Source organism: Haliotis asinina, chromosome 9, assembly GCF_037392515.1.
Source record: "Haliotis asinina isolate JCU_RB_2024 chromosome 9, JCU_Hal_asi_v2, whole genome shotgun sequence".
NCBI classification, from domain to species: Eukaryota; Metazoa; Mollusca; class Gastropoda; order Lepetellida; family Haliotidae; genus Haliotis; species Haliotis asinina.
In genome coordinates, this window is record NC_090288.1 from 12,597,131 (window position 1) to 12,658,078 (window position 60,948).

General features: G+C 38.9%; 2 protein-coding genes across 3 annotated transcripts; one reads left to right on the forward strand and one right to left on the reverse strand.

Annotated features, from left to right (window-relative positions):
• Window positions 1-13,383: 13,383 nt before the first annotated feature.
• LOC137296594 (putative ankyrin repeat protein RF_0381) lies at window positions 13,384-20,950 on the reverse strand. The gene is made up of 6 exons (XM_067828406.1): window positions 20,921-20,950; window positions 20,160-20,280; window positions 19,630-19,692; window positions 18,065-18,311; window positions 14,072-15,472; window positions 13,384-13,525 (listed from the first exon to the last, which is right to left on the reverse strand). The coding sequence occupies exons 1-6, from the start codon at window positions 20,948-20,950 to the stop codon at window positions 13,384-13,386; spliced, it is 2,004 nt and encodes a 667-aa protein (XP_067684507.1).
• Window positions 20,951-34,372: 13,422 nt separating this feature from the next.
• On the forward strand, window positions 34,373-60,680 carry LOC137296305 (ceramide kinase-like). Of its 2 annotated transcripts, none has more exons than XM_067828073.1 (12): window positions 34,373-34,529; window positions 51,082-51,354; window positions 51,694-51,822; window positions 52,346-52,409; window positions 53,270-53,412; window positions 53,989-54,063; window positions 54,836-54,988; window positions 55,990-56,095; window positions 56,971-57,047; window positions 57,415-57,620; window positions 57,949-58,160; window positions 59,449-60,680. In XM_067828073.1, exons 1-12 carry the CDS (start codon window positions 34,379-34,381, stop codon window positions 59,546-59,548), a joined length of 1,689 nt encoding a protein of 562 aa, XP_067684174.1. In that variant the 5' UTR covers window positions 34,373-34,378; the 3' UTR covers window positions 59,549-60,680. The 2 variants fall into 2 exon arrangements, with proteins under 2 accessions (XP_067684174.1, XP_067684173.1); XM_067828072.1 differs by having other exon boundaries at window positions 57,412-57,620; window positions 59,449-60,133.
• The last annotated feature ends 268 nt before the right edge of the window (window positions 60,681-60,948 follow it).

Here is a 60,948-nt window from a genome sequence, read left to right on the forward strand (position 1 = left end):
GTGTAACGGAATTAATTCCGCGAAGAGAGATGTTTTTGGTGTGTCAGCCATTACGCCTAACCTTACCAATTTTTGTGTGGTACGACTGCATGCGAAGTCATGCATTACGAACTATGCTCTTTTAGCTGATACTGTGATATATACGCGAGTACTGTTAAAAGGGGGTTACACCCAACAGAAGCGACAAAAACCCTTTCCACGTTCAAAATACATCTCGAGTCGATTGTAGAAGTGTTTGTTTCAGCAGTCTTACAGCTGTATGATGTTGTTTGTAACCATCGCACGTCTGAACCAGACAATCCAGTGATTGTCACCATGCGATACGATGACAGAGCATGCATTTATGAACCGCAATGAAACAGTGATAACACCAGGTGTTCGCGAAAATGTGAGCGTATCCTGTCCCACCGTCATGAACGTATGCTAAGTCTAGTCATTTGTTCACCTGAAGTAATTCAGGGACGTAGGTATAAGACAAAATAGGAATTTGCATCGGATATGATTTTAGTCTCTGATACAAAAAAAAATTGGAAATTAACTCCACATATATACATGGGATATGATTTTAGTCTCTGATACATAAAATTTGGAAATTAATTTCACATATATCCAATCTTCTTGAAAGCTTTCCAGAAGCTTTGGATGTTGCAACCTTGATGAAACGACTTCTGAGCAACGGTGACATGACGCAATTTGAAATCTTGATTTAAAAAACTACACACAAATAAAACAAGCATTGTCACTAAGGTGACATGATCCCCGACACATATTATGAACTCAAACCTAAAAAGAAATGAAAGTGACGGTCGTACAGTCCCTCCTGGATTCCTGGATTTAAAGAATACCGCGGTACATTTTAGCAAATTATGCACCCCATTCTACAATATTCTGCAAACATTCTGGGGTTAAAACATTTTAAAATTAGAAAAAACAACAACATTATACAGACCTTCATAGTTTAATTCTCAAACACAGATGTAAATTTAAGTCGAGTACTCATCACATCTTGAGTAAGTTTGATGACAAAGTACCGACAGTTTTTTCTGTGTTTCAGAATTATCGTTGTGTTTTTAAGTGGCTTCTTGGAGTGAAATTAAATTCCGCGTCAGCGTTTAGTCAGCAGTATAACGACGAGCACAGTTTTAGATAAAATGCATCGTCTTCTTCCTGTTCCGGTGACAAGGAAGCGACTAAGAGTCACTGCATACATAAGACTTACATCCCGCAACCACAGATGCAGGAAGCAGACCAGGAGGATCACAGGAGCTTCAGTTTAAAGTCTCGTCAAAATAGGTAAATCTCGCGATATCTTCTGTGTCATTTGCCACTTTTGCACCTTTTAAGTGTAAAACGCTTTTTGTGTCCAACACTGTTGAATGTTTACCGTACTCCATCAAGACAGAAGGAACGATTTGCCAGCCAAAGTAAGGAAAGGTATGATTTGTTCCCCGTTTAGTGTTGATGATTTGCACTGTTCAATAAATTTTGATTCAAAATTGCCAGTTAAACGAAAACTGTACTTGAAAACTGGATTAGATCAAAACCAGCTGGGGACACCAAAAATGAGCTTCACATATTGTGCCCATGTGGGGGAATAGAACTTGGGTCTTCAGCGTGAACGAGCAAACGCTTTAATCATTAGCTACCCCACCGTCCCGATTAGATAAACACATTACAGTCGTTATCAGTTACTGAAACATTGAAAGCTAATTAAAAACTCAGCATTGATTCCCGTTTCAAAAACATCGCTGTCGAATGCAGTCCGGTTATATGACTACGGCCTGTAATTAATCAAGACGAATAACACAATCCAGTGATTGATATCATGAGCATAGATCTACGCAATTGGTGTATGATGACAATTGGGAACTGGGTTACGAAGGGCCAGTTCTAACCCGGATCTTCAATTCAACTACCGACTGAACGTTTAAATGCCAGCACCAACAGGTTTTGATGTCCAGTGTGTCAAAACTGACCGTCTCACCACTTATCCGTTAAAAAAAAAAAAAAAAAAAAAAAAAAAAAACCCAACAGATCGAATTCCTTTGTAGATGAACAGGTTTGTATTTTTGTGTTTTGTCAGGAAAGCTGCACCACTGTGTATATATGTTGTTGAGTCTGTGTTGTGTTTGTGCGGTGTTAAGGTTGAATCAGAGAATCCTTTGTAGGAAGCTGGTTGGACGGCGACACAAAGAAGTCCCAAGACTGTTATACAGCAGAGTTGTTCAGTGATGTGATTGTGTTACATTGTGTTATATTGTGTTGAGATTCAGTAGAGGGCCAAGGTTTGCCAGTCAACTGGAGACACGACTGATCTGAAAGGTTCTAAAGCTGAAATGTGCTAGAGTAGTCTGACCCTCGAGACAGGCGTTTCGGAGAAGAAACATTTAAGCTTTATGAAAGGAGTCGCAATCTTGTCTGGGTCATTTTACCGCACATTCCATGACAAAATGGCTTTTTGAAGATCACTGTTCACCTTGGATTCCCACTCGCCGCCCATTTTGGCTCCACCTCTTTTGCCGCCAGGTGAATATTATCATCACTGTATTCATTCTGGGATCATATATAGAGAATATCACCCAAGTGTCTACAGATTTCAAATATATCAACACGAGTTGATAAAGTAACAAATATCCGAGGCTTGCCGAGGGTGAGACTCTATTTATCATTCTTCATTAGTTTTCAATGAAAATGTGCATCTCCGAACACAGCACTGACATTAGATTTCCAGTGCTATGATTGTGACATCATCAAGATCATGGCGTCATGACATTGTAAAGGCACTGTCAAAATCTACTGTCAAAAGCGATATCTCGTAGGAGATATCATCTCATCTCACACAAGCGATATCTCCTGCGAAACAAAGTTTTGGATGATGAATCACTGCTTTTGTACTACCTTAAGCCTTGTCAACATGCTTGTCTGTTATGGGATTTGACTCCTTCTGGCGCAACAACAACCGACCATACTCAACGAGTGAGTTGAGTTTTACGCCTCACTAAGCAATATCCCAGACAGCTGCGGTGTGTAAATAACCGAGTCTTGACCAGACAATCCAGTCATCAACAAAAGGAGCATCGGTCTGCGCAACTGGGAGGCGATGACCTGTGTCAACCAAGTCAGCTAGCCCAACCACCACATCCCGTTAGTCGGACCCTACGACAAGCATGGGTTACTGAGGATCAATTCTAACCGGGGTCTTGAAAGACAAACAATGTTGACCTCCAGGAATGTCTCCAAATTGCCCCCAGGTGCTATCACGGTAGCACGAGTCATTGAGATGTCCTTAAATGACATCTGAAATTGTCAACATAAAAAATTGTATGGATTTTATCTCATCTTCTTTCCATTCTTAAACAGGCGTAAACATAAAAAAAACCATTGATGCGTGAGTCTCTTTTGTCGCATTTGTATTAGTATACACCAGATATAATCACATGGTTTTAATCGCATGTTTTCATCTTAAAAGCAGGAGACGTGCGGTAGTTTTGTGGTTCCATTCCTCTGAGTGAGGCCGCTTTGCAGTATCGCTTCAGAGAAAGATAACTATTTACTCACTCAGTAGATGCAAAAACGAATGGATAATGAATGCTTAACGGGATCGATGCATGAATTGGAATATAAACAAATTCATGATTATTTGAATGAAGAATGACAACTAAAAGAGCCATTTTAACAATTTAATAACATTTAACTGCCCAACAAACCAATACTCCTCCTCTACAGCTGTATCGACCATCTCACTGCTGTAGTCGCCACGTGACGCCTGTTTCTGTGGACATGGATTTTTTTTCTGCCTTGACGGATTTTGTCGGCGCTGTTGTTTCAGAGCCGCTGTGTTTAATAACGCCGCAGACATTAACCTTCCTACAAACACTGCTGTCACATTTTTTGCCTTTGAATTTCAACTTGTTAATCAAGTAAAAACTGACAGGACTGGTTCCAATATTTGTTCAGGGCACACGTTACTTGTATCAGGGATATGTTTCATAATATTCTGTAGACATCACATTCAAGAATGAGAAACATTCTTTGTGCATTTTTAGCATTTTTGTGTTACAAAGTGGAAGATTTGAAATGTGATATACCTAAATCCCTCCATTTCAAATGAACTTTAATGACACAACAAACAAAACAGAGTACATGCTGAATAATAATTCATTGACTTCCTTAAATATTGCTGTACAATTATACAGACTAAAAGTCTTCCAGACTAAAAGGTAATGTCATACAATAGAATCTTCCGCAATCTCTGTCGGTGTTCTCAGACCGGTGGTTTCATACTTAAAAATGTTGCACAATCTTTTTCTTTGGTGTACGCACACAGACAAATAACTTCATGATCCGTTATCTCAATCGTTGATGTTCGCAGACAGACCAATGATTCTAAACATTAGACTACCCCACTACACCACATCGTTGGTGCACGCACTCAATGGCTCAAGGCAGTGATTCCATACATTAGGATGGTCCACAATTTCTGTCGTTGGTGTGGGCAGTCGAGTAAGTCAGTGTAGTGATAGCATACATTAAGATGTTCCGTACTGTCAGTCGTAAATCAATGTAGACGTGCGACACTATGGGGTGGCGTATAGTCAAAAGGACGTAGGAGTCAAATGCTCAAATATTGTGACGGGTCCATAAGTTTAGCCCGTTACTTACATTATTCTTTGCCTTACCGCGCACTTAACTGTCGTTTTCTGATTGGATAATTGCTCTTCTGTTATTTTCAATCTCTTACAAGCAATGTTCCCCGCTGCCAATGGCAACTCATTCGGTACTTCGTGGTAGTATAATCTTTATCTCGACTAACATTGACTCACACATGATGCATGGAAATTACCTCTGTTTTGCAAATGCAAACTGATGGAAGGGAAATAACTCTAGATTTATGTTCTTGTGTCGACTGCAAAATCTAGCGATGGCTACGAAAAGATATTTATTCCAATAAATAAATTTGAACAATACGTTCAAGTGTAGTCTCTGTTAACATTAAGAAGAGAAATTACACCGCTGCTACTTTACTAAGACAATACCTGCAGTACAAACAGCAAGAGACAAGATTCGAATTGTTTGATTCACCATAGGTTAATCCGATACCCATGCTACAAACAGTTCAAAATTAACATGGAGGTGTTCGGTAAGATAAATACATTGTTCACAGGTCCCCCGGGGCCCATGGGCTTTACCCTCATGACTAGTGAACAAATTATAATATTATCACGGGTATCAGTGAGTCAGTGAATTTGTTCCACTGCGACGTCGTTTGACGTGTTTCAGCATATGGCGTTTTCCAAATATCTACTGTTCTTATGAATAATATGATCTGAGTATGCCATAGAGTGTCGAGCATCAGATATATATGTACTTCGTATGACTTTTGTATAGTCATTTGCAACTAATGTGAGCACAGTTATATACACCCGTGCATAAATTAAGCACCATCCTGTATTTTCACAAATTCGAAAAACAACAACATTTATTTCATTCAGTATTCCGCTTCGAAGTTGAAATGAATTCCATCTGGGTTTATTAGTGAGAATACAACGGTTTGCAATTTGCTGAAGAGTGTCTTATCGTCTGGTTTAATGTACACTAGCTCACTTCCACACTCACACTCACACTCACACTCACCTCCACCCTACAAGCTTCTGCCATCTTTGTATCAACAGTCTGAGCATCTGGTAATCTGATACTTTAGGCTTGTGAGAGGAAGCTGAAAGAAACGTGAGTAAAATATCGGAAAAAAACAGAGCAGAAAAACATCTGTTAATTCTGAAATACTGTCCGATGTACTAGAGGCCTGTTCCTCTGTCAGAATGAGCAAACATACAAAGCCATTCACGCAACGTGAGCTGATTAAACTGAATAAACTCCCCCACTTTTAAACTCGCACATTGTGAGTGCTTCTCACAGAGTTCCTGTTACGCTAAAACTGAATTAGATCAAGTCGCCCATTGCGGTTTACAGATAGCAGGCGACACACCAGCGTCAAACTGGATACGAAAGATGAGTTAAAAGTTTAAATGTTAAACAAGGATTGACTTAACTGTCACTCCAGAGCCCAAACCACCTCACTTACTCACTCACTCACTCACTTACTCAAGAAACAGCTGTAGCTATAGTTCTTCAGTTACGCTATACAGAATAAAATGAATGTATGCAGTAGTAGTAGTAGTAGTAGTAGTAGTAGTAGTAGTAGTAGTAGTAGTAGTAGTAGTAGTAGTAGTAGTAGTAGTAGTCACCACAAGCCCATCGTTAACCATAGGGGTCTTACATTCAGGGTGGTCAATCACTACATTGTCTGGTCTGTTTAACCAAACAAACAGCAAACTTTTTTGAAGTTCACAATAAGATAAGACCACGAAATTGCCTCATGTATACATTGTCTCCTATTTGTACAGAGTTAGTGTCGTAACAAATTATCCACTGAGATGTATGAACAGAGAGATGGCGTTCATCTTCCAAGTAGTCAGCTTCAGGGACAGTATGCCTTTCCGTGACAAAACTATTGCTACACCCCTAATCCATCTAATAAACAATGGTGCGGTTGTCCCATTCAGACACATAAAACCGATCAGACACAGTCCTGGTGTTATTCACTAAATGCCCTAAATGCTCAGCGCCAGGCACACAGACATCAAGTACCATCTTTGCACGTCATACGGTGGCTTGACACTACCAGGGATTAAAGTAACGACTATCCTCTGCCCCCAGATGGACGGGGCCTCGAGATTGTCCAAGTAGAAAAAAAACTTTGGAAATATGTTAATATTCGAGGGAAAAATTTTTTTATCCAGAATCATTTATCATGATGATTTGGAGGTCCAAGGGCTCCTTTCAGGAAGCAACCTTTACTGGGGTTAACCTTAACTCTCATCCTTCAACACTGCACTAATATTAGATTAGAGTCTTACGATCACCTTAGTGCTTTGTGGAAAGAGGCCCACGTCCTACGCAGAACAGTCTGTCAAACAGTGACAAATATACACAAGGAAAATGATTCGAGTTCGAATGCAGCATATAATTTTCTTACGACAAATTACCATTATGAAAAATATGTACCGACATTTGGATTTACTAACGCCATCGATTCAGGTGCCTTACGAACACACTCATGGACGTCAGACACAGAAGACTGTTTGGATCCAAATGCTACAACTTCTACAACACCATACACTAACAGAATATACACAAAGAAAAACGTTAAGCACGCCCCGTTATTTACATGAATACCCGCCTCTGAAAAATCGAAATAGTTAAACAAAGTACAATTATGAGAAGAGTAGGATTCGAACGATGCGTTGTAACCAGTGATGTGTGACAGCCGTGTCTGCATCGCCTGTGATGTGCACGTGCATCATGCTACCCTCGAAGATCACAAAAGGCAGTATGGACCAAGTGAATTTGTGGGTATTTAAGGTGGTGCCAACTGAGTATTTGAGCATAATCATTGAACATGGCACGGAGAAGATTATTGGCATGCATTCGGCAGGAATGTCCTTTAAGGCGATAGGACGAAATCTGGGCTACCATTACACTGTTGTTAGCCGCTTAGTCCGGAAGCATGCACAGACCGGAAGTGCAGTGGACCGTCCAAGGTCGGGAAGACCTCCTGTCACAACACCACGAGAAGACAGGCAACTGTTGCGACTTGTCCGACGAGAACCCTTCAGTACCAGTCCTCATCTGAAAAAAATGTGCTTACCAAATCGACCAATCAGCACCAGAACATCGTCTCAAAGCAGCAGGGTTAAAGGCCAGAAGAGTCGTTAAGCGTCCCTTGTTAAGAGACCACCATAAACGTGACCATTTGGCATGATGTTTGGCCAGACGTAACTGGAATCTGAGGACCTGGAGGAAAATTCATTGGTCAGATGAAAGTCGATTTTTACTTCAACTTCCTGATGGACGTACATGTGTTTGGAGACAGATGAACACTACCTATACCCCAGGAACATTCAGCCGACAGTAGCGTATGGAGGTGGCTCTGTTATGGTGTGGGGAAGCCTGTCCTCATGATTGTAAGCTGGATTTGGTCACCATCAGAGGCAACGTAACTGGCGCTCAGTACATCCGCGACGTTCTGCAGCCAGTTGTTGTTCCACATTTCGACAACCATCCACTTGTCCACTGAGGCTACTCGTCCTCAGTTCATGGATGACAACGCCAGGCCTCACCGATCACGTGCGTTATTGGTCTTGAGGGCCAATGCAGTGACAACTCTACCCTGGCCAGCACTAAGCCCAGATCTGAACCCTTTTGAGCATGTGTGGGACATTATAGGGCGACGAATCCAGGCACGGAACCCCAAGTACAGAATTTACTCCAGTCGGAAGCAGCTCTGCACGACGAGTGGAGGTTATTGACCTGAGGACAGATCAGACGCCTGACTGGAGGCATGAGACGTAGGGTGGAGATTGTCATCCGGGTACGTGACGGCTCCACCCGGTACTGATCATTCATTCCGTAAGACATACCCTAGTGTCTTCTGGGATCATTTTAAGTGACAATAACAATGTTCACGTCTTTTCTGTGACCTGTCTCCCCATACTTTGGAGAGCTTTGTTTCATGGTACAAGAGTACTTGGAATAACATGATGTAATCTTTATTACATAACAATCACAGCTAGCCATTGTTGTGTTCCCGTCTTACCAGATGATTGTTCTTGCAGATGACATCAGCATTTTCGGGCATTTCATGGCCATTGTGGATAATAAGTGCTTATCTCATTCGATAATGTGAAAATATCAGGGGGTGCTTAACCTGTTTCTTTGTGCGTATTTGTTTGCATTAGGAGTCAAAATAATGGAAATTTTTTGCTACAGTAGCAAAACACACAGTTGTTTCCCTTGGGTATGTCAGGAAGTTGTGGTCTTGAGTTTGGATCCCAATATGTCCTCTATCAAACTTTCAAGTTTGTTAGACAGAATCAAACCCGTGCTCGTGGGTTCCATGGAAGTGTGCATCTTCCTGACCAACTTCCAAATACAGCTGACAAACTTATGTGACTCAAATTCTACTTACAGTGTAACTGAGCCAAATTATTTAAAGACTTTGATTTTAGCTGTACAACGCCCCACTCAACAATATTCCGGTTTGTAGATAATTGAGCCTGGGTCTGACAATCCAGTGACCAAAAAACGTAAGCATTGATCTACGCAACTGGGATACGACGATGTGTGTTAACCCAAGCCTGACCACCCGATCCAGTTGGTCACCTCTTATGAAAAGCGCGGGTTGTTGAAGATTTCACAGATCATCACGGGTCATCATTCAATGAGTAAAATAGAAATAAACCTAAGTATCAACAAACAATTCCTCATCATGAAATTGTCGTACATATTTCAGACTTCTTCTACATGCATACAAAACGGTCTCTACATGCATACAAAACATTTCGGTTTCATTCAGTTGTAATTCTTTAGGCATGTTAAACTGCACCAGGGTAACATTAACGGTGTATCATTTAATAAAGCAATATCCTAAAGCCCAAACTCGGTAAAAGCCGGACAGAGACTAAACGCTTTTGATTGATGCAGTGTTGGGAATGTAGAAAGGAGCTTCATTTCAACAGCAAAATTGTCTTAAACTATTCCATTACACGCATACTACACACTTGTAATTCAAGAAAATATGCCATGCGTATCACTTAGTTAAACGCTTGTATTGATGCTATAATATACGTAACATCATATAGACATGTGCACAGTTAACGTTTACCATATATATTGGTGTGCATAAAATATATATGGCTTGGATAAATAAACACATGTATAGATGGACATCTCCGAAGTAAGTATGTAAAAATGTGAATATGAAATGAGACGAAAAAAGACATTGTGAAATTGCTGATATCTTTAAATGTTGCTTGCAATCTGTTACATTTCAAGATATGAATAACATTTAAAACTATCATAACTGTTTGAAGAATTAACTCAATTCAAATGATAACTAATGATCTAAATGTCCATCTGATCTCAAATATTTCATGATATCCCCAAATGTGTATAAGATATCATTAAAAGAATTACATAACGACGAGTACTGTACATTACGTTTATGCATATTCACAAATGCATCACAGATATCATCACTATGCTTATGATCTCTTCAAATGACAAATTCAATTCGTGATATCTTTGAATGAATTTAAGATATCATCCGTTGCTGATACCAGCAATCAAAACAGTGATATCATGACTTAATTATTTTGAAGATAGCTATAAGCTATTTTTATATCTGTAATCTAAGTGAAATGTATGGGGGCACAGATGATTAAATTCGTAACATTACCAACAGTAATATACAGATTGTTCAAAGTTAATATATGTTTGACACATACATAGACGTCATCCATGAGCCATAAACTTTGGCAAAAGAGATCCTGGCCTAATTTGGTAGTACATACTGTACTGTTTTCAACGTGTACCACCTGTAAATTCCAACAAAAGGAGGTAACATAAAGGACTGCTTACAAAGTACACCACCTGTAGATTCTAATAAAAGGATGTGACACAGTGTATTGTTAAAAAGTATACCATCTGTAGATTCTAACAAAAGGAAGAGATATACTGAGTTATTTACAATTCATACCATGTTTAGATTCTAATAAAAGGAAGTGACATAGAGTATTGTTTACAAACTATACCACCTGTATATTGTAATATAAGGAAGTGACATACCGCATTGCTTACAAAATTGTAGTGTCTTCAAGATTCTACATGTAGCAAAACGATAGTTTCTCATTAGCATCGTCGACTTGTTACCATTAAGAGATCCTTAATAGAGTACATTTGGATATGTCATAGCGTTTCTTAGTGTTTTCATACACCTTCAAAGCAGATTGGGTACATGTTGTTCAACTTCGTATACACTCTCCAAAATATTTACAATATTCAATTACAGTATGTTAGTAGAAGAACAGAAAGAACAGCGTCACAAACTATGTTGTTTGTCTTATGAACAATACACACCAACAGGATTGAATATACATTCAGTTTCATTCGCTGATCAGTCTGATTCGCCAATCAAACCAGATTAAACAAACCTAAGTTTGGTTATATACAGTCTGACAATAATCGCGTTTCACATCGATCAACATTGTAATACTTTATCAGTGCCTAGGGTGCCTAACAATCAATAATTGTTTTTGTTGCTTATCCTTTAAATGTATCAAAATTATTTCGTTTTCTTCTGTGAAGATAGACGCCAGGATGCAGTTACGTACTCACTGCTATGCTGGCCTTTGGAAGCTTGAATGAGATAAAATTGATCGCATCAACATTATTTCAGCCTTGAAGCAATAAGTGAGTGAGTGTGTTTAGTTTTACGCCACACTCAGCAATATTCCAGCTATATGGCGGTGGTCTGTAAATAATCGAGTCTGGATCAGACAACCCAGTGATCAACAACAAGAGCATCGAACTGTGAAATTGGGAACCGATGACATGTGTCATCCAAGTCAGCGAGCCTGACCACCCCATCCCGATAGTCGCCTCTCGCGACAAGCATAGTCGCCATTTATGGCAAGCATGGGTTGCTGAAGGCCTATTCTACCCCGTGACCTTCACGGGTCTTCAAAGCAATAAGATACACATACACACACACAAATGTGTTATAAATACGAAGGACTTCCACACATTTTAACAATACAATATTAGTTACATTTTAAAAATGGGATCTGAGCCAATATTGAAATAAAACATGCAATTACGTATACACATATACACTGTACATATTTACAGTTTATGATTTTGATTTCTGTCAAGTATTTAATGTATGCATCGCAAAGAATGCACTTAAATACTTATGGCTCATCGTCATCTGTTGTCGGCAGATATTTGTGAGTAAACAAATGATATGTATGACCGATAGTTGAAAACATGCGCTTGAACGGAATCTGTGTTAATAGAAACCAAAACATGCACTATCTTTTTATGTTTGATAGGTAAGAGCAGCATAAAATAATATAGAAAAATTATATACAGAGATAGATAGTTTTGGTCAAATGAAACAAATGGTCAAATGGACTGGTATGTTGTTGTATTGTGTTTAAGTGCATAAGAGTGTCACAATGAAATATGCCGTTGAGCATCCTACATTGTCATATACTTCTTTTGACAGAATTAAACTGTCGTACATAGCCAACACGGTTACACACATACGCACGCACGCACGCACGCACGCACGGAGAATTACATGTATTACATCTTCTGGTCTACATAATATATTTACAAACAAATACATCAAAATTATTCTATGTAAAACACAAAGAAATTCTCCTCGGATATGTCATGGAAATATTTGGAGCGAGCATCTTCACTTTTTGAGGGGGTCTTGCATTCCCTTGTGTTGAGCTTCCTCAGGTACAACACACAAGTGATGTTCACTTCTTGTTCAGATACACAAATGTTCTGGATTTCGCTTGCACACATGCTGTTCGATTACAGCTATGTTACACGCAGTGTTTCAAATCATAATAGCATCACAATCCAAACCGTCATTCCACATACTGGATAGATGCGACATGAACAGATACATGGTACATGAACTAGTTTACATATTACCAAGGTTATACATAAAGAAACAAATCACACACACACACACACACACACACACACACACACACACACACACACACACATATACATACATCCAGCATTTCACAGGTGATTGTAAAGGAAACAATCATATACATCTGATTAAATTAAACAAGGATGATAAAGTACAAGGATACAAAAGCACAAACACACAGACAGACAGACGGACACACACACACACACACACACACACACACACATCCAGCATTTCACAGGTGATTGTAAAGGAAACAGTCATATACACCTTCTAATTTTAATTAAAATGGCTTAATGGCTTAAATAACAGGCTTACATAGATCAAATGGATTCTAAATATACAGTAAAATAACTGTTGTCGGATATGTCATAAGAGTATACAGTATGTGTTGAGCGAAATATTTCTACTCTAGCACTCTTGAGCACAAGATACATTTTCAGTAGTATGTTGTCTTTTAGGGTCCTGCATTCATTTTCTTCATCTTCCACAGTCAAAACACTGGAATGATGGTCCCTTCCTTCCTTTCCATCATCGGTAGACAAATGTAGTGGATTTTGCTGCCAGATTACGGCTGATCCTTCGTTATTTCTCCATGAAACATACGTCTGTTTCTTTATCAATTGAATATCAGCTCCATTCACAGTGAGTTCACATAATTCGCAATATCTGTGATCTTGCTTCCAGAAGGTTATATCATAAACATAATGCAAAATCCTGAATGTTCACTTTTGAGACAGGAAAAAAACACATCCACCTCGTTTGTAAATTGTGCTTGAGTTGTAACATGCAGAGGTGTCTGTCCCCTAAAAGAGGTCAAGAGGATGCGTCCACTGTTTCTGCACTGCCCTTTGGAGAAAAACACTGGCTGTTTTGGCTGCCTCTGTTCCAACCTTTCCCCAAGAGACTGCAAGAGATGATGATGCCTCTTCCTGTGGCACCAACTTTCTGGAACATCATCAGCAGAATGGGAATTTGAAGACCACGTGTAACAGCGCAATGACTGTTGACTCAAAGCAAGAATTAACATTTCATCGAGATCCTTTGTGCCACATTCTCTCTGAAGTAGTTTTGTGACGTCAACAGTTTCGGGTATGTCACGATGGAATTATACAGGTGAACAGTTATATTATGTTGTATTGTAGTGCCCAAAAGCATCACTATCAAATCAATCTACAAACTTCTGCGCTGATGCCATTTGAACTGTCACTCACAAGCTCTGATTTCATTTAAACCGATTTATGTAGAATAGTAACACTCAAACACATCAAATTTGGTCTATATACAATATAAAGAAAATCCTCCTTTATGTGACATGAGAGTATGTGTTGATTGAAACATTTGAATCCAACCTCTTCAGTTTTGGGGTCCTGTGTTTGTTTGTCTTCATCTTTCAAATATATAGTTACTTCAAACATATAGTGTTCCCGCCCTTCTCAGATATACAAACAGTATGGATTTTGCTCACACACACCTGCAGTGCTGTCAGGTTACGGCTGATCCAGCGTTATTTCTCCATGGAACATACGTCTTTTCTTTGTCAACTGCTCAGCTGTCTCTCTGCTCTGGTTTTCTATATGAATATCAGCCCCATTCTCAGTTAGGAGTTCATATAATTCGCGATATCTATCAAGCTCTTTCCCAAAACCTATATAGTAAACACTATGCAAAGGCGTGTTGCCGTCTCGATCCTGAGCGTTCACTTCTGAGACAGGTAACAACACACTCACTCCTTCTCTACATTGTTCTCGTGCTGCAAGATGCAGAGGTGTCTGTCCTCTCACATTCTTCGCATGCCCATCGGCCCCCATTTCAAACAGTTGTAGTATTATATCCCGACACGGCTTCCTACAGTCTGATTCATGTATGTAATGGAGTGCTGTGTTGCCATCTTCGTCCTGGGCATTTACATCTAATTCATTTCGCATCAGTTCTATACATTTTGTACATTTACTCTTTGCTGCATTGTGTAGAGCTGTCAGTCCATTTCTGTTCCTGAGCTTAACATCACCACATTTAGCAATATGATCTTGGTAAACCTTTTCACACCCGTCCTTACAAAATTGCGCAGAATGCAGATGGTGGAAAGCTGTGTTGCCAGCATTGTCTTGGGCATTTACGTCTGACACATCAAGTAACAATTTTACACCCTGAAAACACTGCTTACTTGCTATTAGATGTAGCGCGGTCTGCCCCTTTTCGTTTCTGATATGACCATCTAAACCCTTCTGAATAAGAAGGCGCAATATTTCGTGGCAGTTATCTTCCACTGTTGTAAAGAAACTTGATTCATGTATGACATGAGCAGCTGTGTTGCCATGGCTATCCTGGACATTCACGTCTGTCACCTCAATCAACAGTCTCACACATTCTGGACACCGTGCCTCTGCTGCCTGGTGCAGAGCCGTTTCTCCAAAGTTGTTTTCTTTGAGATTCCCATCGGCCATCTTTTCCACAAAGAGTTTATATAATTCATGGCAATTGTCCTCTTGATGAGACGGCATGTGACGTACAAGGTGCAAAGCTGTCTTACCATTATTATCCTGAGCGTTTATGTCCGCCGCAGATAGCAAAAGTCTAACACTGTCTACAGTCTGTCTTACCACTGCCTTATGAAGGGGGGTCTGTCCCATTTCATTTTTTATGTCCACATTTGCCCCTTTCTCCATGAACAGTTTATACATTTCCGCACGACGTGAACCAGGACATTTTTGATGTATACAATGCAATGCTGTATCACCATATTGGTCCTGGGCATCTACATCCGACACAGGTAGTAAGATCTTTGCACTTCTTTCACACTGTATCGCAGCTGTGTAATGAAGAGCTGTCTTTCCGGTCGTGTTCTTGATTTTAGCATCCGCTCCCTTTTCAACAAGGACATTGTGCATTTCACTGCAGTCACCAGCACAACCAATAGGATGCACACAATGGTGTAAACAGAGTAAAGGTGTGTCACCATGCTGATCCCTTGCATTCACACCTGTTTCAGTTGTCAGAAGTTTTACACCTTCCGTGCACCGTCCCCTCGCTGCCAAATGTAACGCTGACTGTCCTTGGATGTTTGTGATAAGTTTATCACCTCCTTTCTCGATAAGTAGTTGATAGATCATACGGCAGGAATCTGTACTTGATGCAGATATGTGTGTGTTGCTCTTATGTAAAGAATGTAAAGGAGTGTTACCGTCTTTATCAACCGTGTTTACTTCTGACACAGGCACCAAAAGCTGAACACACTTCACACAAGTTCTCTCTGTTACCAAATGCAGGGCTGTCTTACCCAGTCTATTTTTTATATGAACGTTAGCCCCGTTATCAATAAACAACTGCAATAGCTCATGCACTTCCTGTGTGCAAGGGGGCCCCCGCCAGTTGTAAGTGTACAAACAATGTACAATTGTGTCACCATTGCAATCCTGTGTATCTATGGCATTAGTCGATAACAATAAACGGACACATTTCACACACTTGGCAATCGTTGCAACATGGATTGGTAACTGACCCTTATTGTTCGCCTGCTGCTTTCCAGACACCCTTTTCTGTAGAAACTCCAATACATCATGGCGATGGACTTCACAAGAACCAACCAAATAGTGAAAAACTGTGTTACCCTTGCCATCAGGGTCAGTTACACCAGACCATGACAGGAAGATGTTAACACATTCCTTACATTGTTGCCATGCTGCTCTTTGGAAAAGAACACTTGCTGTTATGGGGTGCATCTGTACAAAGGTTAGAGACTTCAAGAGTTGGTGATATTTCTTACTGTGACACCAACTTTCTGGAACATCATCGCGAGGAGAACGGGGAATTTGAAAGACCTCATGTAACATCTCAATGACTTTATCAGGATCATGCTGACAAGATGCAAGGATCACAATTTGTTCGAGATACATGGTGCCACCTTCTCCATGAAGTAGTTTTATGACATTAACAGCTTCTGATATGTCAGTTGTTGTTATTTTATCTTCCTTGCGTACACTTTCTGGTCCTGGAATAAAACACTTCTGGGTGTGTCTGTCAATACACATTTGTAGATACTGACTGTATAATTGATTTGGATCTTGCATGTGTGTATTGCATAAACGAATTATGTTTCTGAGACATACCACATTGCAGTAATGTACTGCAATTTGAAGCAAACATTTCAGTTTTCCTGGTTCCGGTTCCATCTTTTCTGTTAGCTTGAAGCAATTATCAGACGTGATGGATGGTCTTCCTGCTAGAAATCGAAAACACTCATCTGAGGGATGTGCTCTGCAGGAGAGTAACAATTCTACTAGGTCATTCTGACTCATGTACACAGCATACGTTAACGCCTCGTCCAAGACTGATTTGGTTTCATCTGCGGCAGCACCGAATGTTCGAATAATTCGCATAGCAAAAGCTGTCATTTTGTTGAGGATTATGTGGGATAAGCAATACACGAAAGAACTTTGATCCAACAGGACAACATTCTCTGACAACATGTCTTTGGCACACATCAGATATGAGTACATTTTATTCATTGACATCCTGTGAATACTTGTAACATTCCATTCTCTGAACATTTCCTCCAAAATGGCATCATCATTTAGAGAAGGGTGAGACAGCAGTATGTCTGGACTTTCCTCTTGTGATAAATACTCCTTGAGTTTTGTAGCAAATGCAGGATACAAATCTTCATCAAGGACAACTACACTTGTTGTATCGAGATTCTCATCTTGCTGGTCTTTTGTTCTGACGAATTCTACCAACATTGACGGGTTGCATAAGTCTATTCCTAAATCTGGGCATGACTGACACAAATCCACCAACAAGACATCGTGTATTGACCTGTGTGAAAACATGTACATCTTTCCATCATTCACAAGATATATCTCACAGAGGGATTCAGCAATTTCCCTAATGGCTGGTCTTAGTTTCAAACCACACACTTCTTTAATTTGCTTGCACCGATTTTTAAAATCCTGAGAATGAACTGATTTCTTCAGCTCTTTGATCGGTAAATATCCATTATACAACAGAACAAGTAATAAAACATAAAATGATTCCCTTTGCTCCTTCTTGATGCTACCAAGTTCAGATCTGATATACTCAAATGGCTTATGAAAAAAATCCAGTCCTTGTTTTTGAACGTGCTCATTTGAAGCAAAATATACGCAACACTGAGGGAAGCCTAGAGCAGTGTTTATACTTGCAATCTCTCCTCTGAACATTTGAGGGACATACTTTCCACACACTGTGGAAATAAACTGTAGTTTTTCGTCCACTGAGAGACAATGATTCCCTTCGTCCAGTCGGATATCTGACGAATTGTTGATTATTTCATATTTCTTTAAGCTTGGCATTGCCTGGAAAATTATGTCAGGCCTTGATGAAATCACTATCCAAATTGCACCACATTCAACTAAAGGCCACACAAGGTCAAATTTCAATCTCCATTGGTCAAGGTTGTGTTGTATGAGATTACAAGAGCCAAAAATATCATCAATCATAACCACATACCTATCGCGGGGCAGTGATTTCGGTACGTAGTTCCATTCTTCAGGGGATGATACTTTTAGCGGTAGTCGTGAGAACGCCTTTGATACTCTTCCTAACAGAGTGTAGCCAAGATGTGACTTGCCGGATCCTGACCTTCCCTTGATGACCACACAGCCTTTCTCCGTCAGATGTCTGTAGGCAACATCTTCTATATGTGTCGAAACATGTTTTCTGGCACGTGTCGACTGGATTTTCAGGTTTGTTTCAGCTGAAGACATACATAAACATAACGAAATCACAACAATGTATCGAATCTTTTTAGTTATTCTTCATATCTAAATGTACGATAGCAGTCTTCTAAAGTTTCTAAATTCTAAATTTGTTAAATGAGCAGAGGTTTGAGTCTATATATTTCACAGATTTATCTTCGCCAGAAAAACATTCTTCTAGAAACTTACGAATACGAATCTCTGTTATTTAGTGATGTTCAGTATATTTCTATGACATTGGAGTTTTAAATGTACAATTTCCCACACATTCACCCTCTATCTACTATTAATACATGCTTAAGAAAAGCCGCAGTATTCAGTATTTGCTTTGATGCAAGTCTAGGTAGAATCTAAGCGTAATTCTTGGCAAATTCGGGGCGATATGGTAGCCTGGTGGTTAAAACGTTCGCTCGTCAGTGAAAAAACTAGTTCGATTCACCACTTGCATTCAATGTGTGGAGCCTATTTCTGTTGTAGCTCCCCGTGATATTGCAGGAATATTGCTGAATGCGGCGGGTTCATTAAGCAGACTCTATGTCAACATTCAATTTACAGCGGCGGTCTGTAAATATTCGGATCTGGATTAGACAACATAGTGACAGCATCGATCTACGCATTTGGGATGCGGAATTGATATTTCAAAAAACCCACGAACGTGCAGTGAACTCACCAATTAAATCTGACAGAGGCGACCATCCACCTGACGGAATGTGAAAATAATAAAGTTATGTGAAAACTACAGTTAAGTCATCTGACGGAATGTGAAAATAACAAAGTTATGTGAAAATTACATCTAAATCATCTTAAGCAAACATGCAACACAATGTCAAAAAGCCAACTATCTAATAAATATTTTTACAGCTGAATAATATAACATGTAACAAACGATATAATTATATGATTCAATATTCACTTGACAGTCGTACTTTTGCAAAAGGTTATAACACACGCTTAGATTTATCGGAATACAATTAGCTTCATCTGATATGCAATGTTAGCGTTTTTGTTTGTTTTTGTATGTTTCTTTGTTTGTTTTCTTCTTTTTTGATGTTTTGTTTGGGTTTTTTGCTTGTTTGTATAAGACCGCTCTCATCTTAGATAGATGGCGGTGGTCTGTAAATAATCGACTCTGAACCAGACAATCCAGTGATCAACAGCATGAGCGTTTATCAGGACATGATGACGTGTCAACAAGATCACAAGATACTTAACAAAAGCGGGATGCTGAAGAAACATTCTCATTAGGAACCTGGTTTGTGCAGATGTTGCAGATGTCATATAACTGAATCTAACTACCAAAATCTTGTTCAAACTTACAATTCATAACACCCGCTACCGTGCTGTTGATAGCAGTTCCTCCGCTCATACCAATCTGTGTAGCTGAAATTTCACGAACAATTATGATGATATTTCAAACTTGCATCGGAAAGCCAGGTCAGAACAGGTCAGCTGGACAATGACCACTCGTTCATCTCATCTTTGAGTAAAGTTATTGAGGACAGACTTTGTGTGTAAAGTCAAATTACAGTTGGATATACGGTAACACCTGAAACAAGTCCCAAATACTAAACATTAAGGATTTTACGGACGTATCTAACAGAAAATGAAGTGAACTCCATGAGCAAAGTTGTATCTATGAATACACAATGCCATTTAGAAAGTGATCAGATGCAACTAAAGGCATACTTGGATTACACTTTCCAGTAGATTCTAGCACTTTAATTGGGTTGATACCCACTCAGGATTCGAACCCACACCGTCAGAGTCAGGCACGATAAAGGTATTACAATCTGTTCTTTACTAAGAAAGTGTAATTCGAAGTAATACGCGTTACTTCCAATACCTACTTGAGGCATACAGTGGTTGGGATATTTCTGGAGACGCATCTGTTGAGGAGTCTGACCTCGCACGCTTTACAGGCGTATGCCCATCTAATGTCCCGTGTCTCTTCATCCCAGAAGGTAATATCTGAAACAATAACGGGTACAAGATTTTAGCCGTAACACCTCAAGTTAGAAAGTGGCCAAATGTAATACATGCTCTATTTGGTATTACTTCTTAGTAAAGTACTTCCACTGAAAGTCGCGATGGCTGAGCGGGTTAGGCGGCTCACTTTGTGTGTTGGCGATTAGATGCCCGACTCTAAGGGTGTGGGGTCGAATCTCGGATGGGACTCAGAGCTCAAAAAGTGCTAGAATTTGAAGTTTGCTAGGAAAGTGTAATCCCAAATATAACGTTTGTTAGACTGATCACTGGTAATAACACCCAAACGCTGTATCATTCATCCATATCCCTCTACCCATGAATATCCGTGTTAGAATTGGTCTTCAGCATGTCGTATGAGACGACCAACGGAATCGGGTGGTCAGGCTCACTGACGCAGTTGACACGTCATTGTATACCAGTAGTGTAGATTGATGCTCATGCTGTTGATTACTAGAGTCCAAAACAACACATGTCCAACATCAATTCACCCTATGTGTTTGTTTCCATAAATTTTAGGGTCCTGTATGTATATTTGTATCAGGTCGCATCAGTTATATTTCAGTCACATAGAGATGTTTTGTCACTACTGTTTCCCAATGTTGAAAATATAAAATAGCCTTACGTGGGCAATGCCCTTCCTCAGAAATGTCATGGAGACAAGTTCGAATGTAAAAGTGCATGTAAGTTTCCTAAGATGCGTTTTTACGTTGTGGATTCGTCCCATGTACACAAACCAGCATTGTAATGGCGAAATTACAACATTCGAAATATAATTTTGAAAAATATTTGAAATGTCATACATCAACATTTTTGAAAGACTATATCAAAACAATATCATTGCTGGAGTTTCATCCACCTGAGTAATATCGAAGGTAGTAAGCGTTCAGTATTGGCGGGGACAGGGCGATATGTCATGTTTGTCATGTTTGAAAGTAGGCTATTAGGCAATATTTAGAGCATGCGTCAACCTGTGCACTAAGTTTCCCAATTTGAGAAATACAGATGTTTGGTTAATTCATACGATTACAGCTTCGATAAGTGTACAGAGTATGTTTTTTTTCCATTACCTTTATAATAGATGAAGACTTTTACGAATTAGATCCGGATTAGAACTGGTCTTCAGCAAACAATGCTTGCCGTAACAGGCGACGACCAGGACTGTTTTTTTTCAGATTTGCTGACTTGGATGACAGATCGATATTCATGATTTTGATTACCTGATTATTAACAGTCAAAAAGCTGGAAAATTACTGAGTGTGCCGTTAATCAAGCAAACGTTAACGAATTAACGATAAACAGTGTTTGGCGAATAACAGTTGCCTAACTCGTGTAACACCATGAAGTGGGAACTAAATACTGCTTACCTCGCGACACATACATGAACAACAGCTACAGATAACACTCAGTCCAACACTTCATATCCCGGGAGCTTATTAACATACTTCAAGTGATCTATACAACTAGTCACGCTTCGAAGTATTTATTGTTGTAACAATAACCAAACTAAATCATCATTAGCCAAGTTCCTATGTTATTACTATGACTTTATGTTTTGAAAAGGAACATTTTATGCAATTACAAGAAGACAAAGTCATCAATATTCCCCGCAATGGCCAAATACTCTTCATGAATATGTCTACTAATTATGACTACAGTATGTCAATGTTTTGGTGTGTATGTGGCAGAGTGGAAGGAGACTTCTGTAAGGTTTTACAGTTCTGCTCTGGAAAAGACAACAACCACCAAATTTAGTCCAGGTCGAACTTGTTACATTGAAAAAGCATAATCATTTTATTCAGAAATCCAAATCTACCAAAAGACACCATTTTACCTCCAGACCTAACTATGTGCCAAACGAGATTTTTAAAGTTCTGCTCCGGAAAAGACCACACCCATCAATTTCAGTTAGAGTGAAACTTGGTGTCATGGAAACCACAACGAATGAAATTGACACACTGGTATAACTCCCAAAGGCACATCAAGGGATCATGGTGAACATGGCAAATCTGTGCATCAAGTTTGATAAAGTTTGAGAAACAAGATGACATCCTCAAAGTCACAGCCTAAAATCATCGGAACACGGAAAGGCAAATCTAGGGATCATGCTTGACATATGTACCAAGTTTGCTGAAGCTAGCATGTGTAGTTTAGGAGATCTGCCCCTGACAATGTGACATCCCCATCATCAGTCATAGTCCCAGCCTAAGTTGTTGCGGCGGATGATAAACATATCTAACATTACCAGCTTAAATCAATCCATGTACTCATACACATACCACAGAAACTATGACCTCGGTTTTGACATTTATGTGTACAGGGAAAGGATTACTAACATGAAGGGATCTTCAACGTGCTGATGGTCCCTCCCGAGGAAACATGAAACATGGAATCCAAACAGCAGAATACTCACTATTGTGTCAGAGGGATGTGGAGACCCGTCTATAATCTTCTGACGGCTGTTCTGCTTGTGACTAAATGTCGGCGTTATATTTGCTTCCTCTGACGTACCTCGGGGGAACTACCCTTTTTTGTCCGTGATCACTCGATCTTTTCCGAACGCTGACAGAGATATGCAAGTGGTTGCGCAATTTGCTGACCACTCACATGACTGCAGAATGACTATGGTATGTTACTGGTTTGTTTTTTAACGCCACACTCAGCAATATTCCAGTTATATGAGAGCAGTCTGTAAATAATCGAGTCTGGACCAGACGCAATGACATGTGTCAACCAGCCTGACCACCTGAACCCGTCAGTTGGCTCTTACAACAAGCATGGGTTATTGTTCATGCTGTTGATCCCTGGAGTGCAGTACATAGCAAAACAACATATGTCACCCATGAACCCATCTTGCAATAATGCTATGTTTGTGTTTCCATTCATTTCCGTGGTCAATATTTATATTTGTACCAGTTAGAATAGGTTATGTTGTCGCTACTCTTTTCCAGTGTTGAAAATATAAAACGGCCTAAAATTGCCATTGCCTGAGAAATGCAGATGCTTGTCGCTAACCACTTTTTCTAAGTGACATTTTCACGCAAGTTAACACATTTCATTAAAATTTCCAAAAATGTGTTTCTTGCGTTGTGGTTTCGTTTCATGTACAGAAACCAGCATTTTAATGACATTATAACAATCAAAAACTAGTTTTGAAAACTACTGGAAATGTCATACATCAACATTACCTGTACGTTTCTTTTTGGAAAGAGTGTATCATTGCAGGGGTTTTCAGCCACCAGAGAGATCTCTAGATAGTAAGCGTTAAGTACATAGAAGGCACAGGGCGATATATCATGTTAGACATGTGTTGAAAGTAGGTTATCAGGTCGTATTTAGAGCATATGTCAACCTGTGCACCGTCGCAACATGTTGCACAACACAAATTTGAAACACAAGTTTGAAATAGTCAAGTCTGGACCAAACAATCCAGAGATCAACAGTATGAGCCTCGATTTACGCTATGGGTATACGATGGCATGTAGAAACCAAATCAGCGAGCCTGGCCACCCGATCCCATAAGTCGCCTTTCACGATAAGCATGGGTTACTGACGATCAATTCTAACCTAACGGGTAGGTGAAGATAAATAAATAAAGTTAATATTTACAAAGAGCCATTCTAACAAATTGCTCATGGGCGTTCAAGCAAAGGTACTGTGAAAAAGCTGTGTTTTAGGAATCACTTGAATTGATCGAGTTGGCATGTCCTGGATATTGGAGGATTGTTCTACGATATGGGCTTTGCCTTGGAAATGAATGAACAATTTCTTTTGTGAACGTTTCAAATCACTAAAATATATTAACGTTGAATGTGATGCTATGAGTACTTAATTTACAAAACCGAAGGGGAACAGTAACACGACATGGTGAAAACAAAACCTATTCGGTCGAACGAGGGACCAAACTGCGCAGAATCGAAAGCCCGACCCTGAGAAGCATGAACATCGGTTTGAAGCTTACAACAACAGGGGGTTGGGGCGCTACATCCCAATATCATATTTTCAAGATTAGGCCCATAGTGACGAAAAACATTATTGACCAAAGCATGTTCGTTTCCCCTCGCCACCATCTTTGACGATAACTATGCCGTTTCAGGTTGCTGTGGCTGCCGTTTTTGGATGTTCTGACTGCCGTTTAGTACACTCGGTGACCGTGTCTCGGACGCTCTTGAAGCTGATACGCGAGTTTTGTTTCCATTTCAAACTATTAGTTTTCCAATACAGAACGTTTATTTAGGATTTAGAGGATATTGTTGTAGTTTGGGAAGTTTATTTTCATATTTTGGTGATTTTTGTTCTGTTTTGAATTCAGTTTTGATATGTCCACCGTTTGTATGGTAGGCCTGCGGAATTACGACTGTATTAGAACAGAGGTTACGTTGGAAGATATGACAGGAGTAACCTCTGTTAGAAGAGAATGTGTATCATCTTATATAGTCAACATGTGCAATCATCACAAACCAATAATTTCACTCTTAATTGATTACAAGATACAAGGTGCAAGAGAAGACGAGAAATGGTTAATTTACATTAATTAAAAACATCTCCAAAATATAAAAGCTCCTTCCATACAAAATGGCAGGTAGCAAGTAGCTTTCGAATATGGAGCGCAGTGACAAACAATAAGTATGTTACGGTCTGATGAAAACTGAATGAAAATGAACGCACTATTTGGCAAAAGAACTCCAGGAGAAAAATTCGTAAGTTTGTTGTATTTCTAACTATAAGTTAGGGCAAGTATGGCACATAATTCATTTTGTCTTTCGCGAGGGAGCAGTCATTATTTTTTTACAGATTAAGATTGATATGCAGCAGAGAGGGTTAGGGTGATCCTGGCACAGTCAGGCTGGTAACGCTCATCATCAACTCAGGGCCCTCACCCCCTCTACACGCAGCCCAGACAGCGAATGGGACTTCTCCCAGGAAACACTGCCTAGTCGAACCCACCAAGAACTTTTCGGAGAATACGAAGGCTCCACAACACTGCAGCCTTCTGCATTACCCAGATTGTCAGAAGGGCCGTGCTCCAGGTGGAGAACCCGGGCACTCTCCTGATCTGCGCCAAGAGATCAGGAGGTACCAAACCAAGGGCACCGAGAACAATGGGGAGCCTGATGACAGTGTACTTGGGATGCAAGCGAGACATTTCAAAGGCGAGGTCCGCATATTTATCATGCTTCCTGAATCTTGCCAATCACATTGCTACCAAAAGGGACAGAAAATTCAATGATATAAATAATTTCATTGGTTTTATCAAAGAGGACAAGATCAGGTTTAATCATTATCATCACTATTGTTGTTAATATATTTTTTAAATACAGTTAAATCAGTTCAGCTATACGTTTTGCTCATTCGATTTTACAGATGTAAAGTAAAATAGTTTCTATACGTTTCCTTTGAAAATTACCATTTTACCATAATTAAGTTTGATGTTTTGGTTTTCAAGATGATTGATGAGAGTACACTAAGTTTATGTTCATAAAATATTTTATTAGACATTGAAAACTCATGCTCAAGGCCATAATGAAATATATCCGTGAATATAATACATTGGTATATAATCGCGCAATACCCCAGTCTTAAGATGAGTACGAAGACACATGTTGGTCTATATGATTTTTTTGTTTTGTTTTTTGTTTTTTAACCAATAAAAACTTACACGGAATAAAATGGTAACTGTAACATGTTTTTTGTTATTCTTGGTTTATGTTAATTGAAACATGGTAATATATTACTGCTCTCTGAGATGGATAAACAAAAACGTGAACATCAACAGTGCTGGAAAGTATGGTCGCTATGACTACCCCACAGTTTTTAGACAGCCGTTCTTACAACTGATTGTATCAACCATCACAGACGGCTACACTTGTATCACTTGTAGCATTCCCTCGGACCCATCGGCCTCAGTCTCATTCTCAGCCTGTCAACCAAGCACCATATTACTAGCATCTGTTTCCTCTGTTATTCGCCATACAGTAAATAGGCATTCACTTTGAACAGTATAAGATCCAGCTCGAATTTTGCATCCAGCATATTTTGAAAAAGGATGTTCAATGATGGTGTTTATATCGGGTCTTCTTCCAGGCCATGGTGATGTTTCGATGGAACTGTTCTCTACCAGGGGCTCCTTTCACTTTGATTCCAAATGACGTAAAAGAGATACAGAAGAGCTTGAAGAGCAATGAAAAGTGCCAAGAACTGTTATCACAATGTGCATTAGGCGTCAGTCACGTGGGGACGTTGAGGTGATTCTGATCAGCGTGAGTGAGTGAGTTGAGTTTTATGCCAAAATTCCAGGGGATGGGGAATCAAATCTGGATCTCAGGCGTGACGTGCGAACGCTTTAACCAATATGCTACCCCACAACCACTGATCAGCATGAAAACCACACACCATCTCTCTTAGGAAATGGAGGCTTTCGCACTGGTACAAAGCGTGACGTTTTGGGACATATACAGGTATATGTTACAACAATATCAGAGCCAAAGTTGAAACATGGTACTGTTATAACATTTGATGAATGTGACTACATTCCCTTGCAGTCATCAAGAAACCGGTTCTCACATCATGCTTCATACTGATCATGCTGCCAAAAAATATCATCATGAAAAGCTTATGTTACGAGCAATAGCTACAGATGTTATAGTCCTTGCAGTAGAACTCAAAACATGACATCAACACATGGCACGCTTGTACTGCCTGTAAAAAAGGCAAACGCCAGCTTACTATGAAGGGCGTGTGTAGGGTAAGTGACTTCTTCCACAGTCTTAACTCTGGATACATCAGGAGTGAGTGAGTGAGTTTAGTTTTACGCCGCTTTTAGCAATATTCCAGCGATATCACGGCGGGGGACACCAGAAAAGTGGGCTTCACACATTGTGCCCATGTGGGGAATCGAACCCGGGACTTCGGTGTGACGAGCGAACGCTTTATCCACTAGGCTACCCCACCGCCCCGGACACATCAGGAAAGAAGTAAAGATGTTCCCTAATGGACGACACATCACCACGCATCAACGTCTGGTCAGGAGGTGGTCTCGTGTGGCTATAGAATAGGGTGTAACAACATATGCAAGTTCAAACAGTTCTCACTTATATGCATTGGACTCTCCAGATATTTATCCAGCAAGAGTGGGTAATTATTATTTTTGTTAAACTTTCACCGCAATGCATTGATGGTCTATCCAAAGCTTAAACAGTTGCGAGCAAAGGCAAAGTAGCATTTTACCTTCTGCTAACGCCAGTGAAGATGCGAATTTGAATTTGTTTTCAGGAATCCATGCTTGTCGTAAGAGGCGACTAATGGGATCGGATAGTCATTTTCGCTGACATTTTTCAAGCACTCCATAGCATTACACACCCTCTTACAGCGAATACAGCATGCACACAGCATATTTCCTCGTGTTGAATTGACCAGTCTACTGTACGCTTGCCATGGGTATATGTGCCGAGGCTCGTTTGAGGTGAGGGTGTGAGAGAGGCTGATTTCAAGTTTTTGATCCACGAAGATTCGGGTTAGACAACAGAATCGGGTGGTCAAGCTCGCTGACTTGGTTGACATGTGTCATATACCAACTGCGTAGATCGATTCTCATGCGTATTGGTCTCTTGATTGTCTGGTCCAGACCGCTTCCATATAACAAATAACCTTCTGTGATGTGCAAAATGAAATAATTGTGAATGCCTCTATGTGTGAAAATGCATCAGTCAGTCAATGTGCTAAGTGTTATGCTCTCCACTAACAAGTCTCATTGTCAAGAAATAGAGAAAAAAGAGCATTAATAGGGCAAGACAGAACTGTTACAAAAAAAACAAATTAGTATTTGGTGGAAGTTGTTTTTCTTTGTGTTTGATACAAAATAAGTTTCTTTTCGTTCATTTGAAACGTGAATGATTGCGTTTCTGTAAGCCAGTTCTGCTACAATAAGGGAGACAATTGCTACAGTATCTGAAAACCGTCCACAAAACAAACGAGAAAGAGTATGGTCGATATGACATGACCTTGTAATGTCCCTGTAGACACGAAAGTACCCGTGTCATTAACAACGACATACCCTGGTCAGTCATAAAGGATTGTATCCAATTAATTAGATGATACCACTCACCGATATCATGATGTGATATGTTTAAACATTTGTAAATGCGGAAATATGGTGTAGAATGCAGAGAAAAAATGAATCTGGTATAGGAACTATCTCGTTCACAATGGTTTTCAATGAGATCGTTTGTCGAAAAGTATAAGGTTAATTGTTCTTGTTGTTGTTGTTGTTGTTGTTGTTGTTTGTTTGTTAATCAAGGTTATAACCTGAAAGAAAGAGGGAGAGAGACAACAGACAACCTTTTCTTGGCCTTTTGAAATAAACTTGTTTCAATGTCATCGCTATCAAGTAGTTGAGTATACTTTTTCTCGCGTGGCAGTTTAGATCGGAATAAATATACAAGGCCAATGGAAGACGTGTTTGTAGACTACTATGTATCTTTGATCAGTTTGGAATTAAAACAAAAGAAATTCTGTGTGTGCAATGATATGGCACTGAAAAAAAAAATAATTTACTGATCCTTTCAGTTAAGTCTGTACGATCTATTTCTGACCATACCTGTTTAATGTCCCACAGACAGATAGATACGGGCGTGTTTAGCCTTGATTTCACTCAAATTACTATCAAGTCTGACACTGTGAAACACTGACACGCGTCTATATCGTTACTATACTGTACTTAGCCCATGTTATCTTTACACATACTATTAGCCTCACGACTGGTCATGTCCATGTTTGTAGTTACAGATCCGTCATTAGAGGAACGGTTAAAGCTTGTCAGTCCCAATCAGAAAACAGAGAACTTAAAAATTCAGTACTTGCATTCTACATATATTTTTACGCCGCTTCAGACAAATCCGTAGACACCATGCAGAAATTAGAAACATACATTGTTCCCATGTGGGGGAGTCGAACCCGGGTTGTGACGGGTGCAAGCCCATATCCGGTGTCCCGAGCAGTAATATTGCTTGAATATAGGGGGGTAAAACTTTACTAACTCACTCGTAACGTAGAGGGTTTGAAATAAAAAGGTTATTTATATCATACATGTAACGTAAGCTATACTCAGTATATCTGAGTACTACAACAGACCCTAAACTTTTCTTAATTTAAAAAACAACAGCAAACAAACAAAGGAAATCCGAAAACAACAACAGGGAATAACCGGTCTCTAAACAGGTTCCATAAGGCATAAAAGTGAATGAGAGAGTGACTGGGCAATATTCCAGCAATATCCAGGGGACACCAGCAATGGGAGTCACACATTGTACCATGTGGAATAGAACGTGGGTCTTTGGTGTGGTTAGCGACCACCTTAATCATTAGGCTAGCCCATCGTCCAACGTAAGTGTTAAAATGCCTGAGTAAAAAAACTAAAAGTATACATTTTAAAATCACTGTAGAGTTAGTTTTGCCTGAAAGCAACATCTTTCCTCTGACCACTGTCAGTGGAGGTCTCGTGTCGTGTAGACTCCGGTGGCCCGCTGTGCGTGTCTACATCTACTCGTAGCAAGCCACACAATGAGCTAAGTGTGACACGTTAATACCTAGAGTATGCAGCATTTGTAAACGGGAGAGAGCCATACACGTTGAGCGTGTGATACTATCAGAGATATACTTATATCTGTAGATAATAACGGTATTTACATGATACCTGCCAACAAGTAATATAATTTGCAGTACGTATGTCGTACGGATATATTTTAATGGGATATATGTCGATGGTTGATGGAGAAGGTGATTAAGTGTGATGATGACGACGATGAGTAAAAGTAGTGATGATGATGACTAAGATTAACAGTGGTGATGATGTTGCCGATGATTAAGAGTGGTGATGATGATGGCGATGATTAGGAGTGATGATGATGGCGATGATTAAGAGTGATGATGATGATGACGATGATTAAGTGTAATGCGATGATTAAGAGTGGTGATGATGATGACGATGATTAAGAGTGATGCGATGATTAAGAGTGGTGATGATGATGACGATGATTAAGAGTGATGCGATGATTAAGAGTGGTGATGATGATGACGATGATTAAGAGTGATGCGATGATTAAGAGTGGTGATGATGATGACGATGATTAAGAGTGATGCGATGATTAAGAGTGGTGATGATGATGACGATGATTAAGAGTGATGCGATGATTAAGAGTGGTGATGATGATGACGATGATTAAGAGTGATGCGATGATTAAGAGTGGTGATGATGATGACGATGATTAAGAGTGATGCGATGATTAAGAGTGGTGATGATGATGACGATGATTAAGAGTGATGCGATGATTAAGAGTGGTGATGATGATGAGGATTACGAGGAATCATGATAATGATGCTCATCCATGTGAGCACACACACACACACACATATTTTTGTGAAACATCTGAAAAAATACACATAACGGTTTAATCTGAAGGCTCTCTATTATTAATCGTTGCATTTTCTAACAATAATATTCCTATGTTGCCCTCACGTAGATAAGAACCAAGATTTCAAGCGTAACAAGCGAACGCTTCCACCATCGTGCTACCCAACAGCGGCCTTGTTTTTCTAGAGAGGACTTTATATATCTGTGTATATTCTGTTGCGTGTTCGGTCTCTTTATTTCATTTTTTATGTTTCATGTTCTCCGCCTTTGATTGCAAACCCTGGACATCTATCCTTGATCTTTTTTTGTAAACGTGACTATTATTGTTGGAAGTTGAATATTTTCGTCCCTTCCCAACTCCCTCTCTACTGTGTAATGCAGTTATGATTACATTGCAGTCAATTTTATTAATTTGTGAAACTACAAATTAGTTTGTAAAACTATTCACATTAAAAAACTAGTCGTTCATTGTATAAAGCCTTTTGTTGTTTATTGGTTTAAAATTGACCTCGACAGCGCAGCGATGGTTTTGTTTTACGTATTGTTTTTCAGTAAGCATGGTAACAATTTATGCTGTTCACTGAATGAATCAACATTTTTTCTTGGTTATCTGTTCATGTTACAAGTTGCCTTGGTCTTTTGTAACGGACGACGGTAACTGATTTTATCAAATGCTAAGTTACGTGTGTGTATACTTGTAGGAACGACTGTTGTGTGAGATACGATCTTGTTCGTGTGCAGCAATGCTGGAATCCGGTGTGGGTCGATCCAAAGGTGCTGACACACCACGCACATATTACGTGTACAAATAGCTCGTCGCTCACCTTCCTCACTTCGATCAATCGATCGACTGATCGAGAGAGGGAGAGAGAGAAATACTGGCAAATATGATATTATTCCTCACAAGGTTAATCGACATTATTATGACATGCACCATAGAATTCACATGTATTTGAAAAGATCACATACTTCTTATTGTAATTAAAAGTGATGCTTCTTATTTCAGCTACAAAACGACATCTTCCTGATAAAAGAGTGTAAAAGTGTAGAGTAAAAGTTTTTATTTTAATATTTCAACTCTGGTCGTTTTAAGGTCAAGTTTCCCCTCTCGACTAGACTTGCCGCAAGCTGTACCGAATCAGAATCCCATTCGTATAATAATATCTTTCTAAAACTGGGTCTGGGTCAGGGGACAGTGCCAGTCATTGATATGATCAAACTGTTATAACTATTTCTTTAATCTAGAAATTATGATGTAGACTAATACTTATTTATCGTTGACGTATGCAAGTCTAACACTTTTGCAATTTCAAAAAATAATGTTATTTTTTCTTTCCACAAATTACATATTTGCTTTGGTTTGTGGTCAGTTATCTCCCTTGCCTCAGGAAGCCGACACACACACACCATAACATGAAACAGGACATATAAGTCCTGAAAAAAACAATGCAGAACCTCATCTCAAAATTGTCTTAACTCCAACGCAAGAAAATGAAGACAGTCTCCGGGTTTCTTTTTTTATTATAATTTGGTAACATAATTTAGGAACCATGTTTTCTGTTAAATATGATCATTTCTGACACTAGATCTCAGTCTAAGAAGCGAATAACGCGATCGGGTGGTCAGGCGGCGGTTAATCCACGTCACCGTAATCCACTTGCGTAGATCGATACTCAGGAAGCCAATCACAGGATTGTCTGGTGTTAGCTCGAGTAAAGACCGCGGTCATATTGATGTAATACAGCTGAGTGCGGCGTTACAGAACAAGCATCCAGGCAGCCCAACCTGCGATACCACTGGAATGCTAAGCACACATATAAACTAAAAAATACGACTCAGTTTTCAACGATATGTATTCAACAAAATCACTAGGAGTGTATACTTAAATTATATGCAAGTCATGCGGTGTGTATATATGGATGTGAAATGTACTCGATGTAACGCGATACACATGACAAGAACAGAGCCATAAACTGTATCTTGCACAGATTTACACCGTTCACACTCTATTTTAATATTAAGTGCGTGTGACCGGAATTCAGCAATTTGGGTACATTCGAAATTATAATGACTTTTGTGAAATGAATATTATTTGGATATTCCTTTTGGAAACTACAATAGATTTCTCCGCATACCATTATAAATAAAACGGAAAACTATCATAGTGTGAGAGATTACTGACTGCATAAATATTTTTATATACTCTTTTAGATCCATTTTGTAATATATTAATCATAACAATTGGATGTTTCTGAAGAAAACATCAATTTCATGAAGAAAAAGCAAATTCATACATACTATTCTATATTAAGGGATACAAATGTCCGATCGCATTAGCTATCATAGTTGGAAATACTGACTTATTAGAAATGTTATTTTTTTAGTTTCAGATAAATTTTAGTAGACACAAAATATTTATATTCAGTTTGTGTTAATATTACACATAGGAGGCCTTATCAATCCAAGACTTTCTTACAGGTCGAGCTTGTATGATTAGTTGTGAATCGTTTGATAGCTTTTTGCTGTAATTATTACATCATATTATCGTGGTTACTAATTATGGTAATCTAGGACTGGTAGATGGGTCTAATGCACATTTAATGTGAGTTGCCAGACAAATGTATTCAATCAGTATTAGACGTGCCTACTTGGATTATCGTTGGATACGAGAAGGGACTTAATGTTGTGTATTGTTACATTTTCAAAAAACACAACGTCGTTTATTGTAATATATAATCTTCTGTGTGTGTGTGTGTGTGTGTGTGTGTGTGCGTGTGCGTGCATGTGTGTGTGCATGTGTGTGTGTGTGTGTGTGTGTGTGTGTGTGTGTGTGTGTGTGTGTGTGTGTCTATATATATATTCCTGTGTACAGAAGATGACTTCTCTCTATATATGCACGCACGTGTGTGGTGCCCTTAAGTGCAAAATGAATGATCTTCACAACACACGCGCCTGTATGTTTGTGCGTGTAAGTGCCTGTATGTATATCTTCATGTAATGCATCATCATCATCATCATCATCATCATCATCATCATCATCATCATCATCTACAGCAGCAGCCTTAAGTAATCAGCGCCATTATCCATTCTTAATCACAATCTCCATCAACCATCATTAGTATTCATTATCTTCACAACGATAATGTTCAGTATCGATGATGATGATGATGATGATGATGATGATGATGATGATGATGATGGTAAAAATTATGCCATACAACATATGTTTTATTCACTAGAGATTTATAAGGATGAAATGAGTCCTTTCTCAAATTACCGTAAATTACCATCAATATTCGTCTACACACCACGATCACCCGTAATTAAACGGGTGTCTACATAAAGGGGAATAATTCTGGTTGTGGAAGTAGTAAAACAAGCTTTGTTAATTTTAGTCACGTTGTTTTATGTCAAAGCCCTGACATTTGTCACATTTGTTGTTTCGCGTACATACAGGTGAAATATGTGCTAATTTGTAGATCGTGAGAGTTGTATAAACGAAATATCTGAGTTGAATCGTAGACTCCTTACTGTGCGTGACAGCGATTGTGGGTCTCATGCTGTTAACTCACTGAGAGACACGAGCCGTGCGTGGAGTTTCGATCGGTCGCACAATCGATTCACGACCGTTTTGTAGTTGAGGGCAGTTGTCAAGAAAGTAGTAGAGTTAGTCCGATGATGGCTGCCAACGATGTTGTGATCTTGCAGTCACCAGTTGATATAGACAATAAGAGTCATGTCATATCACTAACACCCACTCAGATCATTGTCGAAGGATGTTGGCGAGCCCCTGGAGATGATTCCACTACCCCAGAACCCGTCTTTCGTGAGTATGCCTTCCTGACATTCGATTTTCCATTTGTCAACAAACAGCTGACAACGGACAAGTGCGAACTGATCACGAAAAATTCGTTTGCAAACTTCACGTCACCTAGAATCGATGTTATAGAGAAAATCAGCTGATGTTATTATCTTACTTGACCATATTTCCATTGTGCAACTGTGAACTTCCTTGGTAGTTTTTGTGTCATTCTTGGCAAGTTTCCAGTCATTGTTTACTATTTACGCCCGTCATTCTCGACGTGGGAATTTCTGGACAAAGAAAGAGAGAGGGGGTTGTTCGCCATCTGGTGCATTAGAAGCAGATACAGGTCAGACAGCTGTCTGTGTCATGTAATACTAGCTGGCTGTACCCCTCACTGGCCCCTAGTTCAACCCTCTCAAAATGTACATGCCTCCACATTTGTTCATCTTTGTTCACTGCAGTCTCTGTGTTTAGGAGCTAAAAGTAAAATCTCTTCTGTGCTTGAAAGTAATGTCAGATCATGATGAAATTTCTTTCTCAGTACAAACATTGATATAATTTCTCATTTGTCTCCATTTTCTCATTTGTTGATCAGTTCATAAAAGTATCTAATTTAATTAACATTTTGTCTGACGTGTCATCTCAACTCGTCTCAATGTTAACCTTTAATGTTTAAATCCCAGTCAAAATGTTTCAGCAATTGTAGTGCAGTGCTTTGTAAACATGAGACCACCTGAATGTTACATGATCCATATCATTTTGTTATATAGGCTACAAACTTTCATGCAGACTGAATCTATCAACAGAACATATTTGTATTAATTGTCAAATATGTTCATTTGCTATTGGTTAGGCAATGTTCTCATTGTCAGTGACTGTAAAATACATTGGGATAAAAGTGGGTAACTATCAGTCGTGAATATGAAGTCAACATGTGCCAAACACTTCACGCTACTAGTCCAAACCTTTCCCCAGACATAATTTTATTCAAATGCTTATAATGATCCACAGTTATAATACACTATAATGAGGGTCCCTCTGCGTTTGTCATAAGGGTAAACAAGTGTATATAGTTTATGTAAAAGTTATCTAGTAATACTATATTATGAACAACATAATACTTTCCCCTAATTTCCTGTTAGAGGCACACTGTGTGAAATCATATGTAATGCCTTTTTGTCCTTATTTTCATGACAGTGTTGACAGTATTAAATATGTGTATGTTTATCAAGCCATAAATTTTTATAGCAGATCTTAACATTATTTACGATCTCATAATGATTGCAGTGAAATTTCAAAGCTTGAAAAATATTAACCTGTTGTAGAATATTGATGTCTCCCTCAACATGCTCAATGCAATCTGATCCAAGTAATGTCAGGCAATCCCAGGATATAAAATGGTCTCACAAGTTAGAAAACTGACAATATCTTTTAGTCTTAGATGTACAAACTTCCATCTTGAAAATAGTATCATTTAATTTGTACAGAGCCATTTAGCTGTAAGTGCGTGTTCAGATCTCCAGAAATGATGTTATGATCGAAAATTCTCTTTTGGTGGTAAACATTACCTACTAACATATGTTTACCAGAAAATCTCTGAAATGTCATAAATTGTTTATTTTTTTTTATTCCTCTCGAAATGCAGGATTATTTGTGGTATATTGGTAAATACCAATCGTTGGTAATTGAATTACTGCACTTCATATATTCATTATCTCTTGGAGCTTATGTGAGAAGTTAAGCAGTGATCATGGTAATTAGTGGTAATTATCTCCCAGGTGATTCAAATACCTGCCGGCATTTACTTTGATGTTAGTTTATATACTTAAGGTGATGGGTTGTGTAAGTGATAACAGCTGCCCTAAGGGAACCATATGGCAGTTAATCAATTATCAGCCTGGGGGATTATAGCTGTTCAAAGGTTTATTTAAAAGATCTTGGTTGGTTAAACTGGTTGCTTGGATTTATTTCCTCACTGACCAGTATATTTCATGGTAATTGATTGTGTGTTATTGATTATTGTCTGTATAATCATGATAATGAAGTCACAACAAGTAATGCAAATTTATAAATATTTCTTGCACCAGGGGTTCAAACGTGTTTAAAAGTCACTCGCCATGGGGCAATTTTATTCAAATGCTTATAATGATCTACATTTATGATATACTATAATGAGTGTCCATCTGAGTTCATTATAAGTGTAAATTAGTGTGCATAGCCACAGGGCAAGTGACTTCAAGAAAGTAACTTGTCCTGATTAATTTTCCACTTGCTCTGATTTTATGACATAGTATTTAAGAAATACAGTTCGTTCTACCACCATGTATTGTGTAATAAAGCACACTTTCGCCCTGAACTATTTATCGTTAAAGCACTCGGACACAAGCGTCCTTGTGCTTTAACATAGAACGAACTGTATTTCTTTTCTAAGATGCCGTATTCAATTATTTCTAAGCCTAATTTCAGTTAAACTATGGCAGAAAACAAACGACGGTGTCTGTGACCTAAATTAACAATCCTCACATAGGTCTAACTGACCCGCTGTTATTTCTGGAATTTTGGTGAAAGAGGTGTCAAACTATACTCACTCACTCATAAGCTCGACAGAGCAATATCCCAGATAGACGTTGGCAGACGTTGGGCCAATGGTGAACCAACTATGAATGCTATCTGGGATGCCTTTTGGTGCATTTGTACCATGTTTTGAATAGCTAACAAGGAACAAATGCATGTCACAGTTTATTTGCCTATACTGCTATTTTGCACATTGTAAAATCATGAGATTGGTGGGGTAGCCTAGTGGTCAAAGTGTTTGTTGACCATGCCAAAGATCCAGGTTCAATTCCCCACATGGGTATAATGTGTGAAGTCCATTTCTGGTGTCATCAGCAATAGTATTGTGGGAATGTTGCTAAAAGCGGTGCAAAACATGTTCATCACTCTCACTCAAAATCATGCATTTTCAACTTGTTGGCAAAGGTTATGTAAAAAATTAAGGAACTAACGTTCTGATTCATCTAGCGTAAAAACGTGAAACTATTCATGACAAGCCTTCTGTGACTGTTACACACAGATGTGAAACCACCAAAATGGCAGACTATTTTTACAGTGTTTGATCCTTTTTACATTTTGGCTCACAACAAATTGTAGATTGAAATATATATATGTTTATTGTTTTATGCATGGCAATGAACAAATCATTATTGCAATCATTTGCAATGTGCTAGTCTTGCAAGTATTCATCACTACTCGGGTGCAACAAATGAGACATTGCACCTTCGTTAATTATGCACTGTGGTAGAATTCGTGTATAGTGGCACCTTCAGTTGATCAATAGATATTGATTTGTAATGGGCAGCTGAAGGGCCACATTAGGAATTTCGGGAATGTGTTTTACGATGGTATTTTTTAAAAGTATTCGTGAGAATTAGTATACAAGTATATTAAAAATGTAAAATGAATTGGATTTATCATGCGCTTGTCTGGATCTCTGAAGATACCGATCGTGGTTTGACAGGTATTATGGGGAACAGATGCCTCCATCTGATGTGCAGAGTTGTGTCCCATAGGTGTAGCAGACACCTATGATCGTGGTTTTAGCCTGTTTCTCGATATGTTTCAGGGCCTGTTGGGTAGCCTAGTGGTTAAAATGTTTGTTCATCACACCAAAGGTCCAGGTTTGATTCCCCATATGTGTAAAGCTTATTGCTGGTGTTCCCTGTTGTGATTTTGCCAGAATGTTGTTTAAATCTTCGTAAACCTAGACTCACTCACTGATGATGTTTGCAAAGAGCTTCTTTTAGGCCCCTTTTGATGACAGATTAATCTGTAAAAGTACCTTTATATTGAGTATTTAGATTTGATTGTCTGATGCTGCATGATGTTGTACCTATTTGAGGGCAGTCTATGTTTTATTGAGTCTGTAAAGATCCCTCCATCTCGGCAGTATTTAAAACTCCCAAAAGCCAGACAGCTTGACTGGTAACTTTCAAAAGTTAACAGTCTGGATAGAAATCTGCATGTCTGGTTTTCAACATTTTCAACGGCTGAAAACAAAACAAAATCACGTTTCTGAATTTTACTGCGAGAACCCCAGCTAATTCCCATAACATCATGTGCCTTATGTCAGTTGACTGCCATTTCCGACGCGCGCAAGCTCTGTTTTCTGTTCATAGGCATTGCAATGAACTACATAGCAGTAACAGGCAATGCACAGTTTAGGTAAACTGAAAGTGCATGTATTGTGATTGGCTGTCGTTTAACATAATTTTCTTAATACCTTACACACCTCAAACTGATGACATGATAGCCTGTCTGATGTTATGATAAGTCAGCCATTAGGGGGAAAAATACCTACCACACCTCTGGAGAGACTGCTTTTGAAATATGACCATTTACGATGTCTTTTATGGATGGTCGGGCAGATGGAAATTTTAAACATTGATTTTAGACACGATATCAACCACCTGATCCATTTAGTGGCCTGTCATGATAAGCATAAGCTGAAAGGTACATATACTCTAACCCTCTGTCAACTCAGATGAAATGAAAGCCAGTGACAGCATAGAGCCCTTACACTCCTTCCCTCTGATGATTCAATGCGAGCCTGTGGTTGATGGATCATTTGTGTGATGCTCTGAAAAGACTCATGCATTTATGTAGGGATGGACCCAGTTTGATTAATGAGCCACATTGTTTCTATGGAAAGCATGCTTTTGACAAGATTACATACCTTGTTCCCGTGTATGGGGAAATCATCAAGGGGCCTTAATAGGACAGGGTGATCTTTGTCTCTAATATGGTAATTCTTACTAGACTCATGACTGATGCTTGGTTTCAGATCATTTTAGGGCTGTACTGGCCTATGTACAGATGAAAAAGATACACAATTTAGTAGGAAAAATTTGGAAAAGTTTCAGATATGCACCACAGCAACGGCGTATCGTCTTAGAATCATTTACTGACATATACTATTACTGAAATAGTACTGTTTTGTTGTTTATTGTCCTGTTTACACAAGTGTTGCAATGTTGTAGTGCATATATGAAACGAAACAAGATTACTGATACGCCATTATATTACATCCAGTACTCTAAATGTGCTCTTTAAGTTCCCATACTCATGTATTGAAAAATTTGGAATATGTACTCCTGATGTTGAAAAAGTATGTGGCGCCCAGGTGATGCTTAATTTAAGATCATATCTGGTAGTGATCAAGTCAATTTATTGCCAGGGTCCAAAATCATACATAAGTCTCCATTTCTGTAACATGTAAGGACTAAAAACATTTCCTTATGAACCACCACTTTTACTTTTGGCACACTGGAAGTTGGTTGGGAATGTATACTCATGGAAAAATTTAAGGGAACGCATGAAATAGCTGTGATTTTTAATCTTTGTATCAGTAAGAGAAAAGTTCATACAGATGAAAAGGCTTATGTTAAGTGATGAAAATCAATATCGAGTGTGTCCCCTATGTCTCTGGAGAACTGCTTGGCATCGTCGTGGCATGCTGCGAATGAGTGCACGGATGGTACCAATTGGAATTCTACGCCATTCTTCCTGGAGAGCCATGAAAAGTTCATCGAAATTGTTGGGTTGAACAAGTCTGTCCTGACCATTGCTGCCAAGAACATCCCAAAGATGTTCAATGGGGTTAAGGTCGGGACTTATAGCAGGCCATTGCAACACCCAGATGCCTGCAGCCCTCAGTCTGTCCCAACAAACATGAGCGATGTGAGGGTGGGCATTGTCATGCTGGAACTTGAACATTTGACCTGTACGCACAAAGGGGATCACAATCGGCTTCGGCTTGTCATGATATCGTACACCTGTTATCCTGCCATCAACATGCACAAGATCTGTTTTGTGGTTAAAGGTAAACCCGCCCCACACCATAACAGAGCCCACTCCATAACGATCATGCTGTTTGATGGTGCAGGCACTGTGATGTTCCGTCTCCAAACCCGAATTTGACTGTCATTTTGGTCTAGTGTGTACCTGCTCTCATCACTAAACATGGTGTTTCTCCAATGACGTACAGTTCTTTCTCCATGGTTCTTTGCCCACTGCTGTCTCAAGCGCTTGTGTTGCTCAGTTATGTTGATTCCAACCAGTGGACAGTGGCTTTTTGACCAGCCGATTTAAGACGACTACGCACTATAAGTGAACAAGTTCTGACGTTGTTCTTCACCTGAATTCGTATTGATTTTGGAGGAGGATTTGAACCTGTCTCGCAGAGCAATAAGGCGTAGGGCCCAGTCATCCCATGGGGTGGTTTTCTTTTTCGTCCCCGACCACGCCTCGTTTTGACGTCACCAGTCGCACTATAGAGATTCCAAAGTCTGGATATCACGCTAACAGACTTGTGAAAAGTTGTTGCAACCTGTCGTAATGAACTTCCACCATTAACCATGCCAATTGCTTCCCATTTCTGTGCCAAAGTTAAGTACTGTCTCGCCATGTTAACAATGCTTTTAACCGTTGTGTTTGACAGTACACATATATGTAACGTGTCAATCTAAGTGCATGTAACTTTAGGAGCATGTAGTGCACGTGCATGGAAAGCATTATGGTGAGTTTGAGTGAACTGCTCTTCACGAAAACGATAATACATGGCGCTGAAGTTAGTAAACAGAAATTTTGAATTGCCCTAAGAAACATGCGTTCCCTTAATTAAATTTTTCCATGAGCATATTTTGGTTAATGGTGAAAATTTAATATGTTTATGTTTGCGCTTTAGTTCTCCAGTCAGATATCTACCTAGTAGAAACAATTCAGGTTTATGTGTCGTGAACATTTTGGTCTTCACCAGGTTTATCAGTTCATAATGATTAATACTTAAATAATTAAGTATAGTTTATGTGAAGTCTTTAGGAAGCATTGGTCGGTGAATGTGTGTTGGTTCTTTTTCTTACCGTTTCCATGTTTTCTAAGCATTATGTTTCTTACTATGTCACATAGCAGGGAGTAATGTAAATGTAACAATGTAAATCATATGCTAGTGCAATACATGTTGTCTTAGCATTCCCTTGATGTTTCTATTCATCATGTCCCTCATTATTACATGTACTAGGGTAGTGTCGCAGTGCATTATGTTTCCTATTATTTCATGTATCAGCGTAGAGTTGCACGCAACTTAGATCTGAGGGTTCGAGATTAGTTAGATCACAACTGTTCATAATGGCTAATGGAGATTTTCATTTGAATTGTAACTCCTTTGGGGCAGTTTTTCATTCCAAAATAATCAGTCAGGGTTAAGTTCTCAGTCGCTTGGCAGACATCTTGAGTTGGCTGCACCTGTCAAGGTAAGCTAATCAGCTACACTGTCATCTGTAGCTAGTTCATACCTGTGGGGCATTAGCTGACAGCTACACGGTAATCTGTAGCTAGTTCATACCTATCGGGGCATTAGCTGACAGCTACACGGTAATCTGAAGCTAGTTCATACCTATCAGGGCATTAGCTGACAGCTACACGGTAATCTGTAGCTCATCTACTGTTCAGACCTTCCAACCGACTGAAGGCGTAACGTCAATTATTGTATAGTACAGCTTAGGTTACATCACCGGGATAATTTAGCAGAAATTACTGATCAAGGTAGTGCTACGCTCAACAAGAATCCCCATTAAGGTCAAAAGCAATAAATTTAGAAAGGATTGTCCAGTTTATGTTGTTTGTCTGACACTGAAGGGAGGATAAATCAGAGTTAAGTTTTGAGTTTAATGAGATCACTAATAGTGTAGATACAGTTGAACCAGTGTGCTGCATGAACACACACAAGTAACTGATTTCATCAAAGTCTAATTTGAATTCATCATTTTTTGTGTGAGGGAAACCTGGTCCATATCATAACAAAAAATTCAAATGATGAGTTATGATGAGAAACAGGATTGAATGTGGAAGTATGAAAAAACCTGTTGGGGAGAAGAAACTTCTTCCTACTATCGGCAGTTTTGTTTCCATGGGAGGAGACTTTTCAGACAGCTGGTGAGCAATATTTGGTCAGTGTTTCATACACTGACTAGGATAGACTTCCAGGTGATGAAGTAAGGTCACGGTTGATACAGATGCAGGTATATATTGATTTCTTGGTTGTGTTGCCTTCATATACCTTGTTTCTGTGCTAGTCATGATTACCTTACCCTTATCAACCCTATATGTATCGAAGGGATTATTTTGGCATACAACTGGTTGAATTACTGCTTGAGAACTATGCAATCATTCAGATTTCATTTTTACTTAAGTTGTAATGTCTGATCTCTAAGGGATATGTTTGATTTAAGGCACATTTGTGAATCCTTGTGGTCACCACAGTATAAGGTGCATTTATTATTTGATTGAACATCTGTGTATCATACGTGGCCTGATTTTATGAATAATCTGATCACTTCCATACTCTGTTTACAGTCAGTCGGATACTGGTTTGCTTTGATTAAGTGATATATCACATTGAATTGAAGAGCAAGTGGGTAGAGTGTCTGCCTGGATAAATGGAGTCTAGTGATTAGGTGCCTAGCCATGTCAGGATGTTGAAAGATGATATTTGTTGCCTTGCCTGGTTTGGGCATTAAAACAGGACTGGACATTTTTGATTGAATATACTTTGAAAAGAAGATGAAACCAGTTGCCTAAGTTTATACTGTCATCTGTCTGAGTGGGATATCCGTATTATTCTGTGGGTAATATATCATTGGACTTGCTATGAAAAGCTGTACAAGTGCAGATTAATGCAGCAGTCACAGGCGCACGCACACGCTCTTTGTCTCACTTTCTCCTCTCTCTCTTATATGTTGTTTCATGTATTTGGGCTGTATTTGTTCCCATAACAATCAAATATTCATTTTTACAAAGTACTTAAAAACTTCAATTTAATTTGATGTTAAGCCCAGAGTCACCTCAGCATATCCATTCCTCTGATTTTGTATTGTGCTATCTTACTGTAACTTTTGAGCGTTGTAGAGCAACCAGGTGTCGTTTGAAAAGAGAATAACTGATTTCCAACATCAATTCAGCTTAATGGGCAGCTTCTCTGCGGTGCCTTTATATTTATGGTGGTGTTGCATAAGTAGTAGAGGGCTATGCATGACCCTGTCTGGAGTCAGTTGAATGGAGTCTCTGCTTGGAGAAAGAGTTATGGTCTGTGAGGACAAGCATTATCTTGCATGTTCAGTAAACACACTGCCAACTCACAATGCATGAAACACAGTCGACTGAAATTTCTAAAACGTTTTTAGTACTTTGGTTTCAAACAGGGTCATGGTGACATGATAGCTTTCATATGCCTGGTAGTCCAGTGCTGTATATAAAGAAATTCTTTTCAAATATGATTTTGTATTTAAGATGTGTACATGTGTGTATACTTGGTCTTGTGGTTGTGTGGCTCGTGACATGAAGTCACGCACTCACTCACTTGCCCCCAAAAATAGAACAACAATAACATGCCAAAAATTATTTGACTAATGTACATCTGAAAACGAATACTCTTTCACTGATTTGTTTTGGAACAGAATACTATCAATAATATCTTCCTGAAAGAGAGTTGCAATATATCCAGGAGGTATGAATCAATTATGAGATTATACTGGTATGATGTACATATGATAATCAATTAATACTGTCCAGTAAATAAATAGAACATGTGGTATTGCCGTGTAGATTGCTAGCTGCATGATGTTACCATAGAAACAGGATTATTTTCCTCCATTCCTACCAAGAGGGACTACATTGTGACGATCCTTTGAGTACTGCAGAGTAGTGATACCTGTAACCATGGTAACCAGTGGTTAATAACAAGCTGATAAACAATCTTGGTTATTATCATGATGAATTAATGATTATCATGCTGAATTGGATTATGAATTCGTCCTGTTAATAAATCATGCTTGCGCCCCTTCATGAATTCAATTATTTTTTGTTTTGACTGGAATTGAGTGTTTCTCAACAGTTTCAAGAGGAGTGCTTTTAAATGCAACTTGTCTGTGATTTATCAAAGTGAAATGGAATATGTTCAAGCCATGCTGTTGTGTAACTTGTGTATTTGCTAAGGTCCTATGGAGTATCAACATTAAGCCATAAATAGCATTATTAGAACGTATTGTGTTTACTGTCATGACTGTGGAGAATATATCACTGAACTGTTTCAATCAAAACAAGAACAAGACATGTTCTACTTTCATTTTAAACATAAAGCATTCGTGAACAAACATTTGTATTCATAACTGTCTATTCTTCAAATGTATTGTATTCACAATGTACTGTGGTGTTTAATGAGAGGTGTTTAATGATTAGGATTAAGTAAAATAATGTTATGTCATGGTTGTTTTGATGATTTTGTTTCCCCCAAGGGCATGCAATACATTCACACTGTGAGTCGTATCTACAGTGCACTCTGTCCAATTCGGACTCTGTCTTTCTCGTATTGCTGTATGAACCAGACTGTATTTAGGGTCCCGATGCAAACCGTCTTTGTTGTCATAATGAAAAAGCTCTGTACCCACAGACTCTTGAATTTCAGACCAAAGTGTCACCCTGAAAAGGTAGTGACACGTATGAAAGATTGCATTATAATCCGGACTGAGCAGGAACTGTAAACAACGTGGGGGTACGCATCATTTGACTGTAAAAATACTGATCTAAATTCCTATTTAATTCATCAGCAATGTTATCATGAAATATCTTCTGGCCAACACAACATCAGTTCTCCAACCTCTTGACCAGAGAATAATTCAAGCCTTCAGGCTTCTATGTAGGAAATTTCTGTGTGACTCGGACTGCTGTCTAATTCGGACTTTTTAGTTTGTTCCAAGCCTGTTCAAATAAGAGGAATTGCACTGTAGTTATTTCTACCTTGACACAAATCCAGGTACGTAATACAGATAACATGTCCACCTGAGTCTTGTCAGGTGATCGATAATGGTTAGTTGACTCACTAGACTGTATAAGGATCGGTTGTGATTTCAGAGGTCATTATTAAGTGCACAACTTCATAGTTCAGCAGGCTTGGACACACATTGTTATGGATGAACTTGATTCTCAACTTTTACGATGTGTATTCTGCCAATAGGCAAATATTGAGCTCCTTCAAAGTTAGTGTCATTGAACATCCCGAGGAAATTTAGAAATTCCAAGTTCAGGTGTGCACAGATGATGTTAATTCATGTTTATGGATGCATTCAAGGTTATTTTCTTTGAGTGGCATGTTTAGAAGTTAGTGAATCATCTCTGGACAAACTTGATGGATGAACATCTTCGTTATTCAGGCGAAGCGATGTTTCAATACAGATTTTTTGTATCATGGCCTTATACTTGCTTGACTATGATACAAGAATCTGTATTGAAATGTCGCTCCACCTGAACATAGAAGTTGTTCATCCATAAAGTTTGTCCTTAGCTGATTCAAGATTATTGCCCTGACTTATCATGTGTTTGTCTGCTAGTCTGGATTAATGTTGGTGATAGCCTTCTGAGATTGCATACAGCAGTTTAACATGGACAGTCCCCTCAAGCACAGTGTACCCACTCTCTCTCATAAAAGTAAGGGTTCATGTTTATGTTTAACTGTTTAAAAACTTGACAAGAAAACAGTGTGTCTTGAGGTGATTTGTTTTTCTTGAGGTTTTAATGCCTCAGACAGAAACGAACAGTGTGTCTTGAGGTGATTTGTTTTTCTCTGATAAGAGGATAAGTGAGAGAAAGAGTGAGTACAGCAAGACAAATGAACTGAGTGAGTATGATTTATGTCACTTTCAGCAATATTCCAACAATATCATGCTGAGCGACTCCAGACATGGGACTCTCACATTATACCCATGTAGGAAATCAAACTCGGGCATAACAAGCGAACACTTTAACCACTAGGCTACCCTACCTCACCTCAAATGAAGAGAAAATGGTTTTAATGCATTATTTATCATCATTACATTTAATCCAGTGTTAAACCAGAAATAGAAAATAATTATAAAGATAATTAAGAATTTGGAATGACGTACATGTATTCCTAAACTGTCCACCAAGGCTAGTTGTTAAGGATCCTTTATGCATCCTTGTTTGGTGTGTCAGTTTTTAATGCCTCAGGCAGAAACGACCATCTGTCATGTTTCCGTGCTCCAGATAAAAAAGAATCTGTATCATCGATCCTGCATTTGCTTTACTTTTTTTCTGTCTCTGTGACTGGCATTGTTTGTGACACCTGTGGTACTTTCACTGTTACCATGGTTACACCATCTGATGTTATCTGTTGTAGGTAATCATGATCTGTATCTGTTTCATTTATTGACGATCAGTTGCAGTTTTATGTTACCCATTACGGTTCTGGTTTTATAAGTTTACACAACCAGCGATAAGCGATCGTTGACTGCTAGTGTTACCATTGTTACCTGGCCTAATGTTATAAACATTAATCATGATAAACATCTGTTATTAGTGAAGCGTTGTCATTTCTCTCGAAAAACATGGGAGTACTTGATGAATGTTTAATAATTTCATGTTAGCTTTGCTGTATTTTGAAACATCTTTACTGATATATAGTCAATGTTGAACTCATTTAAGGGCTTTGGGGTCTATTGGTTAAAGCAGTGATTCATGACACCAAAAACCTGGGTTCGATTCAACTCATGGATTCAATGTGTAAAGTCCATGTACAGTGTCCTCTATCATGATCTTACTGAAATACTGGAAAAAGTGGTAATAAAATGTTACTCACTCAAGCAAACTCAAACTCCTTAGTATGCAAATATTTTTAACAGCTTTCCTTATATTATTTTCCTTGGTAGCAAAATTGGCAGTTGACTGGTTGACATGTGTACAAATTTTCACAGAAATCCTTCATAGCCTAGTAGATGAAACCGCCAAGCCAATAAGCGAAGGGTTACGGGTTTGAAATTGGGTGTCGTCACTACACGTTGAAAATTGTCAATAATGTCATATTTTACGATCATATTCAGAGATGCCAAGGCAAAGTTATATCAATCTTCAAAACAAGCAGTAATTCAAAGTTCAGGAGCATTATTAAGATAATGCCCAGGTCACAGGGACATTATTTAGATAATTGCCTGCGGATCCAAGATTGTATCAGCAGAGTGTAAAATGACTCACAAATGTGTGTCCAGTTCGCACAAATGTAGAAAAAATGGCTCCTGAAAAATAATTCACTGAGTCCACAGAGACATAGACTAATGCTTAGCCTATGAATACATATAATTTTGATAGTAACAAATAAACCCAGTTTAATTGAAGAGGGGCGCCAGGGAGACCAGAAAACCTGAGGAAATCTAGACTTGTTTCATATGAGATTTTCTCACTGCAGAGTAGGCTTGGCAGTAGGCAAAATAATGTGGTTGAAGGACTGTGAGACAGTCTAACAGGGATATTATTGATCTTCCACAATGCATCTTTGACTTTGCTGAGTGGTTGTTTTTTTCGAGCAGTTACATGCATCATTTCATCTGCCAGTCAACAGTCATTAATGATTCATTCCAGGGTCTAAAGAAATTATCAAGGCATGTATTTCTCTATGCCATTCCTTCACAGGATGATCGTATTGCTTGCAAGGAACCGTATGAGTAATAGTTAGGGGTTACGGTGCCCATGTTTGTGAGTCAGGGCATTGAATCGCTGTTATAGGTGATCCTGTTTCTTAGAAAATATGTTGTAGTGTTATACAATTCCTGTCCATAGAAACAGATTTTTCAATGCTTATTTGGTACTTAATATACTTCCTATGAAATGTTTAGACTCCCCAGTGTAAATGTAGCCACTTACTTCAATCATCTGTTCTAAATGTGATTAATGCGAAACATTCTATACTGTTTAAAGGTACCATGTAAAACAAATTCATAATGTTGAAAATATTATGTCATGTGTTCAGTAAATTATAAAAATCAGCAAAAATTGGCGAATTCTTTAGAAAAATTTACAACAAAATGCACCTGTTCACATGCACCATATTTGAACATGCTTTTCAGCAATTTGATGCATGATCCATGTGCAGTTTGTCTGCATAAGGTTTGCAGTTGGTTTCCTGTAGATTGTTGAGTAATTCATCTTCGATGTAACCATACATATACATAACATTTAGTGAGTGATTTAAGTGAGGCTAAGCTTTTGATGGGTAGTACAGTGGAAGCTGTCAAAACCGGCATCTGTCCAATCCGACAGGTTCTCAACACCAGCATAAAGTTTCAGTTCCACCTGTGGCTTGTACATTTATCATCAGCTCTACAATCCAGCAAGCTGTCTAAACTGAACTATTTCATCAGTCCCAGTGAGTGCCGGTTTAAACAGCTTCCACTGCATATTGAAAAAAATGTGGTTACAACAGCAATATGGTGGTGGTCTGTAAATAATCCAGACCAGAAAATCCAGTGATCAACAGCATGAGCATCGATCTGCATGATTGGGAACCGATAACATGTGTCAACCAAGTCAGTGAGCCGTTAGTTGCCTCCTATGATAAGCATAGTCACCTTTTATGGCAAGCATGGGTTTCTGAAGGCCTGTTCTACCCCGGACCTTCACGGGTTATAGAAGCAAGGTAATAGTTACCAGTTGAATTTAAACTTGCATTAAGCGATAATCCATCTCAATGATGGTGATCTGGTAATAATTGAGGCTGGACCAGACAGTCCAGTGATTGACGTTATGAATGTCGACCTACACATTTTGGATAGGAGAAGATATTTCGTTTGTTTTTTGTACTCATAGATTATTCATGTTATATGGCGGTGGTAGCCATGAAGTATGGACCAGAGAATTCAGTGATCAACATCGCAATTATGAATGCACATTTAGGATATGATGACATGCGTCAACCAAGTCAGCAAGTCTCACAACCAAATCCCTGTAGGCGCTTGCTATGACAAGCATGGGTTGGTGAAGATCAATTCTAGCCTGGATGGCTAGATCTTCACGGATCAGAGGACATGTAATCGATCAAGTCAGTAATCCTGTCCTGCCTATTTGTTTGGTCACGTCTTGATGATTATGGATTGCTTGGGATCTATATTCTTACCAAGAATATCTCATTGTTTACCAGGATTAGCAACAGCTAGTCAGTCCTGTCTGTGGCACAAAGATGTCTTCTGTAACCCGTTTCAAATGTGTACCTAACTGGTTGCCAAACTACCAAACCCTGAATGTAAACATTTTTAACTCTTCTTTGTTGTGCATAATATTAAAGTCTTACTATATAGCTTTAGTCATCAATTTTGCATGTTGTTAAAAAATTTGACTTCTGTTCCAAGCTGCAAATGGTTGGTTGCTTAACACGACACTCCACAACATCCCAGCTATTAGGTGACAGTCTTGACCAGACAATCCAGTGATCAACATCATGAGTATGAATTTATGTAATGGGATAACGTGTCAACCAAGTCAGCAAGGTTGAACACCTGATTCTGTAAGTCCCCTCTTACGATAAACATGTGTTTCTTGAGGATCAATTCTAACCTGGATCTTCAGGGGTTATTTGCAAATTAATTTGTCAACAAAACAAAACTAATTATTCAAAAGCATGACTGTGTTGTAATGATACAATACGTTGACTAACAACTTGTGTATTGCATTTAGTGGTGTTCCAAGTAATTGAAGTAGTCAAAGATTGGTCTCAGTAACCAAACGTCCAAGCAACTGATCTCATTCTCACAATCAAACACAAACAATTTTTTAAATACTGCTTTGGTGTTTGAAATACTTCACGAAGGATCATATTTCAGAAGTTGTCAGGGCCTGAAATAATGTTTAATTCTCAGAAAACTCACTGCACTTGCAAAAAGGTCGTAACTGAATGTTTCTTGAAGACACTGGTAACTTCATTTTCTGTTTAACCAATATAAAGAGTGACACCATTATTTACATTCCCTGTTTAAAACACAGAACTTTTAAGTCCTGCTGTTACTGTAACTTTACTACACACTGCTCATGTGCAGATAGATTACAGTCGTTAGAAGTAAGCTCCAGCAGTCAGAGAGTACCGATGATGTAAATGTGTGTTTTGAAACAGACAAGTCATTATCTGCCCTTGTCTTTGCATAGTTATCTCCCTTCTAGGTACTTGATTCCTAGAAATAGAACTCGATTCCAGCCATATCCGAACCGGATTTGAGTACTGAGTACCCGTCCCAGCCCAAGTGTGGTGTGGAGTGTTATGGCCAAGCAGTCCGTTAGTATTATTTGTATGGCTGAAAATGTCTTTGACTTCTAGGTTGCAACTCTTGAGGACAGACAAACCAGCCCAAGTGTGCTGCAGAGTGTTATGGCCAAGAAGTCTGTTAGCGTTATTTGTATGGCTGAAAATGTCTTTGACTTCTAGGTTGCAACTCCTGAGGACAGACAAACCAGCCCAAGTGTGCTGTAAAGTGTTATGACCAAGAACTCTGTTAGTGTTATTTGTATGGCTGAAAATGTCTTTGACTTCTAGGTTGCAACTCTTGAGGACAGACAAACCAGCCCAAGTGTGCTGCGGAGTGTTATGGCCAAGCAGTCTCTTAGTGTTATTTGCATGACTGAAAATGTCTGGAGGATGAACCAACCAGTTTGTTAGTATTATTTACTGACACCGTTCTTTATGTTCCAGGTCGCTTGAATAACCTTCTAGAGCTCCAAGAAGTGATCGGGGTACAGTTAGAACAACAGCATGTTAACAAAGATCGGTTCAAGCGGAAGGATGGCACCAAGGTCTACCTCTGCATCGAGATGCAGCAGATGCATTCCAGTGCGTTCTGTGTGTACTACGTCAAGCGGCAGACCAAACATCGGTGGCGCCACAAGAAAATGGTGTTCAACTGCAAGGACCACAGCACGGCACAGATGTGGGTGGACAAAATACTGTATCTGCTTCAGGGACCAGGTAGTATTCATTAATACTGCAATGTAATACTGTCTAATACTATTTAGTACTGTACATGCTGGCTAAATATGACAAAGAGAATTATAAAGCGCTGTACCCATCCACAAGTATGTGTTTGTGTCTGGACTAGACAAACCAGTGATCAACATTATGAGCATCGAAGGAAGCAGTTGGGATTTATGTGCCATATAAATCTTCATTAAATAAAGAGCATGGTTTCTGTGTATGTTCAGACACTGTTATTGAGCAAGTACCATACACAGTATGGATCGAGAGGCCTATATTCATATGTAAGGATGTGCTTTCGCAATTGGTTGACATGTTGTTTGACTGTTACAGAATTTCATAGACCAAAGAGGCTGTTGGTGTTCGTGAACCCCTTTGGGGGCCGGAAGAAGGGTCCATCCGTGTACAACAACAAGGTGGCGCCACTGTTTGAACTGGCAGGCATCAGCACGGAAGTCATCAGTGAGTGAATGTTGACAGTATCTGTTCAAGGTCAAGACCATTACTTCAAAATAGCTAAGGGATTTCCTCCTGCTTGTATAATTACCTTTGACTGCTTGGAGAAACTGAAGCATTTCCTCAAGGGTTATGTTATGTAAAGACATTCACTTACGAAATAAACAGTTTGTGAGTGAGTAAGTTTGGCTCAACGTTGCATTTAGCAATATTCCAGCAACATCACTGTGGGGTACACCACAATTGGGCTCCATGCATTGTATTCATGTGGGGAATCAAACCTAGGTCTTCTGCATGATGAGCAACTTACCCACTAGGCTACCCCACTGCTCCAGAATGAGTAGGTATAGTTTTACAACATGTTTACCAATAGTGGACAATGGAGGACTCTGGAAATTGGCTTCACGTATTGTAGGCATGTGTGAAATTGAACCTGAGGTTTGGTGTGATGGGCGAATGATTTAACTACTTGGTTATGCCCTAATTGCCCTAGTGGTAGAATGAGCCTGATGAGGTTCCTGTGTTTCAGTGACAGAGAGGCAGAACCATGCCAAAGAGGTTCTCCAGGACTACAACCTGGACACAATAGACGGGTGAGTTGATTTCTTTTGGAGATAGGCAGCTTGACTGTAGGTGCTGAATGCAATTAGTTTATAGGTACCTACTCTAGACAGGTGAGTTGATTGATGTAATCAATTTACCAGTTTGGAGAAATCGAGATAAACTCCCCTTACTGCTCTCAGGTAGTTTGCCTCCCATAGCTGAACCAGGATCAGCTGAGAGTCAGTTTAAACATCCCGTTTAGGCCCACATGTGTCATGTCTTGGGGTTACCAATAGATCTGCTACAATTTGGTTAGACTCATCAAGAATTGAATCCCGACCCTTAGTTCAGATTTAGCTAACTATTGTCTCTATTTCAATTGGATATTGGTATACCTATTTGAATTATGTCCACACAGCCAGAGCGTAATTTTCACTCCCAACTCGTGCAGTTTCACTTGCAGAAAAAGGGCGAAACGTGATTGGCTAATTATCCAGTAAGAATTATTGTTAGTAGACATCACCTATTTGATTTCAGGTTAAAAAAGCTTAATCTGGAGTTAAATGAAATCTGATGTTTTTACTCGAAAATAATAGAATCTTGGGTCCCGTATCAAAAATTGAATCGAATCAAGGTCTGGGTGAATTGTTGCAGCAGTAGTGACCAAAGTTATAATCCAAAACCTGTGTGAACTTCTCTGCTACAAGAACCTGAAATGTTATGACATCAATCAAACATGTACTAAACTGATTCACTCACAGAAAATCACCTTTAGCCTCTTTAGTGTGCTTGGCACTGACTGTCCTAATATCTATCATCAGCCTATCCAGTTAATTCATAAAAGTCAGGTTTCATATACGCCTAAGCATATTTGTTGTACATTTGAAACACGTGCAATGTTGTCCCCTAGGGTGGTGTGTGTTGGTGGTGACGGTACGTTCTCCGAGGTTCTGAATGGTCTGCTGGACAGATCAACGAAAGAAGGAGGTGTCAATCAGGAGACTCACCACCATCCAATACCACCCAAACTACGAGTCGGAATCATTCCTGCGGGTAAATACGTATATATACTCATGGAAGTAAATAAGGAAACACATGAAAGTACAATTGTTCCTTTATTTATATTTTTCAAAGTTTCACCTACAGTGCAATACGTACCTGAAATGAAGAAGAAACATGAAGAAACCTGGAAATGAATAAAGGAATAGCTGTGCTTTCATGTGTTTCCTTATTTGTTTCCATAATCATAATATTAGGACTGTGATTCAGCCAAGTGTTGGTGAATTCAGCTGTAAACTTTTGTTAATTCATTTCATATTCATGATCCCTGTAATCAAATATTCATGAATTTGTTTCTTTAAAAAGAGTGTTTTTACTTGAATTTGGGTGTTATTTATAATTATTTCTCATATTTTTCAAAATGAGACATACACTTTGCTGAAGCTGTTACTCTACTGAACAGCAAAAGAAATGCAAATTTTTAGAAAATGAAATCTCATAGAAGTCTTATGTTTAAGAAATTAAAAATTTGGCAAAAAACAGATTTGTATTTCTTTTGCTATTCTGTATAGTTTGTCCCATGCATTAACTCTTAAGGCATTTATGTATCACAGTGAACGTTTGTTACAGGGTCTACAGATGCTATTGTCTATACCAGTGTTGGAATCAATGACCCGATAACATCAGCAATACATATCATTATAGGTAAGAATCACTGTTACAGTTTCAGGCAGTAAGATCTCTAATCCTTGTCTTGAAATGAGCGCCAAGATATTGTGCTTGTTTAAATCAGAGATTATACAGTTTCACATCAGCATGATCAAGTCCTTGTGAAAATATTTTTTTACGTCCCTTTAGTGTCCATGGCTGAAGTGATTTTTTGTTCAGTAAGCTCTTTCCTTTACCAGTCTTTGCTAGAATCTTTTAGGTTCTCTTAATTTACTGCAGATTTCATTGATGTTATTAGCCATAATTTGATTTATTGTTTTTCTAGAACAAACAGGAGTTTCGGGACTCTGGCTCAAACATGTGCTTAAGTTGCAAGCTGATTTTCTGTCCTCTCGTTTTCCTGTGTGGGAATTCTGATTTGTAATGTTTCCTTAACAACTTGTATTTGTTGTGAGAGGAGACTTCATGAGATTAGGTGTCGTCTTGCTGCTCATATTAATCTTTGGTCATATCATCATGTTATGTTCACAAAGTTGCTTCAGACATGAAGACCTTGTGCGGATTTTGGTAAGATTAAAGGTATGCAGGTATGGTGTCAGATTCAGTGAAATGGTTACTGATAGTTATGTATCCCTTTGTTTACAATATCAACCCATGTTGAAATATAAATTGATATAGATATTTATTTGCTGACTCAGCTTTGAACTCTGACCAGAGCAAATGACATTGCCTGAACTTAAGGCTAGCGTTTCCTGGAAATCATGGAGTAGAGGAAATCGTAGTCTAACTAGCCTGTGTTTTCTTGCAGGGGATTCTGTTGGCATGGATGTGTGTGCCCTGTACAACCGGAACCAGTTCATCAAGTACAGTGTGTCCATGATTGCCTATGGTTACTATGGCGATCTCCTAGAAGACAGTATGGGGCTCCGGTGGATGGGACCAGCCAGGTACAACTGGTGTGGTATGTATTAATGATATAAATAATGTCTTTATTCTTCTCTTGGTGCTTTTCCTAGATGCCGTGTAATTCATCTCCAACCTGTGCTATAAAATCCAGTGCTCCGTTGTTCAAAACAGCTTTATGTCTTAAGGTCAACTTTATCTCTGAAGATTGCAACCTTAGACCTTTATAAGGTAAGTCTCCCATAGCAGGAAACAGCCTTAACTAAGGTTGATAACTAAGGTTGGTCCGACCCAGCCTTAGCGTCTCTGAGGTTGGGAAGGGAATATGGCGGCTGCTTTTATTTTATCCAATGAGATTAAGAGAAGTTTGAGGAAGCAGAGAGTGTACAGAGACAGAGCGAGTCAACAGGACATGCTGAATTCACGTGGTAACCAGGGACGCTTCCATTATTCCTGCGCTGAAGAGTTCAGCCTTAGTTAAGGTTACAACTAAGGTTGGAGTTCGAGTTAACGTTGCCCTGTGCAACGGGTGTATCTTTTTCTTAAGGTGATTGTAACTCTAACTTTAGTGTTTAAGGCTGATCTTAGCTAAGGTTGTTTTGAACAAAGGAACATGGGTGTATGACAGGGTTATGCTTTTGATTAACAGCAAACGAAAGAATGCTGCTACCTGCTAAGGTATTTTGCTACCAGTCTTTAAAGCAGGTAGTAAGTACTTGCTACTTGTTAATAAAGTTTATTTTGAACATTGGCACGTCCCACTTGTGGAAGAGGCAATGCAGTTAGATTTCATTTGTGTATACTGAACAACAAGAGAAACATAAACTTTTGTCTTTGGCTTTTTGTTGAGTTTTCAAATAGAAGACATAATCATGAGCACTTTCATGAGATTTTAATTTTCTAAAAATTGTGTTTCTTTTGCTGTTCATGGTAATTTGTCATATGTTGCAGTGACACTGAATCTAACTCATAATATCCACCATTAGTTTTATCAGACCCAAATGTGGTCCCTTTTTATAATTCATCTTCCATTTCTGTATATTCATTTATGGTTGCCAGGTTTCAAGAAGTTTCTTGCCAACAACTCTTACGAAGGGGAAGTGTCCTTCCTGTTGTCTGCGGAAAGTGAAAGTCATCCTCGTGATGGGACCAGGTGTAATGCAGGGTAATACTCTTAGTCCTTATCTCATATGCTTGTAAGCATAATTATTCTTGATAACTTTAAAGTGATATTATCATGATAATGCATGTGATAATGGATGCTGTGTTTAAGAAATAGAGTTTGTACTACCATCGTGTATGGTGTAATAAATCACTTTCGCCCTGAACTTTTATAGTTTAAGACCAAGGACACTGAGACATTTTATCCATCAGAAAACATGATGTTTCCACCAGTGATGTTAGTTGAGTGAAGCAAATGCAAACGAAGAAAAGGGGTCCCAAGGAGTATATAGGAGTAAATGTAGGTGACTGTACGAGATGATGACAACTGACGTGTATTGTGACGTAATGTAAAAGTCGTCGATTTTGAGGGGGCAGATTATAAGGCCTCATTGATGCCAATATTTTGTGACTCAATGCAAAATGTGTAGATTACTGATTGAAAAAGTACAGTTGGCCCCTTTGATCCTTCACCAAAGCATCTTAGAAATATCTTGTATATTACTAACATTTGGGGAGAAAAGGGTGGCCCAGTTATCAAAGTTTAATTTGTGTTGCTAAGATATCATTTTTCATAGCTCCAGATTTGTCCTGATTTTGTTTCTAGGTTTTTCAGGACTCTAGCCATAATTTGGTGGTTGTCTTGAACCTGCATCTCTTCGCACTTTAGCATCACATTTAAATACACTCAGTGATATATAATGAAATCCATTTAAAAAGCATCATTAAACAAACATTACTTCTTAACATACTGTAAGACCCTCTTTATTATCTAATCATCATCATCTGAACTGAGAATCACATGTTGGCATATGAAACCTCTTTTGGGGGTTTATTTTGAAAGTAAATTGCTGTATTTAATGATGATTATTCTTGCAGGTGTAATATGTGTGCCAAAGCATCAGAACGGAACAGAGAATACAGCAGATCAGGTGTCACACGACCATTTACTCAAGGTAGGTGTTCCAGGTGTTACTTTAGTAAATCTTCAGAGTTATTACCCATAGATAAGAATAAAGTCCCATGGTAACCCTGAAAATGGTACAATTAGTGAATGAATATCGCATGATGCCATTTCCTGCAATAATCCAGCAGTATCATAGCATCAAATTTTGTACCAGTGTGGTGTTGGGTTCAGTTCATTAGGGTAGGCAGGTTGATTGAAGTAAGATGCTGACTGAGAACAGGATATTGATTGAAGGAAAATACTGCATTGTATAATGACTTGACAAAATACTGATGTACTTGATTTGTTTTTTCTTGCATCAAATAATGACGTATTAAGTGTACCAATTATTTGGAAACGTCCTGACTTGTCAGTAGGTGCTGATGGCTGGCATAAGGTGCGTGGCAAGTTTCTTGGCATCAACTCATTCAGCATGAGCTGTCGCACTGCCATGACGCCGGAGGGGGTGTCTCCAGCAACACACCTTGGCGATGGCTGTCTCGACCTCTGCATCATCGACAACTGCTCCCGAATTGACTTCCTCCGACATCTTCATCGGTGTGCTGACAAACAGGCAGACCAGGTAAGAGGAATGTTGGCTTGGTGTTTAACGCTGTATGGCCTCGGTCTGTAAATAGTCAAGTTTGGACCAGAGAATCCTGCGATCAACAACATGAGCATCGATCTACACAATTGGAATACAGTGTCAGGTAAAACAGTGGAGGTATATAGTCATGACTTCTGAACCTCCATAGAGCCAGATGCTGTTTTTGATGTTTGGATACTATTTACTCACAAGCTATTCACACTGTGCATTATATTTATTTATTTATGGGTTTGTTTTGTGTATTCAGTATTATTTTTCTTCGTTTAAGGTGTTTAAAACTGTGTCATATTTGGTTGTATTCCAGTTTGACTTCAGCTTCATACAGGTGTTCCGAGTCAAAGAGTTTCGATTCCATCCTCTTTTTGAGTCGGATGTGGAGGAAGCAGAGGAGGCAACTACCTTGGCCTCAACCTCTGTCATGAGGAATCGTCTCGGTCACAAACAGCTCAAGTCTCCCCACAACAGTGTGTGGAACATTGACGGCGAGCTTGTCACTTCACCAGATCTTCATGTCAGGTATGCAAGCTTGTAGTTGAATTAGAGTTGTTTCCCTGTATTATATTTTTCTGTAATCATCAATCAAACTTGTTTAAATCGTGAGATTTTATGTGTATAGGCAAGTATGAGCTGTTCTCTGTATCAGAAATCTGTTCTCAAAGTGTCTGTGATCCCTTCATTATAAACTAGTGATTTTTTCTCTATTGCCACTCTCTGATGTACCTGTGATCAGATGTATGTCTATCTGTGATCTGTTCTCTATTGCCACTCTCTGATGTACCTGTGATCAGATGTATGTCTATCTGTGATCTGTTCCCTATTGCCACTCTCTGATGTACCTGTGATCAGATGTATGTCTATCTGTGATCTGTTCTCTGTTGCCACTCTCTGATGTACCTGTGATCAGATGTATGTCTATCTGTGATCTGTTCTCTGTTGCCACTCTCTGATGTACCTGTGATCAGATGTATGTCTATCTGTGATCTGTTCTCTGTTGCCACTCTCTGATGTACCTGTGATCAGATGTATGTCTATCTGTGATCTGTTCTCTATTGCCACTCTCTGATGTACCTGTGATCAGATGTATGCCTATCTGTGATCTGTTCTCTATGTATATTTGACCTGTTCTCCACATGATCTGTGGTCAGTTCCTTATGACCTGTTTCTAACATGTATGTGACCTCAGTAACTCTTAGATCTGTGTTCTGTGTAGATTTTACCAGTGATCCATGTCGTCTGTGACCTGTTCTGTATGTGATCTGTGCTGTGTGACCTGTTCTCCCTGTGATCTGTGATTCGTTCTGCATGTTATCTGTGCTGTATGTGACCTGTTCTTCATGTAATCTGCTCTGCATGTGATCTGTGATCTATGTGTGACCTGTTCTTATGTGATCTAATGATCTGACCTTTCTCCATGTAATCTGTGATATGCTGTGCATGTGATCTGTGATCTGTGTGTGACCTGTTTGTGTGATCTGTGATTTGTTCTGCATGTGATCTGTTCTCCATGTGAACTGTACTGTATGTAATATGTGATCTGTTCTTCATGTGATCTGTTCTTCATGTGATCTGTATGTGACCTTTCTCCATGTGATCTGTGATATGTTCTGCATGTGATCTGTGATCTATGTGTGATCTTTTTCTGTGTGATCTGTGATGTGTTATCTGTTCTCTATCTATCTATGATCTGTTCCAGGGTACACACACAGCTCATCTCCCTGTTTGCTAGAGGGGTGGAGAAGATAGGCAAAGATAGTGTGATCTGTGATCTGTTATCTGTTCTCTATCTATCTATGATCTGTTCCAGGGTACACACACAGCTGATCTCCCTGTTTGCTAGAGGGGTGGAGAAGATAGGCAAAGACCCGGTGCTCAACTGCCCTCCATGCTGCACTAGCTGTGAATAGTGAATATGTGAATGGTGAATGAGTGAACATTCTCTGGGAACAGACATGTCCAAAGATACATATGAACCTGGAAAGGATATGGATGTGGTTTTAGCAGATATCACCTGAGCTTTTGATTTGTTTTGACAGACGTAACGTAAACATAATGGGAGATATTGTTATTGACATAAACTACTTAAACTGGTGATATGGTTATTTACCTATGTCATGAAAGCTTTTGATATTGGTTAGCAACAGATATCACCCAAGTTTGGGATATGGTTAGTAACAGATATCACGTATGTTTAGGATGTTTGTCAGATGAAGTGATATGAGCTATCTGTTTCAATAGATATCTCATGAGGTATGGATAACAACATATATCTCAAGCCGTAGACATCAACATATATCTCATGAGCTGTGGATATCAACAGATATCACATGAGCCATGGATATCAACAGATATCACATGAGTTATGGATATCAACAGTTGGGATATAACAATGGTGTCCTTCAAATGCACATTGACTAATATATCATAAAGTAACAATATGTGATGGCAGCTTGTTATTATTTAACAATAACTACAAGCTATATACTAGCAAATGAACTTTAGAAAAAAAACTTCACTGTGGTATTGGTTTTACTAAGTGCTGTGACCCTTTATGCTCATGGGTAAATTCCTGTGAATATAGACACTGATTCTAATAGAGTTTATGTCTTTTGATACCTGGTTGTCACATCTGATCTGCAACCCAGTCAATTTTGTGAAAGGAATTCAAATCAAAGAGTATGGTTGATGCATCCCTTCATTGTAGATCAGTGAATTGTGTTGACAGTTTTCCAAATGAAGATCATGATCTTCATAGACATTCTGTGTAGAAGAGAGAACTGTGATTGGGAATTTTGATTGAAGCATGTGTTTGGTGCATCCTTTCACATCTCTGCAATATAGTGTGTGTGGCCCAGTGTAGAGTGGTCATCCATTACAAAGCTGTCGAGTTATTATGTGCGTAGTAGATCCTTATTTTTGATGCTGTCAGTGAAACGACTGGTGCAGAGGTATTGCTTGATAAAAATGCTACAGATAAGCATGTGTTTATCAGTAGTGACAAGCGCCGAGTTTCGACAAATAAATACTTCTACATTTTGACTTTACAGATAGTTTTCCTTGAGTCAATTTCCATGAACAGTCCATTTCAGAGCATGCACTCCACAGTGTCAGCGATAGTTGGACCTTTTTAAAGAAATTTAGGGACAGAAATGGATGTTTAAACATTTTGTTTTCAAGTAAGAATTATTTACCAGTAATGCTGTTTATCTCCTATTAACTTGACAAAAAAAGGTAAAATTTATCTGCATGTGTTATGTATAATTAAACTAAGATTTACGAGGTATTGCTAAACAGACAGAATAAGATT

Bases quoted from the DNA above. Each gene is read 5' to 3' on its own strand.
- LOC137296594 (XM_067828406.1), bottom strand. From the start codon at position 20,950: ATGACATTTCTGAGGAAGGGCATTGCCCAC. The intron at 20,281-20,920 runs GTAAGGCTATTT...TTATTGTTTCAG, and splicing joins TGAGGAAGGGCATTGCCCAC to ATATTACCTTCTGGGATGAA. The intron at 15,473-18,064 runs GTATGTGGTTAT...TGGTGACTGCAG, and splicing joins AAATCACTGCCCCGCGATAG to TGAAATGCACAATGTCCTTG.
- LOC137296305 (XM_067828072.1), top strand. From the start codon at position 34,379: ATGATGGCTGCCAACGATGTTGTGATCTTGCAGTCACCAGTTGATATA. The intron at 52,410-53,269 runs GTGAGTTGATTT...GTTGTCCCCTAG, and splicing joins AACCTGGACACAATAGACGG to GGTGGTGTGTGTTGGTGGTG. The intron at 57,048-57,411 runs GTAGGTGTTCCA...CTGACTTGTCAG, and splicing joins CACACGACCATTTACTCAAG to TAGGTGCTGATGGCTGGCAT.